The following is a 72,089-nucleotide window of genomic DNA, read 5'->3' on the forward strand; positions in this document are numbered from 1 at the left end:
ATTACCAGTTATTATCGATACTGTAAAACATGTACCGTCAAGAGCGGCGTTCACCATTTATGGATTAAAGTTAAGTATTCCACCAGCTACGTCAGTTGTTTCTAAGTCTAATTTCCTTGTCCTGTTCCAGACCTCACGCCAGCCTGCGTGAGCTAAAACGCGTGCCTTTCGGCTTCCTCTTGTAGTACCGGGTTGGCTCTCTTGCCAACCCACAACACCGTATGAGTGTCGACGTCATCAACTCCACTCTTATTCTCTCACAGCACCATTGTAGTTTATTGATAACATTGCAAATTGCTGTATAAGGGACACGCGCGGGCTACTGCACCGTAATTACTTGCTAGAATATGGTATTAAGAATACGTTCAATTTTCGCATACACTACCAGAAATGGAAAGTGCTGCACCATGAACAGCTTAACCGAACGCTAACAAACATACTACAGTATTTCATGCCTGTGGGATATCTGTGTAACAATTTCATTCTTGTGCGAGATTGCTCTGCGATTTCAGTGTAGAAACCGTTCCTACAGATAAATAAAAGTGTGTTACCTACAGGAGTTAAGTGTGTTTATCGATGCTGGAACTTAAGAAGTGGAGATCGCAAAACAGCAAGCCCAGAGTACGTGCGTTTGCAGCTTATCGCCACGTTTCTGACTTTGACAAAGGTAGAAACTTTGACACGGGAGACACAGGAGAACCTGTAAGTAGGCTGTTTATGTTTTCTCTATGTAAGTAGGCTGTTTAGGTTTTTTATTGGTAACGCCACCTCTGTATGACAATCACTGGCTGTGCTGTGGGCAGTCTGTGTCTGCTTTGCATTGTTGTAATACTCGCCATTGTAGTGTTAGGCAGCTGGCTGTGAACAGCGCGTAGCGTTGCGCAGTTGGAGGTGAGCCGCCAGCAGTGGTGGATGTGGGGAGAGAGATGGCGGAGGTTTGCAATTTGTCATGAACTGATATATATATTATGACTTGTGATGATATTAAGGTAAATACATTGTTTGTTCTCTATTAATATCTTTCATTTGCTAACTATCCCTATTAGTAGTTAGTGCCTTTAGTAGTTTGAATCTTCTATTTAGCTGGCAGTAGTGGCGCTCGCTGTACTGCAGTAGCTTGAGCAGCGAAGATTTTTGTGAGGTAAGTGATTTGTGAAAGGTATAGTTTAATGTTTGTCAGGGCCATTCTTTAGTAGGGAATTTTGAAAGTCAGATTGCGTTGCGCTAACAAAATATTGTGTGTCAGTTTAAGCACAGTCGTGTAAAATTGTTCAAAGGGGACGTTTCATATGTCGACCCTTAGCCTAGGATACCTCACTGGAATCTTCTGATTTTTTCTTGTAGTTTGTGTAATTAGTGTAGATTTTGTTTTTTGCTAGCGCGTAATTGTAGAGAAAATCTCCTTTGTAGTTGCAGTCTTTCATTGTTGTACAGTAAAACAGTTGTGGCATGCATGTAGATTTGCACCAAGTATTTCGCAGCTGCAATTAACTAGATATTATTTTCAGTGCTATGTTAATGTGTTCTCTTATTTTTGCTCTTCAAATTGTGTTTTTCTGTGTTGTCGTGTGAAATACTGTGACAATAATGGCGTGTGAAAAACGTAATACTAGGCTCCAAAGTAAGATGAGAAATGACAGTGAAAATGAAAGCAGTGTGTTAGCGCCGCAGAGTAATGAATTAACAGACATTCAAAGTAGTAATTTGGTAACTGTTCATAGGGAAATGGAGCAGGCGGCAAACAATGGTGTAGACAGTGAAACAATTAGAGAACAGGGAAGTATTATCGATCGATCGGTCGGCAACAGCTCGCCTCAGGAATCCGAAATGACAGGAAACAATCTCGCAAATACTGTAGATTCAGGTTTTGGTTCCTCACCGTTTTCTCAAATAAGTCATGACACATTTTCTGCTTGTCAAAATGTGAATGTTGCCGGTGCAAATTCACTGCCGAAAAGCACTGAGGAACATGTTCCAGACACCAGTGCATTGTTATTACAATTAATACAGCAAATGGGACAAACACAGCAAAAGCTTCAAAAGTTAGACACAATGGAACAAAATCTTCAAAAGTTAGACACAATGGAACAAAATCTTCGAAAGTTAGACACAGTGGAACAAAATCTTAAAAAGTTAGACACAGTGGAACAAAATCTTAAAAAGTTAGACACAATGGAACAACATCAGAGACAAACACAGCAACAGTTAGACACAATGGAACAAAATCTTCAAAAGTTAGACACCACACTTGAACAAACACGTGAAGATTTAACTACTGAGTTACATAACATTGAATCTAAATGTCAAAAAGTCTGTAATGACGTAAAAACACAAATTTGTGAGCATTTTCAACCTATTTTTTCGCGGCATGAAAATGCATTACAGAATCACGAAGCAGCCATAAAAGAACTGCAAATTATTGTTCATGAAAATCATGAGACCTTGCAAGCTAAATTTGACTCAGTTGCATCTACCGATTCGGTTACGCAACTTGCAAAAACTCAGGATAACTTAAAGGACACAGTAGATTCGATTTCAACACAAATGGACACTCTGAAACTTGGTTCAGAAAAACACACTGAGGAAATGTGTTCATTACCAGAGAAAGTAGTTGAACTTTCGGATCAGCTAAATAATTTATCTACGAAGGTAGATGATAATCTGAATGACGCAAAACCGGTAGTCTTTAATGACACAGAACAGAGCGAACAAATTAGGAAACTGAAACAAAATCTGAATCAAATTGATACGCAACACCAAAGAGAAATCCGGGAAGTACAAGATCAGCTGACACAGGTAATACAAGAATTACGTATTTCAGAAGACACTCGCGCTCCAACACGGAAAGAGGAACTTAGAAATACGCAAAAGCCACAAAATAATAACACAGGGCATTTCGGTAATTATGAAAGAAATTGGCAAGGTACACCGAATTTTGAGATGGAACCGCCGACACGACGTAACTATGACCGAGATGCTACTCGCCGACACGATGATTTTGACTATAAGCTGTTCATTACTACACGTAAATTCAAAACGTTTAAGAATTCTGCCAACGACATTCATCCACAAGCGTGGCTCCATCAATTCTCTCATTGTTTCCCTCCCAACTGGTCATTGGAGCACAGGTTAGAATTTATGTGTGGCTACTTAGAGAATGAACCAGGTGTAAGAATGCGATCGGTCATTCACGATTGTCACAGTGAAGGAGATTTTTATCATGCCTTCCTCTCAGCGTATTGGTCTCAAGCTACACAAGACCGTGTAAAACATAACATCATAATGATGAAACACTTCGAACAATCTGAATTTTCCAGTCTTGTGAAATATTTTGAAGACATGTTGCACAAGAATCAATACCTGTCAAACCCATACAGCCCCTCAGAACTCATCCGCATTTGCTTAATCAAACTGCCTAAACATTTACGACATATTATTTTAGCAGGACGTTGCAAAGACGACATTGAAGCTTTTCAGGGACTGTTACAAGAATTAGAAATTGACACAGACAGTCGCGGGATGCGAAAACAGGAAAACAATCACTACAGGTCACATCTGTCACAATTCCGTGACGACAGAAACGATAACTGGACGCGACAAGGCTATTCTCACCACACAAATCGTGACCAAAACAGACACCACCCATATGACAACCGTTGGCAGAGTAGTAATAACTACAGGGAAAGATCACCTCTCCGTGGTAATGACTATCACAGAGACAATAAGAGAAACAGACAATATGGGAACCAAAATAAATACTATCAAGGGAGACAGAATAACTTTAGACGCAACGGACCAGCGCGCAGTTACGATTCAGGGAGAAATTCTCCACCATGTGACCGACAAGAAAGAAACTATGGAATCTACCGACATGACGACAGACGATATGATCGTAACGACAGACCTGAATTGCATCAGAACTGGCGGGATTCAAACAGAGCAGGGCCCTCTCGTCACGGTGAATTTGTAGAAGTAAGTCTCCAAACCCCAATAACGACGCGCGCCAACAAAGAGACAATAGGCAATGACTCACACCGCTGGCAGCCACAAAACATACTTATGAAACTGACGACGCAGCTGCCGTAGCTAGTAATTACGTAAAAATGGAAGACATTAGGGACATCTTACTCCAGGAACACGACATAAAACATAACAACATTGCATATCCTGTGATTCACATTACAGTAAATGACATAAAATTTACGGCAGTACTTGACTCTGGCAGTCCCATTTCAGTAATCAGTGAAACAGCCTTTAGCAAATGCAACAAATCGAACGATTGCCCCACACTTCCGTTACGTAAGATTAAATTACAAGGTGCAATCTTTGGAAAAAGTGTAGATGTACGCCAACAAACCAACTTAGAATTCTTTTGTCAAAGCCACAGCTTCTCTATGAACTTTCTTATTGTTCCATTATTGTCGACGGAAATTATACTGGGAGTAGACTTTTTGAATGAATACAAAGCAATCTTAAACTTTCACGATGCTGAAATAAGTTTAGAAAAAGAAGGTAAGTCAGTAGCTTTGAAATTTGAAGATTGGCTCTCAAACCATGACGAGGAAATTAATCGGCTTTACCTTCTGTTAGACAACAGTTCGGAATTTTCGACGGAACTTGACACTAACAATCACTCTGCAAGTACTGACAGGGATGACATCGACGGCATATTTGAAATTAATGAGTTAATTCAGAATAAAATTCAAGCAATTGAGAATTGTAATGACACTAATAGGCAGGACCTTTTTGAGATTTTACAAGAACATCCCACAGTTTTTACTCATAAAACAGGAACAATCAAGGGATTTCAATACCAATTTCGTGTTCGTGAGCATACTAAATTTTGTGTTAGACCATACGTAATTCCGGCGCATTATAGGGACCGTGTTAGAACAGAAATACAATCTATGCTTGACGAGGGCATTATTGAGCCTGCAGTAAGCTCATACAACAATCCGTTACATGTTGTTGAGAAGAAAAATGGATCGATCAGGCTTGTCTTAGATTCGAGACAAATCAATACTATCATTATTCCTGAAACAGACAGGCCGCAGACGATGGAAGAACTTCTTCAAAATTTTAATGGTGTAGAAGTGTTGTCTTCCATTGATCTCAGATCCAGCTTTTATCAGATCGAACTTCATCCAGAATGCAGAAAATACACAGCTTTCCTTTGTTTCGGCGTTTGTTATCAGTTTCGGAAACTTCCCTTTGGTTTGAACATTTCTTCAGCAGCATTCATTCGCGGGCTAAATTCCATATTACCTGAGTTCTTAAAACGTCACATCACCTTATATGTGGACGATATTCTAATAGCAGAAGCTTCATGGGAACTACATAATCGCATCCTCAACAGTTTGTTACGTATTTTTGCAGAATCTGGAATTACAGTTAACTTGGAAAAGTCTGAATTCGGTAGGTCAAAGGTGAAGTTTTTGGGACATATTATTTCTTCTGAAGGCATTCAGCCGGATCCTGAAAAGTTAGAAGCAATCAGAGCCATTCCAGTTCCATCCACAAAAAGACAAGTCCGCAGTTTTCTAGGTCTCGTAAATTTTTACCGTCGTTTTCTGAATATGCAAATTCTAGTTACACCAAAACTTTGTTCTCTCACTGGAAAAAATACTATTTGGAACTGGGACGAACAAGCACAGTTGGAATTCAATTCTTTGAAAGAAGCGTTACTTCACGCGCCAATCTTAGCTCATCCAGATCTGTCACAAGATTTCTGCCTTAGCACGGATTCTTCTAAAGTAGGTCTTGGTGCCCATTTATTTCAAGAAGCCATAGAAAATGACACTACCATTCAGAAAACCATTGCTTTTGCTAGCCGAGTGCTAACCAAATCTGAAAAAAACTATTCCGTTACTGAATTAGAAGCTTTAGCTATCGTTTGGGCATTTAACAAATTCCGTTTCTTTCTTTCTGGTAAGCACGTAAAAGTATACAGTGATCATCGTGCATTACAATTTCTTATGTCTTCAAAATTAAATCATGACAGGTTAAAACGTTGGGCATTGTTTCTGCAAGAATTCCGCTTCACAATAGTCTACATTCCCGGCAAGGAGAACATTGTTGCGGACGCACTGTCACGCGCACCGGCTGGGCTTGAGAAAAGTAACAAAGAAGGCAACCTCGAGAAAAATTTCAGTATTCTTTACATTCAGAAAGTCGCCTTTGAAAACTTCATCACCACATCTTTAAAAGACATTGCTCATGAACAAGATAAAGATCTGATTTGGAGAGACATCAAAAGTAAATGGCATGAAAAGACACACACTCAGATTCGGCATTATTACCTGGTTAGAAACAACATACTCTTCAAACGCTGCACTGTTGATGACAAGCTATGGGTACTTTGCATTCCAGGCGATTTTGTTAATAAGCTCATTTGGTACATTCATTTCAGCTACGCACATTTTGGCCCACGAAAATGTTATCATATTCTTCGAACGACTTGTTATTTTAACAATATGGAAAAGAGAATTCGAAGAGTCTTGTCTATTTGTAAACTTTGTCAAAAGGCGAAACCATCTACTATCTCCCATAGTGCTCCGCTGTTTCCTATCATTCCTTCTAAATTAAAAGAATTTGCTGCTGTTGATCTCTTGGGACCGCTTGTCAGAACATCTAATGGATTTTCGTACGTTCTAGTCGCTGTTGAACTTACTTCAAAATTTGTTTCTTTCACACCGTTACGTAAAGCCACTGGACGGTCTGTATCCAACGCCTTTGTTAAAAATTTCTTACGTGAAGTTGGACACGTTAGCAAAGTCATTTCAGATAACGGACCTCAATTCAGATCTGCTGTTTGGTCACGCATGCTTCGCAACCATAAAATCAAACCTGTTTTTATTTCATTGTACTCACCACATTGTAACCCGTCTGAACGGATTATGAAAGAAATCAATAAGCTTTGCAGACTTTATTGTCACAGAAAGCATCAGCATTGGGACAGATATTTACACTTATTTCAAAATGTGCTGAATGAAATGCCTCATGATTCCACTGCTTTACCACCTACTCTTGTACTAAAGAATGAAGAACCACCGAACAGAATCAGAGAGCTTGTACCTTTCCCAAATACACGTAAACTTCGACACAAAGACATAATTGATTTGGCTCTTAAAAATATAAAATCTGCAGCAGACAAAAGGAGAAAACTACACGGTAAAGCAAATACAAAGAAATTGTATATTGGTCAGAAAGTTCTCATTAAAGCTCATTCATTGTCACATAAGAAGAAACACTTGAGTCACAAATTCTTTCTAGTTTACAATGGACCTTACAGAATCCGACGTATACCACATGATAATTGCGTTGAAGTTGAAACTCTGCGTACTAGGAAGAGTAAAGGTTTACACCACATTTCTCATGTAAAACCATTTATTGACAGATAATCTGCCTTTTAACTTTGTCTTTGCCATAAAACGTTTCACTTCACGTTACTAGTATGCTTTAGAAACTGTTACCATGCAACAATGTTTGAAGTTAAATATCCAGCCAAGAACCAAGGGAAATTATTTAAACAGAAATTACGAATGCATTGTTATTGCGAACAGACGACACAGTGTAATTGTGTGTGTACATTCTTGCTTGTTAGTTGCACGATTAGAACATTTACCAGTACTGCTAATGAGATTTTAATGCAACATTTTGGTTTACTTGAAAATACATTCCGGATTTAAAGTACTTTCTGTGAGATACCAGATGAGACAATAGTTAGTTTATGTGACAGCTACACGATTTTATCACGACGCTACTAATGAGTGACAATTTACAATGTTGCTTTTGCGGTGTATCTGTTTTATATCCGCACAGTTTTTCTGACTTCTTCTGGAAAGCAAAACATGTTTTAGTAGTAACTTTAGTGGTATAGCTACAATGAGACAGGGTTTTCTGTAGCACAACAATACGTTACAGTACAGTACTTTCTTCATCACAACAATAAGCGTAATAACTACGATATCTATACGCAAAGCATTTCACTTTTGTTTATCATGAGGTAAGTACATTGACTTCTGCAGAACTTAGCTTTCGGAGGACGATAACTACGACACTTCCACAGAGATTATGTTACAAGACGCACAGTTTAGCGCTACAGTACACGTATTTGAGTGATCAATTTTATACTTAACACATTTATTTTTAAAGATTTTTGAATTACAAAGAAAGTTTTCCGTGATACATTTCATTCCATTGCTGTAATCTGTAACACCTGAGGGTATAATTACATTAATCCTCAGGGGGGTACACGCTTACTTTGTGTACCATGTGTGTGGCAACCACAAGGAACCCTAGCTAATATGGAATTTGCTTACACAACTTTACACATCGGTACCATATTTCTCTAACACATAATTACACAGCTATCTGATCATTTAACTGAGACAGACAAACGTTTTTACTACATCAGTGACAGATGTTTACGTAATTACACAGTTGGGTAACTTCACACTTATGAAACTGTATTTTGTCTGTACTGTGTGAACTCTTCATTTTTTTTTTTCGGAATCATTGTGATACTATGAGAGCTTTGAATGATGTATTTGGTATGAGATCATGATTTTTAAAGTACGTTTGAGGCAGCTGACACTTTTGAAATGAGCAGAGAATTTTTTTAGGCTTAGAAATTATTACAGAAAGCTACGACGTTTTTGAGATTTGACTGAGGTGCTATGATGTTATTATTACGACGACGATGTGTACTATGCTGTTGAGGTATGTTTATGATAAATAAGCTGATGCTATATGAGGAATCTGATTATGCTATGTAGCTATTATGATGAAATATTGAAGACGTGTTGATGAATATGAATATGTATATGTGTAATAAGGTAAGGAATAATGAGTAGTGTTTAGGGACTCTGATTTGTGGAAAAGGTTGTTGGAAACCAAGAATCGTACTTTAAGAGTTATGAAATGTGTGTGTATATTCGTGAATGTATTACAATGCAGACGAAAATTTTTTGGACACTGTTATATCAATAGCATTTTGTTTCTACAGATTTGTAACGCAAATTCTTGACCTGTGAAATATTTTTATATGCGACTGTCTCTGTAGCGGAAACTGCTGTCGTAAATATTTCCGTAAGAAAGTTAACGGACCACCTACACGTAATGCGTCGCGGGCACCCAGCTGTGTCAGACGCCTGGAGAAAAAGCCATTATTGCGAGCCCTTGTCAGCGGCACAGGTAGAACAAAAAAAAGGGGAGGCCATTATCCTCGGATATATTCGTACATCTGCACACCTGATTATGACAAGTGTCTTTCTATGAGAGTTGAGAGCTACTGACTTACGAAATGCCACATGACTATTGAATGATGTTTTTATGCTTTGGTTTGCGTAATTGCTTATTTCACTTGATATCTGGTTTCCAGCTGTGTTGCAGCATTGCTTTTATAAAATAAAATGCATTTGCTAATGTGAACACTTTCTGTCAACAGATCTATTAAATAATTATTTTATGATCCACATTCTTTAAAAAAGGAGCACTTGGAAAGGAAAGAACAATAAGAAGGAACTAGTAACTGCATACATAATATTCTTTTCAAGTACATGGTAATATTTCTTTTACAATAAGTTGTTGTGGTGCACCACTTTAATTACATAGACATTAAGATGTGAGTATACATTTCCCTTATCTGCATTGTTGTTTTTACTGTAATATTTTTTCTTCTTGAGCTATGTCATGTTTAGATATAAGCTGCTGTTTGCCAGGCATAGTGCTACTGAACTTTAATTTGTGTTACTCTGCTAAGCCAATTTTACTACTCATTGATTTTTCATGTTGCTGCACATTGGCTCATATTAGTTGTAATTTTGCATTTTATCTGTTAATTTAGATTTACGGTAGCTTGCTTTGCAATTTTCCAATTTTTTGGTAATTGCTGTTTATATTAATTGTTATGTGATGCTGCATTGCCTCGTCCCTTAGTTTAGCATCTGAGCTCAGTAGATTTAAGTTAGCTTAAGAGGGGGTAGCCTCTAAGAGAATGAGTTGCGATGAATTGGAAGAAATGCATTGAGAAAACAGGTTTAGGTAGGATTTTCTTGGAAATAAATGTTGAGGTAAGAAATGTGTGAACATATAAATACAGAAAGCATGCTTAGATAGAATTTTTTTTGGTGGAAACAGAGGATGAAATAAGAGGAAAGATATATGAAGTTTTGGGTTGGACTGCAGTACCAAATGTTACACTGAAAACGAACCCTGTCCTTTCCTATTGGTGTTATCCCACTATGTGTTTGTGTACCCTTGAGTATTTGTTTTCTTCCTGTCTCTGTGTACTGTTTCATAGAATTTTTTTTCTCTTCTAATACTAAGCTATATTCACTATGAGGAGGAATACTGTTATCCTCAAATATAAGTTGCATTAATAATATGTTATTTTCTTTGTAAAGTTGTTTACAATTCTGTTCTGTTTCAATGTTCATGTGTGAAATTAATGTTTCGAAAACTATTCTCATTATTTTATGTATGTACTTATGTCACTATTTTTGTAACACTGACGTATATGTCTATTTCTATTCTTTTGTAAAGCCTGTGTTACTGCAATTGTTATCTATATTGCTATGTTTTTAATGATGTATTTTGTACCTTTGTTATTGTATTCTTCTGTTATAAAATTGTAATTGTCACCAATTCATGATATTATTAACTTGTAAGTTCCATTTCACTGCACACGTTTCTGTTGGTCATAGTATATGGACAATATGTGAGAAGTTGGGACTGTTAGTGTTTGCACGTGTGTTACTAATTCAGCAAGGGACTGGATAACAGCATTGCTTGTTCTAAGGACAATTCCAAAAACTTTGTGAGTGCACAAGTGGTGGTTTATGGACTTGCTATATTCTCCGCAAGACTCTTCAATGGTGAATGTGCACCTGCACAATCGCAACAGATGGCTGCTGGCCATCTCTACAAGGACTACAGTGGGTCTGCACCTCTGGTGGCCCACCAATACCATCATCTCTACAAGGACTACAGTGGGTCTACATCTTTGATGATCCATCAATACCATTATTTCTACAGGGACTGCAGTGGGTCTGCACCTCTGGTGGCCCACCAATACCGTAATCTCTACCAGGACTACAGTGGGTCTGTTCTGTGATGACCTACCTACCAATATTCTTCCAAACTACGACTGACTCTGCTGTGGGTTTGCTATGTTGTGGCCCATTATCTGTCAGCATATCAAGAGTCAGCACTGTCTTTCCATTGGAAGGACAACACTACTTCTTCAAGACTGCATGGAAATCCACTACTTCTATGTGCATTTTCTTTTACTGCTTGGACTTTGAGAAAAACTCTGCATTTTTACTGTGATGAACAATGTTGACTGTCTTTATGGACTGTGAGAAATTTTGATCTTTTGACCAACATAATATTAATAAGTGTGTGCATTTTATATCTTTGTTACTGTAATTGTGAAAAATTTTTGTCAAATCTGTATTGGCCAGTGCCCAACACCATTTGTAAAAATTTTTGTGGGGAGCATGGGGGCTATGTAAGTAGGCTGTTTATGTTTTCTCTATGTAAGTAGGCTGTTTAGGTTTTTTATTGGTAACGCCACCTCTGTATGACAATCACTGGCTGTGCTGTGGGCAGTCTGTGTCTGCTTTGCATTGTTGTAATACTCGCCATTGTAGTGTTAGGCAGCTGGCTGTGAACAGCGCGTAGCGTTGCGCAGTTGGAGGTGAGCCGCCAGCAGTGGTGGATGTGGGGAGAGAGATGGCGGAGGTTTGCAATTTGTCATGAACTGATATATATATTATGACTTGTGATGATATTAAGGTAAATACATTGTTTGTTCTCTATTAATATCTTTCATTTGCTAACTATCCCTATTAGTAGTTAGTGCCTTTAGTAGTTTGAATCTTCTATTTAGCTGGCAGTAGTGGCGCTCGCTGTACTGCAGTAGCTTGAGCAGCGAAGATTTTTGTGAGGTAAGTGATTTGTGAAAGGTATAGTTTAATGTTTGTCAGGGCCATTCTTTAGTAGGGAATTTTGAAAGTCAGATTGCGTTGCGCTAACAAAATATTGTGTGTCAGTTTAAGCACAGTCGTGTAAAATTGTTCAAAGGGGACGTTTCAAACCATACCGACAAACCACACGGAGAACTAGTGCGATGACTGCAGAACGAGTGGTGGAATGGAGTCAGGACAATGGAGTGGAAAGAAGAGTGGACGTGGATCCATCCGTAATAACTAAACCACGAGACCATTGCAGGATTATTCGACTGCCTTTGACAAACAGACGGATGACAATTACTGGAATCCGGGCAGTGTTTGCAGGCAGTCGCCAGGAACCTTTGGTAACAGATTATTGGAAGCTAAATTCAGGCCACGAATTGCGATGTGTCGTTTACTGCTGACGTCATAACACAGACCACAGTCACGCACTGTGTATAGCCAGAATCAAGTGGGACGTTAGCAGTCTGAGATGTTCAGCGATGATTCTCGCTTACGTTTGTGGCCGTCAGATTGACTCCAGCGTGTCCATAGCCACATGGTAAAAGGGCACGGAAAGCAGCGTTACTTGAAATCCCTACCTCCAATTCCTGGAGTCGTGATGTGAGGAGCTATTGGATATTACAACAGGACTAATTCAGTAACTGTCGAAGGAACGCTGGATGCTCACCAGTAAGTGGCGATAATGGTAAATTACATTGTTATCTCTTCCATGATGAGGGTACTAAATGACATATTACAGCAGGATAATGCCGATCACGCCACAGAAACCTTGAGGCAAATACGGATCCTTGGCTGGAATGCCCGGTCTCCTGGTGTATCACCCATAGAATACGTTTAAGCATCCAATGAGAAGACGTATACTCTCATAAGAGCTTCCCACCAGCAGTCTTCAAGAACAGAGACAGCACTGGTCCAGTACTTCAGAAAAATATTATAAATTAAACTATTTCATGCAGTTTTAAACAAACAAATACTAATTTTGTACCAGACGGGCCGTTCCAAGCTCTTGGAACAGGAGACGTGCTGAGACAAGAAATGTTAAGCACTATTAAAAAAAAAAACCTTGTTTATTTTACAAAATACTAAAGGCTGGTAATTTCAAATCACAATTACTTACAGCTGTTGGATTCTAGGCAGAACTTTCATTTGCTTCCAAAGCCATGGCATTTTAAATATACATTTACACAAGACCTTGCAATAAAATCAAATCTCAAAAAATTTCAAGAACTTTACAATAAATTAAAATATTGACTTCAAAACTTTCAAAGTCTTCATTACTTTAAAAATTTCCTTAGGTAATCTCCACAATAAATTTTAAGGAAACAAATATTTAAAGTTATCAACATATTAAACCGCTTTAAAGGTAATCAGTGTAATGGCAAGCAGGCCAATCCCTTTTACAATATATGAACTGGAAGCTCTTCGTTTCTGGCAGAACTTCGTTTACATGGCGGCTTGACTTAACACTGGGTGGTCGGCTGATTTCACTTGACGTGTCACCACAGTGGTCATTAGTTTGGCCTTCCTCATCACTGTTTTCACTCACTATAACAATAGCTCCTACAAACAACAACAGTTGAGCACTTATAATAACCAAGCAAAGTGAATAAAATACCATTGCACTTAATAACATCGGAAACTGGCGTAGTTAGCTCATTTAAAGACAAGGTTTTAATTTACCCAAAGGTATTACTTAACTAGAGCAGAAGCTAAACAAGATAATTGCCAAACAAACCGAGAAATTTAAATATTAAAACAAACACTGGACCTCAATTACTTGGTGCAATTTAAAGCAAGGAATTTAAATTATCAAAAAATTACTTAACAAGATAGGAAGTTAAGTAAGCAGTACACTCTTTAAAGTTAAGGAGACCTTTTCACCTTGTTACACAGGCACTTGAACTAAATCTACTACTGGTGACCAGTATCATAATCATCATCATCAGTTTTATGCTGCATTAGCAGGTCCTTTGCCTCTCCATTTTCTGCGATCCATTGCTTCCTTCTTCCTCCTTCTGGCTGCTGTATGTTCCTCGCTTCCCTTTCCTTCCTACATAACCTTCTAAAACTGTTTTTATCAGTCCGTCATTCTTTCTTAATATATGTCCAATCCAATTTCGTTATCTTGTTTTTATTTCATCTAGTAAATGTCTTTTCTCTCCCACTCTTCTCAAGATCTTACTCTGTCCATCCAACTTATTCTTTCCATCCTACGCCATGTCCACATCTCAAGACCTTCCAGTCTTTCTCTGTGTTTCTTCCTCAAAGATGCCCGCCCCTGGTAGTTGAGTGGTCAGCGCGACGGAATGTCAGGCCTATCGGCCCGCGTTCGATTCCTGGCTGGGTCGGAGATTTTCTCCGCTCAGGAACTGGGCGTTGTGTTGTCGTTATCGTCATCATTTCATCCCCATCCACAAGCAAGTCGCCGACGTGGCGTCAACTCGAAAGACTTGCACCAGGCGAACGGCCTAGCCACGCGGCGTGTTTTTTTATTCCTCAAAGTCAATGTTTCAGCGCCATACAGAAGAACTCTCCATACAAGACATTTTATGAGTCTCTTCATGAATTCTCTGTCCAGACCGCTGCAGAGAATTCTCCTTTTCGTATAAAATGCCTCTTTTGCCAATGGTATCCTTTTTTTTAATTTCTGTGGTGCACTTCCAGTAGGTGTCTGTCCTGTTTCCAAGATACTTAAGATTTTGCACCTGTTCTAATATTTCTCCATTCAGCATAACTTTTATTTCTTTATTTCCTCCTAGTGCCAATACTTTCGATTTCTTTGTGTTAAGCGACCAGTATAGGGAACTTCATATAGGTTTGCTCTAGTACAAATTTTTCGAGCAGGATAAGTACTTACCAGGTGTAAAACTTTCACAGCGTCGTTCGTCGCTAGTGCTGGAACACCAATCTCATTTACATTTGCCACACTACAAGACCCAAATAAAGCTGAGCACATTGCAGACACTACGACCAATAACTAGTTCCACAAGTTATCTCCGGAACGGTCCCGTCAGTGGGAAGTAAACGGCAGCTGCTTTGCTGAACGTGCAATCCATTCGTGGAACTGAGCGAAGCTAGCACTGCGACACTACGTACTCCACTAAGCTTGGCGGAATCCAGCCGGCAAATACAACCGCCCGTCCTCTCAGCACACCACGCACAGCTGCTCCGCTTGCGGCTGGCTGCGCTGTGGCCAGCTTCAGGCGGTATGTTGTTTACTAACTGAGTGCGTTAAATGAAAAAGTGTCGATTTTATAAGTGAGTGATTATGAATCTAGAATTACAATAATCTTTCGGACAAAATTGTCCGGAGTCCGGCGATGAATTGGATTGTATATCGCTGGCCGACACTTGGGCCTCCAACAAACGAGAGACATTTTTAGCCGTAGGACGTAACGACGGCCGTGTGGTAATATAGGACTTTTGGACTCGTGGGATTGCGAAAGTAAAAAGTGCCCATGTTTGTCCAGTTTGTTCCTTAGGTTGGTCACGGAATGGACATAAGCTGCTTAACGCTTCAGCAGACAATGATGTTTGCACCTGGGATGTTCTCTCAGGAGAATGTGACCAGAAGTATCGTTTTCCGTCACCATTCCTCAAGGGGCAGTTCAGTCCACGCAATGAAAAAATGGTTCAAATGGCTCTGAGCACTATGGGACTTAACATCTATGGTAACCAGTCCCCTAGAACTTAGAAGTACTTAAACCTAACTAACCTAAGGACATCACACAACACCCAGCCATCACGAGGCAGAGAAAATCCCTGACCCCGCCGGGAATCGAACCCGGGAACCCGGGAACCCGGGCGTGGGAAGCGCACGCAATGAAAAAATGTTCCTTGTGGGCCCCATGAGACATGGAGCAGTACTTGTTACTACAGATGGCTCACATCAGAGATTCTGACATAAATGTGGTGGCATCTTTTGACCGTCGCGGTCAACATGTGTGTGCTGACAATGCACGTGGAAAGGTTCTGGTTCTTTCAACACCTTCATTCAAGGACACTCAGGGTACAACCATTGCGACTGCTGTTAAAAGTACTGAATTTACTCGACGTAGAGATTGTTTCCTGGTGAACACTGATGATCGTGTCATCAGAGATCATGACACCAAGGAAGTTTTGGCATGTGGGATAGATGGCGAATCAGAACTCATTCAGAAATTACAGGACCTGGTCACCAAAACCATGTAGAAAAAAATGTAGTTTCTCTGGCGTTGCGGTGTGCATCTGCCCTGGTTCTGACGTCAACAAGCATTGTATGTGTATGCGAGATAAGCGTAGGAAATCTTGTGAAAATGCTTCATGATACTAAGGGAGAATTGCTACTAGATGTTGTGTGGCATTCAGTGCGTCCAGTCATTGCCTCGATATCAAGTGGTGTTGGTCTCTGCTTGGGTTCAGAACCAAGTAGAAAACTGGTCAGCGTTCGCTCCAGATTTCAAGGAACTTGATGAAAATGTCGAGTATGAAGAATGTGAATCTGAATTTGATCTCGTAGATGAAGAGAACTCTGGTGAACGTGTTCCAGAGAAACAAGAAAACAATCTTGAAAAATTCATCCACTTCTCAGTAATCGTGTCAAGGGATGGAATTGGTCGAGTGAGACTGGAAGACAGGAAACGAACAAAATGAAATTGTGATGTTAAGGACGGTCAGCATTGTTTCTATGAACTTCCAGGTCACTATCAACCAAATTTTTGCCCTGTGACCAAGCTGTTTGACAAGAATAGATGTAACAGTTGCACTGCGGTCTCGCGGGGAAACAGTGAAAATGGCAGGTGAAAATGGCAGTCTTTGAGGCTGGAAAAGATGATAGATGTCATATGAAATCAGTGAGTTGAATTCTGCTCCAGGTAAGTTAGCATTATAGTATTATCATTTGCATATGCTTATTATAGTAAATATTCAAATGTTTTATCTGACACTTTTCATCACACTCGACGTATAAAGATGTGTTTATAGTTACAGGCGTTTAAATGTGATTTGCAGAGTATCCATGTAGATGTAGATGCATTTCAGTTACTAAAACCTGCTCAGTCATATTAGACTCTTCCGTCAAGGACTGTCGGTACATCCACTGTTTTTTGACAGTTGTATGTTTTGTTATTTATTGTAACAGGTAACAAAAAGAAAGGAAGCAGCATATTGAACCTTAAGTGGCAACAGTCTTGATATATTTTACTGCTGTATATATATATAAAAGAAGTCTCCATTGTTAGCTGCAATAAAGTAAAGGAATGGCTCTGTTGTCTATCTCTATCTTCTTCCACTGTCTGTCTTCTCTCTAGAACCACCGTGCTAGCCTTTTTTGACTAGCTGCGCTTGAGTTTCTCTAATACACGAGCTGCGATTTAAGGCGAGATAGCGGAATCCTGTCGAATCTGGAGCAAAGTAGACCTCGCCACGGGTACAGAATGTTAATGGTTTTTCCTTGCACGGTCATGATAATACACTTTTAGAATGAAATCACTGCCGTCATCTGACTGTACGTTTTTATTATTAATTTATTTCACTATCGCAATTTCGGCTGTAGAACAATTTTAAAGTACAAAGGTGAAGAAAAGTACAAAGTTGTCTGTTCATTCGGCACTTTCACTTCTTCCATTTATATTTTGTTTTTAGAAGATCGCAACAGTTACCTTTGCAATAAATTACGCATACCTGCTATATTCAGCTTCGATAGTTCAATATACCCCCTTGAACATCGTCTTTGCATGCTCAATGAGGCGATTTCGTATCCTTAAGAAGCCAGTTTGTCTTTCGACCAGTGGGAAGTCTTCGCGGGTTAGAAGCCATGAATAGGTCTTTGTTTGGGATAACATTCGTTATTACGAGGGTTGCTCGGAAAGTAAAGCACCGAATAGTTTGTCTCAGCCGAAAACAGAGCTCTGAGTGCAAAACGTTACGTACGTATTATTGTATTACACTATTGGCCATTAAAATTGCTACACCACGAAGATGACATGTTACAGTCGCGAAATTTAACCGACAGGAAGAAGATGGTGTGATATGCTAATGATTAGCTTTTCAGAGCATTCAAACAAAGTTGGAACAGGTGGCGACACCTACAACGTCCTGACACGAGGAAAGTTTCCAACCGATTTCTCATACACAAACAGCAGTCGACCGGCGTTGTCTCGTGACACGTTGTTGTGATGCCTCGTGTAAGGAGGAGAAATGCGTACCATCACGTTTCCGACTTTGATAAAGGTCGGATTGTAGTCTAGCGCGATTGCGGTTTATCGTATCGCGACATTGCTGCTTGCGTTGGTCGAGATCCAATGACTGTTAGAAGAATATGGAATCGGTGGGTTCAGGAGGGTCATACGGAACGCTGTGCTGGATCCCAACGGCCTCGTATCACTAGCAGTCGAGATGACTGGCATCTTATACGCATGGCTGTAACGGATCGTGCAGCCACGTCTCGATCCCTGAGTCAACAGATGGGGACGTTTGTGAGACAACAACCATCTGCACGAACAGTTCGAGGAGGTTTGCAGCAGCATGGACTATCAGCTCGGAGACCATGTCTGCGGTTAGCCTTGACGCTGCATCACAGACAGGAGCGCCTGCGATGATGTACTCAACGACGAACCTGGGTGCACGAATGGCAAAACGTCATTTTCTCGGATGAATCCAGGTTCTGTTTACATGATGGTCGCATCCGTGTTTGGCGACTCTGCGGCGAACGCACATTGGAAGCGTGTATTCGTCATCGCCATACTGGCGTATCACCCGACGTGATGGTATGGGGTGCCATTGGTTACACGCCTCGGTCACCTCTTGTTCGCATTGGCGGCATTTTGAACAGTGGAACCGTGGTGTCACCGCCAGCCACCACACTTGCTAGGTGGTAGCCTTTAAATCGGCCGCGGTCCGTTAGTATACGTCGGACCCGCGCGTCGCCACTATCAGTGATTGCAGACCGAGCGCCGCCACACGGCAGGTCTAGTCTAGAGAGAGTCCATAGCACTCGTCCTAGTTGTACAGCCGACTTTGCTAACGATGATTTACTGACTAATACGCTCTCATTTGCAGAGACGACAGTTTAGCATTGCCTTCAGCTACGTCATTTGCTATGACCTAGCAAGGCGCCATATTCTTCAAGAATGTATTCTGAACTGATAATATTGTGAATCATGTACCGTCAAGAGCGACGTTCATCATTAATGGATTAAAGTTAAGTATCAAACTAATTACGTCCGCTTTCCGAATTCTAATTCTTGTCATGTTCCAGACCTCACTTAAGTATGGTTCTTCCCTCCTCACGTCTGCCTGCGTGAGCTAAAACACATGCATTTCGGCCTCCTCTAGTAACACGGTGTTGGCTCTTCTGCCAACACAACAGGAACTTACATTTCAGATGTGTTACGACCCGTGGCTCTACCCTTCATTCGATCCCTGCGAAACCCTACATTTCAGCAGGATAATGCACGACCGCATGTTGCAGGTCCTGTACAGGCCTTTCTGGATACAGAAAATGTTCGACTGCTGGCCTGGCCAGCACATCCTCTTCATCTCTCACCAACTGAAAACGTCTGGTCGATGGTGGCCGAGCAACTGGCTCGTCACAATACGCCAGTCACTACTCTTGATGAACCGTGGTATCGTGTTGAAGCTGCATGGGCAGCTCTACCTGTACACGCCATCCAAGCTGTGTTTGACTCATTGCCTAGGCGTATCAAGGCCGTTATTACGGCCAGAGGTGGTTCTTCTGGGTACTGATTTCTCAGGATCTATGCACCCAAATTGCGTGGAAATGTGATCACATGTCAGTTCTAGTATAATACATATATTTGTCCAATGAATACCCGTTTATCATCTGCATTTCTTCTTGGTGTAGTAATTTTAATGGCCAGTAGTGTATTTGAAGTCTCCTGAATAAGCGCGCCAAATTTCCGTCACCTCCGACAGATACCGTAGTTGCAGGACAGTTTCAAAATGGCGTCTGTAGATGGTGTACGTTACCAGCAACGTGCCGTCATTGAATTTCTGTACGCCCCCGGTAGCTGACTGGTCAGTGCGACAGAATGTCAATCCTAAGGGTCCGGGTTCGATTCCCGGCTGGGTCGGAGATTTTCTCCAGTCAGGGACTGGGCGTTGTGTTGTCCTAATCATCATTGCCTGCAAGCAGTCTTATGCCTCTTCATTGATTCGCGATATGGTGGTGTTTCACGCACCAGACGAAGGTCTTCGGGGTGATATATTTTGAAGTCACAGAACTCGTCCCTCGACACCTGTCTGCCGATCATTCATGTGTTTGAAAAGTTTCGCCGGCTACAACCGCCTCGTCTTGATCTGGCTGTTTTCGCTGCTCGCCAGTTGCCTAGCACCGAGTGAGAGTCTCGTCGGTCCATTCCGTGACAGAAAGTCTTTCACCCGGTTTCCATTCTGTGTGGTCGGAGTGCTCCCAACGGCGAGCAAGGTCCATGGATTGCCGCTGAGTAGGCCATATGGCCATGGTGTGTCAGGTTTGCAGAAACACAACGTAGATACCACGCTTCCTGCGGATGCATAGACTAGTCACGAGTTGTCACTTCAGGACCTGAAAGCCTCGCATTCCATTGACGGTCAAGTATTCTCCATTACTCCCATCATTTCATCCCCATCGACGCGCAAGTCGCCGAAGTGGCGTCAAATCGAAAGACATGCACGCGGCAAACAGTCTACCCGACGGGAAGCCCTAGTCACACGACATTTACATTTAATGAATTTCTCACTGCAGAGAAAGAAGCTGTGGGTAATATTCACAAAGATCCCTACGCTCTTACAAAGTCTATGGAACATCTGCTGTCGCCAGAAGTACAGTTAGTCGCTGTGCACGGAGGGTGAGGTCATCAGAAGACGGTTCGGCGGAGCTCCACGATCTGCAGCGCTCGGGGAGACCATCTACGGCTGTTACACCTGACACACCTGACCTAGCCCCCTGGGACTTTCAATTGTTTGGGGCATTAAAGGATGCCATTCGTGGATGACATTTTGACGACAATGAGGAGGTGATTCACACAGTGAAGCACTGGTTCCGCCACCAGGACAAGGATTGGTACCGACAGGGCATGCACGCCTTTGTTTCGCGCTGGAGGAAGGCAATAGAACGAGATGGAGATTACGTGGAAAAATAGGGTGTGTAGATAAAACACCATTACTTCTCATTAAGTTCAATAAACATTTGTTGAATAAAAATGCCGAGCATTACTCTCTGAACAAACCTCGTACCTGCTCTGCGTTCTGTACTCTATGAGTCCTGTTCTGTGTCCCGCCTTGGGAGGAAGACACCGTTTGTCTGGTGGCGGTCCAACCTGTTGTGGAGATTCTACAGTGATGAAAGAATCGGGTAAGATGATTTCAATTATTTGCCACGGTGGAGCTCAGGTAAAGTGATTAGGTCGTTTAGGCATTGATTGTTCATGACTTTGAAACATCCCCTTAGAATAATTAATGAATGACTGTCCTGATAATCCTCTTACATTATTTGCTTTTCAAACAGCTGAGCAGAACTGAACATACTCAGACATTTCGCTCTTTACCTATTCTGATCAACACTAAACTGACACACAATATTTTTAGCGCAGCGCAATCTGACTTTTAATAATCCCTACAAAAGAATGGCCCTGACTAACAATAACCTACACCTTTCATGAATCACTTATCTCACAAAAATCTCCGTTACGCAAGCTACTGCAATACAAAGAGCGCCAATGTTGTTATGGTCTTTAGTCCTGAGACTGGTTTGATGCAGCTACTGTATCCTGTGCAAGATTCTTCATCTCCTAGTATCTACAGGAGCCTACATCCTTCTGAATCTGCTTAGTGTATTCATCTCTTGGTCTCCCTCTATGATTTTTACCCTCCACGCTGCCCTCCAATACTAAATTGGTGATCCCTCGATATCTCAGAACATGTCCTACCAACCGGTCCCTTCTTCTAGTCAAGTTGTGCCACAAGCTCCACTTCTCCCCAATTCTATTCAACACCTCCTCATTAGTTATGTGATCTACCCATCTAATCTTCAACATTCTTCTGTAGCACCACATTTCGAAAGCTTCTATTCTCTTTCTGTCTAAACTATTTATCGTCCACGTTTCACTTCCATACATGGCTACACTCCATACAAATACTTTCAGAAACGCCTTCCTGACATTTAAATCTATACTCGATGTTAACAAATTTTTCTTCTTCAGAAACGCTTTCCTTGCCATTGCCATTCTACATTTTATATCCTCCCTACTACGACCATCATCAGTTATTTTGCTCCCCAAATAGCAAAACTCCTTTACTACTTTAAGTGTCTCATTTCCTAATCTAATTCCCTCAGCATCACCCGACTTAATTGGACTATATTCCATTATCCTCGTTTTGCTTTTGTTGATGTTCATTTTATACCCTCCCTTCAAGACACTGTCCATTTCGTTCAACTGCTCTTCCAAGTCCTTTGCTGCCTCTTACAGAATTACAATGTCATCGGAGAACCTCAAAGTTTTTATTTCTTCTCATTGGATTTTAATACCTACTCCGAACTTTTCTTTTGTTTCCTTTACTGCTTGCTCAATATACAGATTGAATAACGTCGGGGATAGGCTACAACCCTGTCTCACTCCCTTCCCAACCACTGCTTCCCTTTCATGTCCCTTGACTCTTATAACTACCATCTGCTTCCTGTACAAATTGTAAATAGCCTTTCGCTCCCTGTATTTTATCCCTGCCACCTTCAGAATTTGAAAGAGAGTATTCCTGTCAACATTGTCAAAAGCTTTCTCTAAGCCTACAAATGCTAGAAAAGTAGGTTTGCCTTTCCTTAATCGTTCATCTAAGATAAGTCGTAGGGGCAGTATTGCCTCACGTGTTCCAACATTTTTACGGAATCCAAACTGATCTTCCCCGAGGTCAGCTTATACCACATTTTCCATTCGTCTGTAAGGAATTCGCGTTAGTATTTTGCAGTTGTGACTTATTAAACTGATAGTTCGGTAATTTACACATCTGTGAACACCTACTTTCTTTGGGATTGGAATTATTATATTCTTCTTGAAGTCTGAGGGTATTTCGCCTGTCTCATACATCTTGCTCACCAGATGGTAGAGTTTTGTTAGGACTGGCTCTCCCAAGACTGTCAGTAGTTCTAATGGAATGTTGTCTAGTCTGGGGGCCTTGTTTCGGCTCAGATCTTTCAGTGCTCTGTCAAACTCTTCACGCAGTATCATATCTCCCATTTCATCTTCATCTACATCCTCTTCCATTTCCATAATATTTCCTCAAGTACATCGCCCTTGTATAGCCCTCTATATACTCCTTCCACCTTTCTGCTTTCCCTTCTTTGCTTAGAACTGGGTTTCCATCAGAGCTCTTGATATTGATGCAAGTGGTTCTCCTTTCTCCAAAGGTCTCTTTAATTTTCCTGTAGGCAGTATCTATCTTACCCCTAGCGCCAATACTGCCAGCTAAATAAAAGATTCTAACTACTGAAGTCACTAACTACTGATAGGCATAGTTAGCAAATGAAAGATTTTGATAAAGAACAAACAATGTATTTACCTTAATAGTGTTCAAAAGTCATGATATATATATCAGTTCTTGACATCCATTCTTACAAATTTACTGTCTCTGATGGACACACGTCCAAATCATCCGCTCTGAAAACTCCGCCATCTCTCTCCCCACATCCACCACTGCTGGCGGCTCACCTCCAACTGTGCAACGCTACGCTCTGCTAACAGCCAACTGGTCAACACTACAATAGCGAAATTACAACAATGCTAACCGGCCACAGACTGCACACAACACAGACAGTGATTATCATACAGAGCGCTACGTGGCGTTACCAATAAAAAACCTAAACCGCCTACTTACATAGCCCCCATGCTCCCCACAAAAAATTTTACAAATGGTTTTGGGCAGTGGCCAATACAGATTTGAAAAAAAATTCATAATTACAATAACAAAGAAATCAAATGCACACACGTATTGATACACGGTTGGTCAAAAGCAAAAATTGTTCTCATAAAGACAGTCCTGATCATTCATCACATTAAAATTGCAGTGTTTTTCTCAAAGTCTGAGCAGTAAAAGAAAATGCGTGGATTTCCATGCAGTCCTGAAGAAGTAGTGTTGTCCTTCCAACGGAAAGACGGTGCTGACTCTTGACATGTAGACAGGTAATGGGCCACAACAGAGCAAACCCACAGTACAGAATCAGTCGAAGTTTTGAAGAACATTGATAGGTAGGTCATCACAGAGCAGACCCACTGTAGTCCTGGTAGAGATTATGGTATTGGTGGGCCACCAGAGGTGCAGACCCACTGCAGTCCTTGTAGCAATAATAGTATTGGTGGGCCATCAAAGATGCAGACTCACTGTAGGCCTTGTAAAGGCGGCCAGCAGCCATCTGTTGCGACTGTGCAGGTGCACAATCACCATCGAAGAGTCTTGCGTACAATATAGCAAGTCCATGAACAACCACTTGTGCACCACAAGAAAAACTTTTTTTTCAAATGTCCTTAGAACCAGCAATGCTATTAACCAGTCCCTTGCTGAATTATTAACACATGTGCAAACACTAACGGTCCCTTTTTTCACATTTGTGCATATACTATGACCAATAGAAACGTGTGCACTGAAATGAATGCTTACAAGTTACTTAATTTGAAGAACTGGTGTCAATTACAATTTTATAACTTGAGAATACAATGACAAAGGTACAAAACACATCATTAAAGAACATAACAATACAGATAACATTTGTAGCAGTACAGGCTTTACAAAAGAATAGAAATAGACATATACATCGGTGTTACAGGAATTATGACATAAGTAAATATATAAAATAATGAAAATAGCTTTCGAAACATTAATTTCACACATGAGCATTAAAACAGAACAGAATAAATAATGTCTAAACACCTTTGCAAAGAAAATAACGTATTATTAATGCAAATTATATTTGAGGATAACAGTAGTCCTCATAATAGTGAATGTACTTTAGTATTAGAAACATTCTACAACATAAATCTTATTAGCTAAACACATAAAGACAGGAAAAACACAAATACACAAGGGTACACAAACACATAGTGGGATAACACAAGGAAAGGACAGGGTTTGTTTTACTGCAGTATTTTGCAAACAAAACTTTCTTTACTTCTTGGAGATCTCGCTTCGTTCTTCATTATTTCCAAAAATTCCTATCTATACCTGCTTTCTGTACTTTTTTCGTATAACTTCTCAATGCATTTCTTCCAATTCATCGCAGCTCATGCTCTTATATAGTCTACCCCCTCTTAAGCTAACTTAAATCTACTGCGCTCAGATGCATAAACTAGGGGACAAGGCAATGCAGCAGCACAAAACAATTAACACAAACAGCAATGACAAAAAATGCAAATTGGCAAAGCAAGCAGCAATATATATATATATATATATATATATATATATATATATATATATATATATATATATATCAATTAGGAAAGCAAATGCAACATTATCACTAATATGAGCCGATGTGCAACAAAAAGAAAAATAAATCAGTAGTAAAACTGGCTTAACAGAGTAATACAAAGTGAAATTTAATAGCACTATGCCTGGCAAGCAGCAGCAGCAAACGCAATAACTTATACCTAAACATGACAAAGCTCAAGCACAAAAAATATTACAGTAAAAATGGCCATAATTTTCTTCTCCTCCTTATTTTGCATGGTAAAATGGAAATTTGAAGTGTTCACAAACTTGATTGACTGGAACCCGATTATAGCGACGTATATATTTTCTTTTCGATCAGTCCTGCTGAGATTCAAAGTAATCATCCCCCCGTTAATTATGAAACAGTAATTATTTGTTTAAAGCCGTGTACTGGGAACATAGTATTCCCAATACTCTTTGTGAAACTGAATTGAATGTCTGCTACTTTTAGGATCTATGTTGGCTTGTAAATCAGTTATCTGTAACAATATAATTGCTTATTAACCTACTGATTCTGTAATTATTCGATCCAAACCAAATCATTATTTGTTATTTCTGCGTAATATAGTGCCATGGTGCATGGCAGCCGTCCTGTTATACATCGTGGATTTGTCTCACGCTCCATGAATATTGTAGCAGATCGAAAACCACATATTGAGTCGCAGCCATAAAACAGTAGCAGTAGTCACAAATAGGTTTACTTTGCATGCCGTCAGGTTATATATATGCAAACAAGGTAGGTCGATAGGCACTATCTCGATGAGTACTGCTTGTTAAATATTGTGCAGAGTGGTCTCGCACATTACTGTGATGTTAGGTGGGACTGATATTCACGTATTATCTATTGATTCTGATGGTTTAATTATACTTTGGATTCAGAGCAAATGATGACAAAATTGAGGGAGCATCTTCATTCAAGCTATAAGAAGAAAGCTAACACTTGTGAAACACGTATGTAACGCAGCAGCGATGGCGAGGCATTGTAGCATCTGTGACCAGAGAGTATGCGCTTGACCGCGCGAGTGTTGCGAGCGGTTCTCAGTCAGTAGTAGTCTTTGCGAGTTAGTTTGTCGCTATGCAGAGTAGCAGTCAGTCAGTCGTTGCGAGTCTGTAGCTCTGTCTAGTTGAGAGCAGTACTCAGTCTGTAGTCGTCATGCAGAGCGGTCGGTCAGTAGTAGCAGCCCAGTGCGGTTGTGTGATGTAGGCGGTCGGCAACAATGGTCAAGATGAGGAATAAGGTATACTGTTAATTAATATAATCATTAGATAATGAAAAATTTTATTTATTGTAATTATTCTCCAACAAGTCTCCCAATAATAATTTTTTATTTCAAAAGCATTTTCTCAAAAGTTTAATTTTTTTGAACTAAAGATCTCGTTGCACTTCCCATTTCATTCCACTTCTTTTTGAAGAAAAATTTCACTAGAATTACAAAAAAAAAAGGAGAACATTATTATTTGCAATGTAGTTCCTCCAAGTGGTGCGCAACAACAAGAGCAGATATGTGACATCCATTTATTCTGAGGTAAGACTTTAATTCTGATTGTTTTTACACAGGGCCAAAAACCGATATTTCGGTTTAATTGAATTTTCTTGTCACTGAATGGACTTTAATTTTTGAAGGATTTATAATTGAGTCAGATTGCGAATTTCACATTTGTTGCCATTGTCAGTACATTTGATTGTAGGCAAGTTACGCATAGAGCCATGTCCATCAGCATTTCTAATTAGTATCGTTATTTTCTTTTAAAATTTTTGTGGGGAGGTTACACTTGGCCCCCATTTCTATTAAGTATTGCTATATTTTCTTATAAAATAATTGCGGTGGGGAGGTTACACTTGGCGACACCCAGTCCAGGATCGTATTTCGTTGAGAGTCTTTTGAGCGACAGTCAGATATCTGCTCTTATTTGCTTAGATAATTAGGATTTGGCGCAACGCTTTTAATAATATTGTGACTTTCTTTCTACAGGTCAACGGCAATTTGCTGCTTTGTTGTATTTGTGTGTTGCTTTTGCATTGTGCTTATTTGCTTTGTGAAAAATTTTGACTATTGTAAAAATGCCGCGAAAGACTGTGAATAGTGTATCGCGAAGTATTGTGAATGAAATTACCGACTTAAACAACGTGACCGATAGTAATTGTGATACGCAACGTAATGATGACAATCCTGCGTTCACTAACAATCAGTGCATTCCAACCACTAATGATGACTTTCACCTTAATGATGAACAAACGAACTCAATTGTCTCGTCTGTTAACTTGACGACAATTGATGACGCAGAATGCTCTATGGTAATGAGCGCTGTAGAGCTTAACACACCCGATTTGGAAAATTCAAGTAATGTACAGTCAAATCTGTCTAATGAAAATGAACAGATCACACAAAGTAGGACAGATGTATTTAATTCCGAAACAATGACTGATAGTATACATTTGACTGACAAACCTTTTTGTAAATTTCAAAATGACCAAATGGTTACAGAAAGTGAAACAATTCCAGATCCACTATTGAACAGTACAGATAATAGAAATGGTAATTTTGGCTCGGATCCAATTATGGCAATACTGCTACAACTTAGGGAAGAAAGTAAACAACAGAATGAAAATTTCAAACAACTTAGGGAACAGTACAAACAGCGGAGGGAAATGATGAATAATTTTTTCAAACAACTTAATGGAGGTTTTGACAACCATTGCAGGCAGGTAGATGAGGGTGTCGACAGCCATTACAAACAACTTAGCGAAACAATTGATAAAAGTGTCGATCTCACAAACGAAAAACAAGACGACCATAAAGAACAGAACAAACAAGTTAGCGAACAGATTACAGCTGTTACCATACAATGTCAGGACACTAAAGTACAATTACGTGTGAATACTAAGACTTGTGCTAATAACAGTAATGAAAAAGTTGGCACTGTTGCACAAGAATTAAATAGTACACATGTAAGCACAACAGAATTACATAAAGACGAAGTTAATGCAGTCACCGAACAATGCCCTAAAAACGAAGTACAGATTCGCGACGAAGTTAATTTAGAGTCAGTGGAAGTTTCATACACTCCGAATACGGAAGTTGACGAGAAAAGTGAACGACACAATAACCAGATTGACGAAAGTATTAAAGTAACAGAATTAACAATTATTTCAGTCACCAATACGTCACAGAATCCGCCACGTTGCGAGCATTTGTCAGACTTACGCAGCGTGTATAATGTGAACAATTTACAGCAACTACGCGACTTAAAATCCGAAAAGCCACGCGACTTAAAATCTGAAAAGCTACGCAACTTGAAATCCGAAATGACACAGACGAACAGATTCACACACAAACCTGAACGTGTTATCAAACTGAGTGACGAGAACGTAGATTTCGAGCAATTTGCATTTGTAAGCAAATGTAAAGAATTTAATAATGACAGAACACAGATACACGCTTTGAGCTGTATACGACAATTTATCTTTGTACATTCACCGCTATTGCCTGTAACGCAAAAACTAAAATTTATTTGCAGTGCGTAAATGACCTCAGGGGATTCATTACGCTTTAATGAATATGTGCCGTAGCGAGCATAGGGCCCCGAGCTGTAGTAGTGCTATTTCATCTTTAGTTTTCTGCACTGCTGCCTTCTCTTCTACTATCCTTTATATCTATCAAAACTGCTCTTTAACTATTGCTCTATATAGAATTAAGAAATATTGTACTGAAAACCCGATATGACAAATCTTTTACCGAATGTGACAATTTTCAGCAGGCACTCCCGTAATGACAACTACCGCCGTAATTTTAATTACAGATAAAAATCGTAATCATCAGTATGTGTAAAATTAACAGCAAACGCATTTTTTGGTAACAATAGACGTTTTCCACCACAATAGCATGAAAGTCAACCGCTTAGCATACCTAACCAACAATGCAGTCTACAAGGTCAACCAAACTTTAATGTTTCGCCGCGTGCACGTATAGTCCCAGATCCAACAAATAGTAACGCATGGCAGCAAAGAAATAACTACGTACAGACAACACACTATTTCAACTCGCATCGCTATGCGCCGTATAGAAATTACTATCATGACAGACGTAAAAATGATGAGCACAATTTTCAGCGTACATTTAATAACAGTCGATCTTTTCAGCAGCAAGAACATTAGCAACAACACATTATCATGAATGATCCAGACAATAGGTGTCATCCATAGCGTAACACGTCAGTATGAAATAACAGAACAGTTCATACAGTGGATATGCCACAACATTCTCCCGTAAATAATAACACGTACGATAGAATTTAACCAGATACAGCACAGATTGCATACTACAGTAACGCAAACATTACTTTTGACACGCAGAATTTTGTTCACGAGAATGTTATTTGAAACATGCTTTATTGAATGCTCTACTTTTATCGCACTCAGATCTCACCAGAAATTTTTCCATTGCCACTGACAGCTCTAACACCGCTTTAGGTGTACATATTTTTCAGGAAATTGAAGAAGATGGTTCTACAGTAATTAAAAACATCGCATTTGCAAGTCGCATTTTTTCACCTGCTGAACGAAATTATTCCGTCACAGAACTTGAAACATTATGTGTTGTATGGGCTTTTACGAGATTTCGGCACTTTCTTTATGGCAGACATACCACCGTTTACACAGACCATAGAGCTATACAATTTTTTGCTTTCAGCTAAATTTACTCACGACAGATTAAGTAGATGGAAACTATATTTACAAGAATTTAATTTTACGATTGTTCATATTCCCGGCACACAAAATGTTATAGCAGACGCACTATCGCGTTCTCTCGGCAACAATCAGCAAGACATCGCAACCAACTTCTGCAAAGCAAATTTCAGCGTCATGTACATTCAACAAGTTGCATTTGAAAATTTTATTTCATCGTCATTACAGGACATAGCACAAGAACAAAATAAGGACAATGTGTGGAAAGAAATTAAACACCTTTGGCAAGATAGGAAAAATGTTACGATTAGGAACCACTACACTGTACGCAATGACATTCTGTTTCGCCGCTCTCATCCTGACAGCAACATTTGGTTATTATGCATTCCTGACGAACTGGTTAACAAACTAATTTGGTACACTCATTTAAGTTACGCACATTACGGAGCACGAAAATGTTTTCTTATACTGAGACAGAACTGTTATTTTACCAACATGGAAAAACGTATACGACGAGTTTTAGCGTCTTGTAAAATTTGACAGAAAGCTAAATCAGACACCACATATTCCTCCTTTATATCCCATTATACCTGTGAAATTAAGACACATGGCCGCAGTAGATATTTTTGGTCCGATTCCGAGAACTAACAGAGGTTTTTGCTACATTTTTGTCGCTGTTGAGCTCACTTCAAAATTTGTTACTTTCACTCCGTTACGCAAAGCTACTGCTAAAACTGTTTCGAAAGCATTTGTAAAACATTTTCTATTTCATGTAGGGCATGTAATGAAAGTAATTTCTGATAATGGATCTCAATTTCGTAGTAGTGTATGGACACGCATGTTACGAGCTAGAAACATTTCTCCGATCTATATATCCAAGTACCACGCTTCTTCGAACCCTTGTGAAAGATTAATGAAGGAAATTGGTAAGCTGTGCAGAATATACTGCCACAAAAGACATATTGATTGGGATACACACATACTCTCATTCCAAGATGTAATTAATTCCATTCCAAATGAATCCACTATGCTATCTCCGACTGTTATACTGAAAAACGTTGAACCACCGAACAAAATTAAAGAATTAATAGAATTCCCCAAAAATCGTCGCCTACGACACCACGAAATAATTGACATTGCGCTGAACAACATCAAACGTGCCGCAGAGCGCCGGAGAAGACAGCAAAAACAGGTTTGTACACGCCGCGTCTTTCACGTTGGACAGAAGATATTAGTACGTACACACTATTTATCCAGCAAATTAAAAGGTAAGTGCAGTAAATTTGAACTTCTATACGCAGGTCCGTATCGGATTCGCAGCATCCCTCACCCCAATGTTGTACACGTCGAAACTTTGAGAACCAGAAAATCGAAAGGCAATCACCATATCTCAAACATTAAACCGTTTATTGAGTGAAACCACTGTATGATTCAACACACTATGATGCCATTTACTAATGCAATTAATTCACCTGACTAATTATTGATGATTATCGTATTTTTTTCTTGGCAAGTGCCCGGCAAGGTAAGGTTAGCAGGTCGCTTTTCTTGTCGTTACACATCAGACCGTGCACATTTTCCATTTTTTTGTGTATATGACTGTACTCCAGTTTTGTTTGTATGCACTATGAAATAGTTAAGATATAACACACACCAGTCGACTTTGACATTTTTTTGCCTTATGACATCTCAACATCGTGACTGTTTCACATTTTTTTTTTTGCTACTGCATTGTATTATTCTGTGCACATTTTTTCGCATCCGAACACTGTCAATGTCTTGGACATATTACGTTTTCTGTCATGTTATGCTGTATGGTTAATTGTGTCACCATAAACCAGTCATTATTTAGTGGGTATAGGATTTAAATGCAAGACATTAATCTTTGTTCATCAATTTCAGAAAGGAATGATGATTCTAAGAAATAAATTTAACATAAATGGGAATTTCACCTACGGAATAAACGAAAGGAGATGCAATAACTTTATGAGGAAGAGTAAAGGGATCAGGATTAACAAGCATTAACAAGACTATACTATACTCATCACAGAATAGCAGTCTTAACTAATTTTTTCTTTCAGAATACAAGGTGATTGATGCAGGCTGTCAGACTGAACTACACATCTTAGTTTTAGTGATGAAATATGCTAGAGATAAGGAATAGTTAGGTAATGAGTAATGAAGTGATTTTTTGCAGATGATAGTGAATACTGATGAATAATGATGAAGGAAATGGTATTATGAATAATGAAGTTTTTCTTTACAGGTGATGATAATGGTGAAGTTATGATGATATGGATAATGAAGTTTTTTTCTTTATGCCACGTAGTTATTTAAGTATTTGTTGCGGTTTGCTTTGACAGCAGGTGTTACATTGCATAGTAGGATGACGGAAAGTTTTGGAAAGGACAGCTATGGAACACATTTTATACACATTTCACTACTTGTTAATTCGAAGTTCACTACTTTTCAGCATAGTGTGCGTTTCTTCTTTCAGGTCAATAATCCGTTTTTGTATTTTTTCCAGGAGAAGTTTTTCATGACACTTACTAAACCTGTTACTTATTATACTTGTTCTAGTACTTGCATTTTTATATTTTTTACCCATTTGTGTTTATCATTTATAAATGTGATCACATGTACTGCCTTGTTACATAATCTTGCTACAGCTGACTCATGACGAATGACGTTACCTATCCTCATTTGCAGCAATAGGTCAAAAGCAAAAAGTATTATGCCTCAGCAATTAATTATCGATCCCAACGCAATGCATTGCTACCAAAAAAATGTATTACCAGTCCCACATAATGTCACTAGTTTATGATAATTCTGAATAATACTAATCAACTCTGAATAGCATGTCACTCGAGTAATGACCTCTTAATGAGACTATATTCAAAATAATGCTTTGTCACTAGCTAATAACTGCCACTGTTATTGTAATGCCTGTGATTACTAATGATTTGACTGTAATTAACTGATTTTTAATAATGACTTTGTAATGATCTGAATAATACTGAATGATGAACTATGTTTTATTCTATTCAATACTTGATGGCCACTGAGTGCCAATAATTAATGTCAATCAACGAAATTGTTATTAATTATGCCATTAATTAACTCTTGTTTTCAATGTTCATACTTTGTAATTGGAAATAAATGTGATTGTTTAATAATGCTTTGTAATTAGAAGAAGGCTAATGATTCTTAATAGATTGGAATGACAAATGATTAATTAACTGTAATTAGGAGAAGGTTAATGATTCTTAATTATACTCTGTAACTGAAAAGAATGCGATTATTTCATAATATTTTGTAACCAGGAAAAGAAGGCTACTGATTCTATGTAAAACAATTAATGAACATTTTTCTGTAATACTACATACTTGGTACAGAAATGTTCAATAACTGGGCTATGAATGCCACGAACTATCAATGAAGACTGTAATTGTCAATATTATGTGACTTGATGTCCTTCACCTCATAAGCTGACTACCCTGAATTACTGCAATGTCCATTTGTCCTGTTTATCCCAGTGATCATGGAGCACTATATTTGGTTTTGCACTAATTCTACGTTGGTGTGCCTTGTAAGAGTGTGGTGTTGACACGACATGCTGTCCACCACCATGAGCGATGAAGACATTATTATGGTCCCACTGTTTGGTGTACCTAATGTACTGCCAAAATGAAAACATGGAACATTACTACGACAGTTCAGTGTCTTGGCTACACTGATAAATTCTGATGGGAAAAGAACTTCAAGTTGTGTCACTTGGTGTTGTACTACTGTGGAAAGATATGGACTTTCAGAGCAGCTGTGTGCAATCTAAAGTGCTACAACCATGATGCAATCCTTCCCTTTCCTATCCTGATTCTTGTCACATAAAAAAAAAAAAAAAATTTTTTTTTGGTAACATCATTTATGTTCATAGGTTATACATTTTTCGATTCGCTAAACTCCAGTGTGAGTACACTTATGTCACTGGTCGACATGATGTTTGCCATTATGTTTATTTGTTGTGAAAATACTAAAGACATTTTTCAGTGCATGTGCACTTTGGACATGAATTTTTTTTTGCCATTATGTTTATTTGTTGTGAAAATGCTAAAGACATTTTTCAGTGCATGTACACTTGTCAACATAATATTTTTTGCCAGTCTGTTTATTTGTTCTGAATATGCTAAAGAATTTTTTCAGTGCCTGTGCACTTTATCTGTCAAAAAATTTGTATATACTTTTCTGATTTGCTACTATGTTTTATACTCACATTTTGTCTTTGTCTGATATATTTTGTACTTAGTGCGTGTGCACAACATTTACTTTATGTACTACATCTAATTATTCTTGCCAGTCTGTTTATTTGTTCTGCATATGCTAAAGAATTTTTTCAGTGCCTGTGCACTTTGTTATCTGTCAAATAATTTGTATATACTTTTCTGATTTGCTACTATGTTTTGTACTCACATTTTGTCTTTGTCTGATATATTTTGTACTTAGTGCGTGTGCACAACATTTACTTTATGTACTACATCTAATTATTCTTGCCAGTCTGTTTATTTGTTCTGAATATGCTAAAGAATTTTTTCAGTGCCTGTGCACTTTGTTATCTGTCAAATAATTTGTATATACTTTTCTGATTTGCTACTATGTTTTGTACTCACATTTTGTCTTTGTCTGATATATTTTGTACTTAGTGCGTGTGCACAACATTTACTTTATGTACTACATCTAATTATTCTTGCCAGTCTGTTTATTTGTTCTGCATATGCTAAAGAATTTTTTCAGTGCCTGTGCACTTTATCTGTCAAAAAGTTTGTATATACTTTTTTCTGATTTGCTACTATGTTTAGTATTCACATTTTGTCCTTGTCTGATATATTTTGTACTTAGTGCGTGTGCACAACATTTAAATATTCTGTAAGTTGTAGGATTTTGTTAATTAAAGAAAAATTTTGCCGCGCTTGGCAAGTCCAAATGACTCACCATCGCTGCCAAATTTTTGCCCCCCGAGTGGAGGGTTATGAAACACGTATGTAACGCAGCAGCGATGGCGAGGCATTGTAGCATCTGTGACCAGAGAGTATGCGCTTGACCGCGCGAGTGTTGCGAGCGGTTCTCAGTCAGTAGTAGTCTTTGCGAGTTAGTTTGTCGCTATGCAGAGTAGCAGTCAGTCAGTCGTTGCGAGTCTGTAGCTCTGTCTAGTTGAGAGCAGTACTCAGTCTGTAGTCGTCATGCAGAGCGGTCGGTCAGTAGTAGCAGCCCAGTGCGGTTGTGTGATGTAGGCGGTCGGCAACAATGGTCAAGATGAGGAATAAGGTATACTGTTAATTAATATAATCATTAGATAATGAAAAATTTTATTTATTGTAATTATTCTCCAACAAGTCTCCCAATAATAATTTTTTATTTCAAAAGCATTTTCTCAAAAGTTTAATTTTTTTGAACTAAAGATCTCGTTGCACTTCCCATTTCATTCCACTTCTTTTTGAAGAAAAATTTCACTAGAATTACAAAAAAAAAAGGAGAACATTATTATTTGCAATGTAGTTCCTCCAAGTGGTGCGCAACAACAAGAGCAGATATGTGACATCCATTTATTCTGAGGTAAGACTTTAATTCTGATTGTTTTTACACAGGGCCAAAAACCGATATTTCGGTTTAATTGAATTTTCTTGTCACTGAATGGACTTTAATTTTTGAAGGATTTATAATTGAGTCAGATTGCGAATTTCACATTTGTTGCCATTGTCAGTACATTTGATTGTAGGCAAGTTACGCATAGAGCCATGTCCATCAGCATTTCTAATTAGTATCGTTATTTTCTTTTAAAATTTTTGTGGGGAGGTTACACTTGGCCCCCATTTCTATTAAGTATTGCTATATTTTCCTATAAAAAAAAATTGCGGTGGGGAGGTTACACTTGTTCTATCACATTTTTGACAAGCACATTTTCTGTTGAGCTAGATTATGCAAGTGTGTATGTGTTTTTCTATTTCTATTAATCATTTGGATTGGATTGAATTTCCAAACTTATTCTGAGGCATTGTTTAAGGTTAAGAACTTCACCACCACTACTTGTGGAAGTAGTCCACTGTTCTTCAATCGATACACACTTGACAGTTTTGATGACCATGACAGGATATTTCTTTCCTGTGAATCTTTTGGTTCACTGTTATTACAAGTCATTGAATTTAACTTTTCTTATGTCAGTGTAGTACAAACTTACAATTTTGGCGACCCAGCGTCCATGGGCATTCCCTGAAATTTTCTGAGAATCGCCACCATCACTGTACACTTTGACTACTTTATGTTCAAGGTTGTTAGCGTAAACTTCACACTTTTGTATTATCATCACAGTGTCTCTATTTGTTGTTGGTTTCTGATTGTTTTTCAACTACTGCAATTTCATTTAATTGCATTGTTTATCAATTGTTTGATTAATTTTTCCACTTCATGGTACTGATACTTGTGATGACTTTACGTATCTTTTCGTTTACATTAATGTGTAACCTACACTGAATTCAAATTGAAAGCCATGTCTTAAAATGAACTTATGGCTTGGTTCAAATGGCTCTGAGCACTATGGGACTTAACATCTATGGTCATCAGTCTCCTAGAACTTAGAACTACTTAAACCTAACTAACCTAAGGACATCACACAACACCTAGTCATCACGAAGTAGAGAAAATCCCTGACCCCGCCGGGAATCGAGCCCGGGAACCCGGGCGCGGGATAAATGAACTTAAAGTGTTAGAGTATTCTGTGTGATAGATCATCTGTGTTCTAAAACTAACTGGTTTGTGGCAGCTTAAATGATGTTCTGAGAAGACTATTCAGTGAAGGAAACAGTATTAAGTTTTCTTCTCTACTCTGGGGTACGAAGATTGTGTGGACAGGTTATCATCTGTTGAAGAAATACTGTGCAGCGCAACTAATTTTCATATGCGATTTAGAAAAAGAGTACAGGCCGTGTGTGATAATTTATTGGTATTATATTGAGCATCCAGGCAATCTAATGTGGAGAACTGGTGAAATATTTTGGAATTAGGGTGCCATGAAGATACTTGTTCAAACTGAAATGTGCAATGGAGGCTCGCATTTTATTTGAAAATACTCTGTAATATAGCGTTGAAAGAGTAGGAGATGACTATCAAATGATTGAAAAATGAAATCATGCCACTTTATTCTTGAATGTCTTCATGATAAAATGTTGCGAAGTGTGGGAACAGTGATTTTGTACTTTGAAGATAGGATTTTCTTGCAGTGTTGAATTTCATTATTCATTAATGTATCTTGATGTACGTGATGTATATTTTCAAACGTGAATGTTTCTTCATCATAAACGTATTTTGTTGATGGAGGAAAATTATAAAATTTATTTATTTTGTTCAGTGTCGCAAGCCCACTCCTTGGTGATAGATTTTCCAAGTTCTAATACTAATTGCTTTGTGGCAGCTTACATGATGTTCTGGGAAGAATATTCAGAGAAGGTAACGGTATTAGGTTTTCTGCTCCACTTTGGGGTATGAAGATTGTGTACGTGGAATCGTGAGTGGAATGCAGTCGATTTTCTGCAGAAATCGTTAGTGCAATGAGATGCTGTAATGATTCTTGGAGAATTAATTCTTGTAATTTGAGGTGCAGATCTGTGAGAAAATCCCCTCGCGCTCCCCTCTCCTAAATGTATCTTCTCATGCACATTTTCAAAAGATAAAGGGTGTTAAAATGATTCAGTATACTGTAGTTTATCCAAGTTATTTATTGTGTTTGGAAGAAGGTACATGGGCAATAGAAAATTTTCTGAGTGAAACAAGTGTTGAATATATTGTGGGCAAAATAAGGCTATCAGGAGGTTTGCAGTCATTCAGGCGATACTTCAGAGCCATATTCGCAGAGTTCTTTTAAATATTTGATGTGCTTAATGGTATTATATATATATATATATATATATATATATATATATATATATATATGTATATGTATCTACATCTACATCTATACTCCGCGAGCCACCTTACGGTGTGTGGCGGAGGGTACTTATTGTACCACTATCTGATCCCCCCTTCCCTGTTCCATTCACGAATTGTGCGTGGGAAGAACGACTGCTTGTAAGTCTCCGTATTCTTTGACTGAATTTCTTGTTTTGGAGCTGAGAAGGAAGTCTGACCAGTAGTACTCGTCGTGTTGATAAGTAGGTACTATGTAAAGAGATGTTGAAGGTTTAGTAGCTGATTTCCCGTTTGAACCATGGACCTTGCCGTTGGTGGGGAGGCTGGAGGGCATCAGCGTTACAGATAGCCGTACCGTAGGTGCAACCACAACGTAGTGGTAACTGTTGACAGGTCAGACAGACGTGTGATTCCTGAAGAGGGGCAGCAGATTTTTCAATAGTTGCAGGGGCTACAGTCTGGATGACTGACTGATCTGGCCTTGTAATTTTAACCAAAATAACCTTCCTGTGCTGATCCTGCGAAGGGCTGAAAGCAAGGGGAAACTACAGCCGTAATTTCCCACGAGGGCATTCAGCTTTACTGTATGGTTAAATGATTGTGGCATCCTCTTGGGTAAAATATTCCGGAGGTAAAATAGTCCCCCATTTGGATTTCCGGACGGGGACTACTCAGGAGGACGCCGAAATCAGGAGAAACAAAACTGGCGTTCTGCGGATCGGAGCGTGGAATGTCAGATCCCTTAATCGGGAAGGTAGGTTAGAAAATTTAAAAAGGGAAATGGATAGATTAAAGTTACATATAATGGGAATTAGTAAAATTCGGTGGCAGGAGGAACAAGACTTGTGGTAAAGTGAATACAGGGTTAGAAATAAAAAATCAAGTAGGGGTAATACAGGAGTAAGTTTAATAATGAATACAAAGAATAGGGCCGGACGCTGTGGCCGTGCGATTCTAGGCGCTTCATTCCGGAACCGCGCTGCTGCTATGGTCGCAGGTTCGAATCCTGCCTCGGGCATGGATGTGTGTGATGTCCTTAGGTTATTTAGGTTTAAATAGTTCTAAGTCTAGGGGACTGATGACCTCAGATGTTAAGTACGATAGTGCTTAGAGCCATTTGAACCATTTGAACAAAAATAGGAGCGCGGGTAAGCTACTACAAACAGCGTAGTGAACGCATTATTGTATCCAAGATAGGCACGACTCCTACCCCTACCACAGTAGTACAAGTTTATATTGCAACGTAGCTTTCCAGTACTGGTGGTGGTATAAGTCCACCTAAGTAGGTAGGTTACCGTCGCTTTGACATGTCCTACCGCTCCTGCAAGCTACCGTCTGTAGTAAATGGTTTCTTAAATTCGTGTGGTCCACGAAATTACTGGCCCCTGCGAGTTATTGCTGGGTATTAATAATTTCCAGCGGAAGGTTTTAACGAACCGGTTGAGATTTGAACGCAACGGATAACGCATTTTTTGAACCACTACAGAAGGCACCTGTACAGGGCTTAATAGGCATTATATAGCTTTTATTTGCTATCATGACCCAGAATTCGACTGTGGTACTGACGGCCACCTATTCTTTGTGATGGAAGGAGTAAATAATCAGTCGAGGGTAGAGATTAATTGATATTTATTCAGTACCTATGGTATTTCAACAACTAGTCGTGTTTCTCTTGCAATATACATCATCAAAACCGGTCTCTATTTAACATGGTTCAGTTTCGCAACGTAATTATGGAATGGCACAGAGGAGAGCAGACCTGGCTTCAATTTAATTCTATACAACCGCACAATTATACCTAAACCCTCGGTTATTACATTCGGTTGCTGTAGATTACTCGGAACAAGTTCCGCAAAGACACTACAAGCAAAACTAGGTCGGGGTGGAAGAGTATTTCGCAAATATTTGTCAAATCAGTGGGCATTAAAATTCTATACTTTTCCTAGTGGCACGAGTATTTTACTTAACGCACAACATCGCCAACAAATCAGATCGTTATGGGGGTGCACAAGAAACATCACTTCAATGCTGTTCAACCCATATGGCCAAGTTTCAGTAACCAACAGAAACCCAGAAAAATATGGACACACACGATTATTCCTTCCCTATTTTACACTCTCTCACTATCGTATGATTATTCATTGTGTACAATATATTTTCAAACCGAAACTACAATTTATCAATACGGCGGTTGCTCCAACTGACCACGCGGAGCAAAAGCAAGTTCACACAGAAAACATATGGAAAATAAATAAAAATCCCCAGAATATTACCGTAAATGGAAGAGCAGATTAAAATACATTGAATGAGTGAATTTCCGTTAAGCACAGAGCAATAACGTGACCGTGAGCTTAAGGCACATGGTGCGTTGCCTGAACAAGGCACTAACGCAAGGTCTACTGAAATTCGAGTAAATTAAGAAAATCAATTCCCTTGTGGGGTTCAGTGGTAATTTCGCGCCTGATTTCAACATCTGGACTTCATTACAGAGCAGATTTCAGACAATCTAATACCTATGCTAACATTACCAAAACGAGAGCTGCGTCTCCATGTCTGTCCAGCACCACGACCCAGGAACAAGAGCTCTTCCAACCGAAATCGCCTAACCGTTCCGCTTACAAACGTGGTGGGGGTGGCTCGCCAACCTGACAGAGGCAATACGCGCGCCTACGTGTCATCTTTGCCCTGACCTGTAAACTTGGTCTCTGCTAAACTTGTTCACGCTTGGGGGGTTGGTACTACGCTGCCCCAGAACGACCATTCATGCAGTGTTACAATCTGTGCCCAAGGCTTTCTGCTAGTTCACACACTCACTCATTTATACCGTCCAGCCCGCACAAAGGAAAGGAGATTGGGAAACGTGGTACACAACAGAAAAAATTCAATAAATGACCCTGTTTAGTCCATTCTCTCGTTTTGGACACCAGCTGAGGTATTACCTGTAAGAGGAGAAACTCTTGCTAATAATTTCTGCGTGCTAGCAATTTAATAAAACATTGGAACGGTACAACAAGTTCCGTTTCAATATGCCAACTAGCTCCGCAGATGACGAAATTATTGAAGAAGTGTATGACGAGATAAAAGAAATTATTCAGATAGTGAAGGGAGACGAAAATTTAATAGTCATGGGGGGCTGAAATTCGATAGTAGCGAAAGGAAGAGTAGGAAAAGTAGTGGGTGAATATGGACTGGGGGTAAGGAATAAAAGAGGAAGCCGCCTGCCAGAATTTTGCACTGAGCATAACTTAATCGTAGCTAACACTTGGCTCAAGAACCATGAAAGAAGGGTGTATACATGGAAGAGGCCTGGAGATACTGGAAAGTTTCAGATGGATTCTATAATGGTAAGACAGAGATTTAGAAACCAGGTATTAAATTGTAAGACATTTCCAGGGGCTGATGTGGACTCTGACCACAATATATTGGTTATGAACTGTACAGTAAAACTGAAAAAAATTGCAAAAAGGAGGGAATTTAAGGAGATGGATCTGGATAAACTGAAAGGACAATGGGTTGTAGAGATTTTCAGAGAGAGCATTAGGGAACGATTGACAAGAACAGGAGAAAGAAATACAGTAGAAGAAGAAAGTTTAGCATTGAGAGATGAAATACGGAAGGCAGCAGAGAATTAAGTAGGTAAAAAGACGAGGGCTATAGAAATTCTTGGGTAATAGAAGAGATACTATTGAAAAAATTTCAAGAATACGCAGAAAGAAGAAAATATAACAAATGCAGTAAATGAAGCAGGCAAAAAGGAATACAAACGTCTCTAGAATGAGATTGACAGGAACTGCAAAATGGCTAAGCAGGGATGGCTAGAGGATATATGTAAGGATGTAGAGGCACATATCGCTAAGGTTCAGATAGATACTGACTACCGGGAAATTAAAGAGACCTTTGGAGAAAAGAGAACAACTTGTATGAATTGATTGGCGACTGCATGGCTTGTATGAATATCAAGAGCTCAGATGGAAAACCAGTACTAAGCAAGGAAGAGAAAACAGAAAGGTGGAAGGAGTCACAGATGGTCTATACGAGGGCGATGTGCTTGAGGGCAGTATTATGGAGATGGAAGAGGGCGTAGATGAAGATGAAATCGGAGATATGATAGTAAGTCGAAACAAGGCTCCGGGAGTAGACAACGAGTAGACAACATTCCATTAGAACTACTGATAGCGTTGTTAGAGCCAGTCGTGGCAAAACACTACCATATGGTGAGCAAGACGTATGAGACAGGCGAAATACTCTCACACTTCAAGAAGAATATAGTAATTCAAATCCCAAAGAAAGCAGGTGTTGATTAGTGTCAAAATTAGTGAGCTGTCATTTAATAAGCCACAGCTGCAAAATACTGACATGAATTCTTTACACTTGAATGGAGAAACTTGTAGATGCCTGGAATAATCTGTTTCAAATTCTGAAGGTGGCAGGGGTCAAATACAGGGAGCGAATGTCTATTTACAATTTGTACAGAAACCAGATGGCAGTTATAAGAGCCAAGCGGCATCAAAGGGAAGCAGTGGTTGGGAAGGAAGTGAGACAAGGTTGCAGCCTATCCCCGATGTTATTCAGTCTATACACGGAGCAAGCAGAAAAGGAAACGAAAGAAAAATTTTGGGGTAGGAATTAAAATCCATAGAGAAGAAATAAAAACTTTGAGGTTTGATGATGGCATTGTAATTCTGTTAGAGACAGCAGAGGACCTGGAAGAGCAGTTGAACGGAATGGACAGTGTCTTGAAAGGAGGATTTACGAGGAACATCAACAAAAGCAAAACGAGGATAACAGAATGTAGTCGAATTAAATCAGTGCACTTAAAGTAGTAGCTGAGTTTTGCTGCTTGGGGAACATAATAACAGATGATGGTCGAATAGAGAGGATGTAAAATGTAGGCTGACAATGGCAAGGAAAGCATATCTGAAGAAGAGAAGTTTGTTAACATCGAGTATAGATTTAAGTGTCAGGAAGTCTTTTCTGAAAGTATTTGTATGGAGTGTAGTCATGTATTGAAGTGAAATTTGGACGATAAATAGTTTAAACAAGAAAAGGCTCTGAGCACTATGGGACTTACCTGCTGAGATCATCAGTCCCCTAGAACTTAGAACTACTTAAACCTAACTAACCTATGGACATCACACACATCCATGCCCGAGGCAGGATTCGAACCTGCGACCGTAGCGGTCGCGCGGTTCCAGACTGTAGTGCCTAGAACCGCTCGGCCATTCCAGCCGGCAACAAGAAAAGGATAGAAGCTTTTGAAATGTGGTGCTACAGAAGAATGGTGAAGATTAGATGGGTCGATCATGTGACTAATGAGCAGGTACTGAAAAGAATTGGGGAGAAGAGGAATTTGTGGCACAACTTGAGCAGAAGAAGGGATCGGTTGTTAGGACAGGTTCTGAGGCATCAGGGTATCACCAGTTAAGTTTTGGAGGGAAGCGTGGAGGGTAAAAATCGTAGAGGGAGACCAAGAGATGAATACGCTTAGCAGATTCAGAAGGATATAGGTTGCAGTAGGTACTTGGAGATGAAGAAGCTTGCACAGGATAGAGTAGCATTGAGAGCTGCATCAAACCAGTCTCTGGACAGAAGACCACAACAGTACATGTGAAATGTTTTGTTTGATTTGTGTATTGTGGTGTCACTTTGAGGTAGTTGTGGTTGTTGTTTGGTCCCTTTACTCACTGGTCTATTTGTAAGAAGTGAGGAGTGAATCGAGATACGTAAGATGAAGGAACATTCTGGTTAAGGTATTTTGCTTACTAATGCCACATTAAGAGATGAAGTTGTATCTTATAGTGGTTCATTTAGCAATGTCAATAAGTCAAGTGGAGAGTAGCCAGTGACTTTAACATTGTAAATAGGAAGGCAGTAATATTATCAGGAATGAGGGAGCAGTTGTTTCTGATGAGGTTCAGCTACTTGAGCTGACTAGTAGTTGTGGTGTATTAGCAAGGACTTCTGTGGTAATTACAGCTTAATTTGTTGAAACTGAATCACAAAATGCTAGTTCACTATCCACAACTGTTAGCGAAATGATTAATATGCATATGTTTAAAGTAATATGAGAGTATTTGGAATCACGTACGAAAGGCCTCTTTGAGAAGTTAAAGGTGAGTGTGTAGGGAATAAATGAGTTGGGGTTAATGCAAGAGAATTTAGTGAAGCATTGGAGACCAGTGTGAAGAAAGCTGATGAGAAACTAGATATTAATAACGGAGATTTGGGTAAGAGATTAAGAGAGAGAGGATAGAGGCCAGCGCCATTGAGTTAATTGAAAGGTTAGAAGCAAATGAAAGGGAACAGCAAACCAAAGTTTTTACTTTGCAGCGACAGATCCACTTACAGAGATGCTGCAGAGAAATATAATGTACTTGGTACACAATTAAGGGAAGAGTTGCACTCAGACTTTAAGTAGAGGATTTATACTGTTGAAAATAAATTTGTTACTGGTAAGGAACGACAGATTAAATTTCAGGAGGTTTTTAGTGAACAGAAAAACTAGTTACAGGGATATTTTCAGACTTTGAGGGAAGAACACGAGATGAACAAGAGTGATTTTTTGGAGTAGGATGAGGTGGTGCCTAATCAGGAAGTTACTACAGAGGTTCAAGAACAAATTTCAAATTGTACTACAGTACTAAAGGGTTCTGTAAAGATCTTTGAGAAGCTGAAGATTAACTGTGAGAAGAATATATGAGAAAGTAGGGAAGAAATTAAACAAATAATTAATAAGATAGATGCTTTGGCTACTTCTGTTGCACAATTTTGTTGTTAATGTTGAACAGCGTTCCAGTGGTTCTGTACCCGTGAGTGTTGGTGAATCCAATGAGGTGGCATTACTATTAAAATTTATAGGTCAGAAGAAGCGAATTAGGCCAAGAATATACGAAAGGATATGTAAGATTGAGGAGAAGTTTGGTAAAGGTGTTACTATGGGTTATTACTATAATAGTACTCATATGCCAGATTATGATATGGATGCAGCTCAAGAAGATGAGCTAAATCCACTGTCTCATTAAGAAAGGAGGAGAACCCACGCGACGTGAGCATGTAAATTGTGATAATTATCTGTTAAAAGGGTTCAAGTGTCCAGAAATGTGTCAAATGTTATTCATTCTCATGCGTAGTCAGAGTAAATTGATTTTTCACTCGCGAAAACTTGGCCTGCTGGTCATTAGATTAAATCTGTATTTGATTCTTTGGAAGGTGATCCTGTTGTGCACATTTGTATCTTGGTTAGGACTTGTAAATCTTGTGAACAATTTAGACACTTTTTCTTGTGTGCACACTGGTCTGCAGCAACACAAGACAAGCATGGTATTTACATGATGCAAAATGAAGCTTCCTGGCAGATTAAAACTGTGTGCCCGACCGAGACTCGAACTCGGGACCTTTGCCTTTCGCGGGCAAGTGCTCTACCAACTGAGCTACCGAAGCACGACTCACGTCCGGTACTCACAGCTTTACTTCTGCCAGTACCTCGTCTCCTACCTTCCAAACTTTACAGAAGCTCTCCTGCGAAGGTAGGAGACGAGGTACTGGCAGAAGTAAAGCTGTGAGTACCGGACGTGAGTCGTGCTTCGGTAGCTCAGTTGGTAGAGCACTTGCCCGCGAAAGGCAAAGGTCCCGAGTTCGAGTCTCGGTCGGGTACACAGTTTTAATCTGCCAGGAAGTTTCATGTCAGCGCACACTCCGCTGCAGAGTGAAAATCTCATTCTGGTATGATGCAAAATGTTTAATCATTCTGCATTTAGCAACCCTGCTCAATTATTTAAATATATTTTGTTTAAAAATAAATTTCTGAACAATTCGTGAAGTCCTGTTGACTTGATCTGGATAGGTCTTACAAAACCTCTTTCACGTTTACATCGGATTAGTCTTATTGGTCATGTTAAAAATGATTTAAAAGGTTTTCAAGGTTTTCAATAGGAGCTCGAAGAGATGAAAGTGGTCTTGGCCAAAGTGATAACTTCTCTTCAGCTGACCCAAGCCCACAGAGCACTTAAAAGTATAATTGTTGGCAATTTGTGAAGGTGTAGGTTTATGGCCAGTTGTTCCCTTACGGTGGACCAACGTGAAAGGGACAGTTATTGGAAAAAGTGTAGTGGTGAAGAGGTAAGTGGGCACTGAATTTATTTGTCAGGGTAACAGATTTTGTGCAAACCTCGTAGTTTTGTTGAGGTTGGCGACTGATTAGATTTTGGGGTTGCAATGCAATTCTTGTCACTACACTGAGCAGTGATGGGCTTGTTCTGCCACACCCTGATTTTAAATAAAGATTTTTGCCCAAGATCAGACAGCTTTAAAGTGAGTCTTGGTGCTGAGCCTTTCCAAGAATTTGAGGTAGATAGTGTCATGAAGCATCTTACTACTGCATTTGTGCGATGAGTGCTCACTAGGTGTGAATGCAGCTATTCAGTCACTTAACTGGAAACTATTACTGTTGTGCAGGGTTTTGTAGAAGCACAAATGTTATTGGTTTGATTGAGCGATCACAGTCTTCACAGGTCATTGAACAGCAGAATTTTCAATGAGTGCAAAGTTGACACTTGGTCGTTTAGCCAGGTTGGCATTATATTCTGTGGCAGTTGATGCTCTTTCGCCGGCCGGAGTGGCCGAGTGGTTCTAGGCGCTACAGCCTGGAACCACGCAACCGCTAAGGTCGTAGGTTCGAATCCTGCCCCTGGCATGGATGTGTGTGATGTCCTTAGGTTAGTTAGGTTTAAGTAGTTCTAAGTTATGGGGGACTGATGACCTCAGCAGTTAAGTCCCATAATGCCATTTGAACCATTTTGATGCTCTTTCAAGATCTCTTCTTGGGTTGAGGAAAGTAATTTCAGTGTAATGTATTTGCAGAATGTAGCACTTGATGAATTAATTACGTGATCAGCTGAGAATGTTGCATAAATAGCTGTCAAGGAAAGAGGAGAAGGGGTAGAGAGGAATTGAAGCAAAAGTTTAGTTAGACAATTTTACTTAGTCAAAGATGATATTTAGTTTACAAAAACATATGGAGCTCATTAACATTTGGTTGTGTGGACTTCTGTCGATTAATCAACAAATTGATTTGGCGTCCTCATTTGAGTTATGCACATTTTGAGGTAAGGAAATGTTTTCACAAACTTTGTTAGAATGTTATTTTCCGAATATGAAAAAATGCATTCACGTGGTCTTGGCTTTATGCAATCCCTGTCAAAAGATGGAACAGCTGATGATGTCTCATCTTGCACCTTTGTTTCTGCGTATTCCATCGGGATCGAGGTAACCTGCTGCAGTTGATATGTTTGACGCTCTTCCGAGAACAATTAAATGTCAATCTAATTTTTGTTGCTGTTGAGTCAACTTCCAAGTATGTATCACTTACACCATTTAGGAGGCTTACTGGTCAGTCTGTTGTGTATCACTTTATACATCAAGTTGGTGATATTAATAAAGCAATTTCAGTTAATGATCCACAATTCAGATCGGTACTTTGAAACTTGCTTCTCATAATAGAAGAATAAAGACAATTTATATTTCAACAAATCGCCCAGTCTCTAAGTCACCAGACCATGTCATGAAAGAGCTTGTAAATTATGTTGTATGAATGATGTCGCAAATAGTCTGGGTCATATACATTTGTTTGAAGAAATCCTAAATGAAGTGTCAAACAATTTGCTATTTTTACTGACAGTTTTAATTCTGAAAAATCATCTTACATTTGATAAAATACGGGACTATGTACCATTCTCGGCTTCCGGTAGGTTGAGTTGTGGTGACTAGTGAAGTCAGAATTGGAAAATATAAGGAAAGCTGCTGAGAAGAATAGGAAAAATGACAAGGCAACGAGATCAGTGAAGTCATTCAAGATAGGAAACAAAATATTAATACTGTAACATAAATGATCCAGCAAAAGCACTCACTTGTGTAAAAAGTTTTTCCTGTGCACTTACGGCCATATAGAGTGTAAAATGTGTACTAATCAAGCTTTCATTGTAGCTGAAATACTGATGACAGAAATTCCTTAATTTAAGTTTAAAAGTATAGTCTGTGCAATTCTGGCTGGATCTTACACATTTCTGTGATGATGTATTGTTTGAGTAAGACGAGTTACTCCAAAGACAAAGAAGGATTCGTAGGGGAAGAGGTGCCCAACAAATTGCTATTGATGTAACAGACAGAAGTAGCGAATTAGTACACTGGTGTGGAAAATTTAAGGACGAAGGTAACTTTTCCATGATGAGTCACTGTCAACTAACATAACCTGTTGGTGGGTGCATTAAGTACCCTCATATAGTGAGAGGTGAGAACGTAATGGACCCAGCAATGCCATTGAATTTTCCCGGAGACTTGTTGAGTCTCAGCTTTATCTTCGACAAGGATAGAAGCTTAAGTAATGAATTAAAATTTGTATGAAGGCTGCTTATTAAGCAGATGTACCCTCCAGTACACCACGCTGGTACTGTGACTGATACAGCTGGGTGGAATACCCTAATCTAATGCCCTCCCTAACACAAACTTGAGTTCATACCTGAGCCCATTTTGTGTTAGGGAGGGTGTTGATCTAGGGTATCGTGTGGAGCTGTGTTAGCCACAATACTAGGGTGTTGTAGTGGATAGCCCATCCACTTATTAAGTAGGGTACCTCGCTGCATTTTAATCAATTACTTCAGCTTCTAACAGCACCTAACAGTATTTCGAAGATGATCGTTTTGGTGGGCCAGGTGTTACGATGAGGGTAGGCATAATACTGCTTAGCCTTGCTAACCTCAAAACTTTTTAACACGCTGCACTCATTGGTCAGTGTTATTGTGAGACTGTATTTCTTCCCCACCTGCACCGTTTCAGGGATGCATTCGGCCTGAATTCATTTTTATGGATGGAAAAGCGCCATTGCATCGAACTCTGCAGGTGGAGGACCTGTTACAACGAGACGATATTTATTTCTAACAGTGTCTGAAGAAACAGACATTGGTGATGATCTTGCAGCTGTACTAAATTTACGAAACTTATTCGAAACTCTGGACTCATTCTGACATTAGCTACAGAAAGTAAGAAGATATTACCTATTGGTGACACATAAAAGTTTGAAACATACCGCGACTCGAATCCTGACTTCTCGCTTTGCGCGAGATCACTTTAACTGTTTCAGCTGTCCAAGCACGCTTCCAGGACTGACCCAATTTTCCATATATCATACTGCCTACGATCCCATCGCTCACGACTTTATTTAGATTCCTCACAAAGCGTTACAACGAGACCGTGATTTTATGAGACAGCATGTGTTTCAGTCTTCGGAAAAAATTACCCATGATGGCAATCCGAGCCTGTTTGCTTTCCTGCCACAACGATTTCTTTTGGTCATAGGTATTATGACAGGTTTGATGCGATCGGCCTTGCATTACTCTCGCGCACCAACCTTTTCGTCTCAGAACAGCAACTGCAACATATGTCCCCGATTATTTGCTGTATGTATTCCTAACTCTGTCATCCTCTACAGCTCCCCCTAGTACAATGGAAGTTATTCCCTGATATCTTAACAGATGTCTTATCATCCTATCTCTTCTTCTGGCCAGTGTTTTAAATATATTTCTTTCCTTCCCGATTCTCCGGAGGAACTCCTCATTCCTTATCAGTCCACCCAATTTTCAATATTCTTCTGTAGCCCATATCTGCAGTTATTCGTTTCTCTCCTGTTCCTATTTTCCCGAAGTTCATATTTCACTACTATACAATGCTGCGCTCCAAACGTACATTATTGAAGTATTTTTTCCTCAGAGAATGTTTTGTCCGCAGCTCGTGGTCTAGTGGCTAGCGTGGCTACGTCTGGATCACGGAGTCCTGGGTTCGATTCCCGGCCGGGTTGGGGATTTTCTCTGCCCGAGGACTGGGTATTTGTGTTGATCTCATCATTTCATCATCATCCTCATCATTCATGACAGTGGCTAGATTGGACTGTGAAAAAATTGGACTGTGATAATACTGGGGCTGTGTACAGGCGCTGATGACCGCGCAGTTGGGCGCCCCCCAAACCAAACATCACCATCATTAGAGAATTTTTGATACTAGTAGACTTCTTCTTACCAGGAATGCCTTTTATGGCAGCACTAATCTGCTTTAGATGTCCTTGCTCAGCCCATCATGGGTTATTTTGCTGCCAAAGTCGCACAATGCCTTATATTCGTCCACTTCGGGATCCCCAATTCTGATATTAGGTTTCTTACTGTTCTCATTTCTGCTACTTCCGTCTTTCTTCGATTTACTCTGAATCCATATTCTTTACTCATTAGACTCTTCATTCCATTCAACGAATTCTATAATTCTTCTTCATTTTCACTTAGCCTAGCATTGTCTCAGCGAAGTTATTGATATACTTTCACCCTAAATTTTAATCCACTCTTGAACCCCTCTTCTATTTCCGTCATTGCTCCTTCGATGTATAGATTGAACAGTAAGAGTGGCAGACTACAATCTTGTCTTACATCGTTCTTAATCGGAACTACTCGTTCTTCGTCCTCAAGTCTTACTGTGCCGTCTTCGTTCCTGTGCATATTGTATACTATTCGTCCTTCCCTATAACTTACCCCATTTTTCTCAAAATTTCAAACATCTTGCACCATTTGACATTGTCAAGCACTTTTTCCAAGTTGACAAATCCTATGAACGTGTCTTGGTTTTCCTTCAGTGTTGCTTCTATTATCAACCACAACGTTAAAACTGCCTCTGTGATGCCTTTATCTTTCGTAAAACCAAACTGATCGTCATTAAGCGATCCTCAGCTTTTTTTTCCATTCTTCTGTATACTATTCTTGTCAGCAACTTGGGTACAGGTGCTGTTAAGCTGCTTGTGCGACAATTGTGGCACTAGTCGGGCTTGCAATCTTTGGAATTGTGTGCATGATCTTGCTTTCGGAAATCTGATGTTATATCATCAATCTTATGTAATCTACATACTAACGTGAATAATCGTAATGTTGTCACTTGCCCAGTGATTTTTGAAATTCGGATGCAATATTATCTACCCCTTCTGCTTTATTTGATCTTAAACCGTCCAAAGCTTTTTTTAAATTCTGATTCTAACACTGGATCTACTATCTCTTCCCTTCTGACTTCTGCTTCTTCTTCTATCACGTCACCATATAAGTTCTCCCTTTCAAACAGGCCTTCAACGTACGTTTTCCACCTGTCCGCTCTCTCCTCTGTATTTAACAGTGGGATTCCCATATCACTCTTAAAGTTAACCGCTATTGGCTTTAATTTCTCCGAAGATTGTTTTGACTTCTGTATACGCTGCTTCAGTCTTTCGACAATCATTTCTTTTTCAATTTCTTCACATTGTCCCTGCAACCATTGCGCCTTGGCTTTCCTGCTATTCTTGTTTATTTCATTCCTAAGTGATTTATAGTCCAGTATTTATGTATTTGTCCGAACATATTTGAGTTTCCTTCTCTCGTCGATCAACAGAAGTGTTTCTTCTGTTACCCAGGATTTCTTTGTAGTTACCCTCGCAATACCTATGTTTGTGTTTCCAACATCTGTGATTGATGTTTTTAGAGATGTCCAGTCCTCTTCGGCTGAACTGCCTAGTGTGTCATTCCTTATCTCAACATCCACATGTTTAGTGCATATTTAGGGAACTTCTAATGCTTGTCATCCCTACTTCCTTCTACACTGATCCTTCCTTGTGGTCTCTTAAACTTCAGTGTGCTCCTCATCAGAAACCTAAACTACATCTGACCAATGGCACTGACGTATGTTGAAAGGTTTCCGAGGCCAGAGTTAATTTCCACAAAAGTCTTCTTGATTGTAGGTGGTGACATGCCGTAAAATGGTGTAGCAGCGTTTAGGTCAGTGGCGCAAGATACCTTCTCAGGGATTTGCAAGACTACATTGGAATTCCGGTATCTTTTGGAAGGGAGCGGGTGACTCTGTGTTAGCGCCCCTGACAGCAATCACTTTATCAATGCTTGGCCATGCTAATAACTTCCTGTCGTCTCACAAACGCGGTGCCATGGGTGAAAAATCAACGTTAAATTGTACCCTTGAATATGGAGGATACCGAGCGGTCTAACGCGCTACAGTCATGGACTGTGCGGCTGGTCCCGGCGGAGGTTCGAGTCCTCCCTCGGGCATGGGTGTGTGTGTTTGTCCTTAGGATAATTGAGGTTAAGTAGTGTGTAAGCTTAGGGACTGATGACTTTAGCAGTTAAGTCCCATAAGATTTCACACACATTTTTTGAACAATATGGAGGATAGAGGGAGAGTGACTTGTCCTCTCTGACTGTAATAGCAAAACTTCAGCCATATTATACTCCTACCCCTATAATTCCTTAAAAGAAGCTGAAAAGGAAGTTCGTCATCTGATTGGGATGTGGAGAGTCATAGATACGACGTTTTTTATTGAGCGTAGTTTTATGAGGTAACTTTATGCCTGTCTTCTTAAGAGACTGTGGAGGAAGGAGTTTCTCTGGTGTGGTGCTGCTTCCATGCTGTCAGGTTGTGGTGTGGTCGATAAAAAGGAGTTTGAGTCTTCATTCAGTATAGCACATGTACTCCACAAGTCAGCTTGATTAATTTTGATGGGTGCGTCTATTCCACATGACTGGTGCCAAAGTTCACATGTGCTTTCGTGTTTTGTAACAGCATGCAAAGTAAATATTGATAAAGAAATTCTGTCCTAGCGCAGCATTTATTTGTTAAATAACTGATAGAGATTACTTACGACTGACCGAACATATTTAAGCAATGTGCCGACCGAGATCTTGTCTTTCACAAAAATGAAATGTATTGTAGATGTACAAGACCTACAACAACATCAGCTTATTCTCAAGAGACGCTTGGCAACTGCCTAAAATATATTTAAAGATATTCCTCTCTCCGCCATTTACAGGGAGGTGATGTCAGAAAACGAATTATGTAACTGGGTTTAATAATAGAATAAAGATAACTGAAGGTTATCTTTATTTTCTCTCCTATTAGTACCAGCTTAAAATATTTGTTCTGTTGTATATCAGATTTGTATGAAGATACGTTAATGAGGTAGTGACTGTACTTGTATCGACCGTTATATCCTCAAAATGTCTACCATTTTATCAAAATAAAATAAGTGAAATGTGTTCGTATTTAAAAGGACTCAAAATGTATGTATAAAATGTTTCATCATAAAGAAATATTTATGCTGATTCCAAAACTGCTCTTAAATATTGCGAGCCTTTAACACTTCCGTTGTTATGAAGGTTTTAATATCCTGATTTATATATTGGTAGTATTAATTCAGCTGATGCGTTTGGATTGCAGTCGTTTGTGTCAATCATGACCTTTTGTCCTCCATCGTTCTGCTTTTCAGTATAGGTATTTGACTGAATGTGAATATTACGTAACAGCTTCCATTTATGTATAAAAGAACCGAATTAATATAAGTTTTTCGCTAGCGTCAAAGTGTTTGTTGTTATAACGAGTGGCGGTCGACTGTGCTTCTATAATCTATTGTAAAATTATCACGTGTCGATTAGGACGGATCAGTGCACTGTATTCCTCTTCAGAAGTATTTGCAGTTGCGTACTCAGAGCGAGGCAGCCGCGAGAACGCTGTCTGCCCACATAATGGCTACTGCTGGCAGGCAGGACATGGGAAGCCTATGGGCATCATCGCGGTGCATGTCAGTGGGGCTGTGGCTACGTGAACTTCCTCCTAAGACATCCGGTGGAAGATATGTGACTGCCTGGATAGGACGTAGGCATCCTCGAAGAGTAGGTTCACCATATTCGTTTTGGTCTTCTACAACCTCCAGTTTATGATGTTGCCAGTAGTAATATTCGAGTAGTTTGATACATAATCATAGTGATTGGGTACTACAGATTTTTCCTCCTCCACTTACTTTGCTAGTCACATCACTGTTACATGGAATAAAGAATATGAGAGACCCCTGCATATACTCACATGGTACCAACTGAAATCACATCTAAAACGAAGGTTTAAAATTAGTTATGGTTTTGAAAATAGCTATAAACTGCTTCTTATATCACTGGATAATCAACGCTCAGTAAATGTTAAATTCAGTCAAATAGTGTATATACAGGGTGTGACAAATGTAAATACAGATATTTCTATCTGTGACTGAGGACAGTGTACAGAACAACGTTACATCAGTATTTACGTCATTTATAGACTAGTTATTCTAGCTATCACAAGTCGTATGTTTTTAGGTTGTGTAGTACCTCCAATAATATGTAGCAAGAGTAAGCCATTAATTCTGATTTTACCCTTGGCAGCGGGTGAGGTGTATATGTGTGGACGCAAAACTGTTAGTGTGTAATGACAGGCGTACTGCACTTAGTGGTGCAGTTACGTCCGTGCAGAAAACATCAAGTAGTAAATTATGTTACATATTTCCAGGAAGACTATTAGATGCATAGAAAAAGTTACCACCACACTGATGTGTGTACTTATTGAGTTGGAGTGCCACGTATAAAAATTTCCCCCTTGTACACGTTACCCCATATATTTAACTTCATGGAAATCAGTGTGACACTGGTGTGTACCACTGTTAACAAGAACTTCTCAGGTAACGTGGCTAAGAAGGTGCAATGAAAGCAGGCAAAATGTGACCTCATTGATGTTATCAATTCTTCAAGTGGGAACAAATTACTGTGATTCATCAATTTCTCTAGGCGTATTTCATGTGGAAATAAACCTCGGGTGAAACTTCCTGGCAGATTAAAACTGTCTGCCCGACCGAGACTCGAACTCGGGACCTTTGCCTTTCGCGGGCAAGTGCCCTACCATCTGAGCTACCGAAGCACGACTCACGCCCGGTCTCACAGCTTCACTTCTGCCAGTATCTCGTCTGTATGGTAGAGCACTTGCCCGCGAAAGGCAAAGGTCCCGAGTTCGAGTCTCGGTCGGGCACACAGTTTTAATCTGCCAGGAAGTTTCATATCAGCGCACATTCCGCTGCAGAGTGAAAATCTCATTCTGAAACTGTAAGTAGGCTGTTTATGTTTTCTTATTGGCAACGTTACGTAGCAGTCTGTGGCTGCTTTGCATTGTTGTAATACTCGCCATTGTAGTGTTGCGCAGCGGCAGCTTTGAAACGAAGGTCGTGAACTTATGACACAGCCTTCTATGTATACAGAGGTGAAAAAAGTCACGTAAATTGGATGTGAACAGCGCGTAGCGTTGGCAGTTGGAGGTGAGCCGCCAGCAGTGGTGGATGTGGCGAGAGAGATGGCGGAGTTTTGTAATTTGTCATGAACTGCTACATATATATTAACTATTAAGGTAAATATAAGGTAAATACATTGTTTGTTCTCTATTAATATCTTTCATTTGCTAACTATCCCTATCAGTAGTTAATAGCTTTTGTTTATTGCTAGCGCGTAATTGTAGAGAAAATCTCCTTTGTAGTTGCAGTTTTTCATTGTTGTACAGTAAAACAGTTGTGGCATGCATGTAGATTTGCACCAAGTATTTCGCAGCTGCGCTTGCAATTAACTACATATTATTTTCAGTGCTATGTTAATGTGTTCTCTTATTTTTGCTCTTCAAATTGTGCTTTTCTGTGTTATCGTGTGAAATATTGTGACAATAATGGCGTGTGAAAAACGTAATACTAGGCTCCAAAGTAAACTGAGAAATGACAGTGAAGACGAAAGCAGTGTGTTAGCGCTGCAGAGTAATGAATTAACTAATGTTCAAAGTAGTAATTTGGTAATTATGCATAGGGAAATGGAGCGGGCGGCAAATAATGGTGTAGACAGTGAAACAAGTAGTGAACAGGGAAGCATTATCGATCGATCGGTCGGCAACAGCTCGCCTCAGGAATCCGAAATGACAGGACACAATTTCGCAAATACTGTAGATTTACGTTTTGGGTCCTCACCGTTTTCTCAAATAAGTCAAGACACATTTTCTGCTTGTCAAAATGTGAATGCTGCCGGTGCAGATGCACTGCCGAAAAGTATAGAGGAACAGATTCCAGACACTAATACATTATTATTGCAATTAATGCAACAAATGAAACAAAATCAGAGTCAAACACAGCAAAAGCTACAAAAGTTAGACAGAATGGAACAAAATCTGCAAAAGTTAGACACAATGGAACAAAATCAGAGACAATCACAGCAAAAGCTTCAAAAGTTAGACACAATGGAACAAAATCTTAAAAAGTTAGACACCACGCTTGAACAAACACGTGAAGATTTAACTACTGAGTTACATAACATCGAATCGAAATGTCAAAAAGTCTGTAACGACGTAAAAACACAAATTTGTGAGCATTTCCAACCTATTTTTTCGCGTCATGAAAATGCATTATAGAATCACGAAGCAGCCATAAAAGAACTGCAAACTATTGTTCACGAAAATCACGACACTTTGCAAGCTAAAATTGACTCCGTTGCATCTACCGATTCGGTTACGCAACTTGCAAAAACTCAAGAAAACTTAAAGGACACAGTAGATACGATTTCAACACAAATGGACACTCTGAAACTTGGTTCAGAAAAACACACTGAGGAAATAAGTACACTATCGGAGAAAGTAGCCGAACTTTCGGATCAGTTCACTAACTTATCTACGAAGGTAGATGATAATCTGATTGAGACAAAACCGGTAGTCTTTAATGACACAGAAGAGAGCGAACAAATTAGGAAACTGAAACAAAATCAGAATCAAATTAATACGCAACACCAAAGAGAAATCCGGGAAGTACAAGATCAGCTGACACAGGTAATACAAGAATTACGTATTTCAGAGGACACTCGCGCTCCAACACGGGAAGAGGGACTTAGAAATACGGAAAAGCCGCAAAATAATAACACAGGGCATTTCGGAAATTATGAAAGCAATTGGCAAGGTACACCGAATTTTGAGATGGAACCGCCGACACGACGTAACAATGCCCGACATGCTACTCGCCGTCACGATGATTTTGACTATAAGCTGTTCATTACTACACGTAAATTCAAAACATTTAAGAATTCTGGCAACGACATTCATCCACAAGCATGGCTCCATCAATTCTCTCATTGTTTTCCTCCCAACTGGTCGTTAGAGCACAGATTAGAATTTATGTGTGGCTACTTAGAGAATGAACCAGCTGTAAGAATGCGATCGGTCATTCACGATTGTCACAGTGAAGGAGAATTTTACCATGCCTTCCTCTCAGCATATTGGTCTCAAGCTACACAAGACCGAGTAAAACATAGCATCATGATGATGAAACACTTTGAACAATCTGAATTTTCCAGTCTTGTGAAATATCAGTATCTTTCAAACCCATACAGCCCCTCAGAACTCATCCGAATTTGCTTACTCAAGTTGCCTGAACATTTACGACACATTATTTTAGCAGGATGTTGCAAAGACGACATTGAAGCTTTTCAGGGGCTCTTACAAGAACTGGAAATTGACACTGACATTTGCGGAACGCGAAAACAGGAGCACAACAATTACAGATCACATCCGTCACAATTCCGCGATGACAGAAATAATACACGACAAGGCTATTCTTTCAACGTAAATCGTGACCAAAACAGACACCGCCCGTCTGACAACCGTTGGCAGAGTAGTAATAGTTACAGAGAAAGATCGCACTTCCGTAGTAATGAATATGACAGAGATAACCACAGAAACAGACAATATGGGAACCAAAACAATTATTACCAGGGGAGACAGAATAACTTCAGACGCAACAGTTCAGCGCGGAGTTACGATTCAGGGAGAAATTCTCCACCACTTGACCGACAAGGAAGAAACTACGGAATCTACCGACATGACGACAGACGATATAAACATAACGACAGACCTGAATTTTATCAGAAGGCGGGATTCAAACAGAGCAGGGCACTTTCGACAACGTGAATTTGTAGAAGGTAGGTCTCCTAATCCCAATAACGACGCGCGCCAACAAAGAGACAGACAATGACTCGCACAGCAAGCAGCCGCGTGCGCCAGGTGGCTCAGAGAAGAATAACATAGACGCTAACCTTGAGAAAAATTCCAGTATTCTTTACCGACGTATACCGCCTGACAATTGCATTCAAGTTCAAACTCTGCGTACTAGGAAGAGTAAAGGTTTACACCACATTTCACATGTAAAACCGTTTATTGAAAGATAATCTGCTTTTTAACTTTGTCTTTGCCATATAACTTTTCACTTTACATTACTAGTATGCATTGTCAGACTTAGAAACTGTTACCATGCAACAATGTTTGAAGTTAAATATCCAATCAAGAACCAAGAGAACTTATTTAAACAGAAATTATGAACGCATTGATATTGTGAAGAGACGGCCCAGTGTTACTGTGTGTGTGCATTCTTGCTTGTTAGTTGCATGATTATGTAACGACTATAAGGCTTACATACTTAGAACATTTACCAGTACTGCTAATGAGATTTTAACGCAACATTTTGGTTTACTTGAAAATACATTCTGGATTTAAAGTACTTTCAGTGAGATACCAGATGACACAGTGGTTAGTTTATGTGACAGCTACACGATTTTATCACGACGCTACTAATGAGTGACAATTTACAATGTTGCTTTGCGGTGTTTCTGTTTTATGTCTGCACAGTTTTATGTATTATTCTGGAAAGTAAAACATGTTTTAGTAGTAACTTTTGTGGTATAGCTACAATGAGACAGCCTTTTCCGTAGCACAACAATACGTTACATTATAGTACTTTCTTGATTACGGTCAGGTACGTAATAACTAAGATATCTCTACGCAAAGCATTTCACTTTTGTTTATCATGAGGTAAGTACATTGACTTCTGCAGAACTTAGCTTTCAGAGGACAATAACTACGACACTTCCACAGACGCACATTTAGCGCTACAGGACACGTATTTGAGTGATTAATTTTATACTTAAAACATTTATTTTTAAAAGTTTTTGAATTACAAAGAAAGTTTTCCGTGATACATTTTATTCCATTGCAATAATCTGTAACACCTGAGGGTATAATTACATTAATCCTGAGGGGGGTACACGCTTACTTTGTGTACCATGTGTTTGGCAAGCACAAGGAGCCCTAGCTAATATGGTATTTGCTTATACAACTTTACACATCGGTACCATATTTCTCTAACACACAAATTACACAGCTATCTGATCATTTAACTGAGAGATAAACTTTTTTTACTACGTTAGTGACAGACAGATGTAGTAGTTAGTGCCTTCCGTAGTTTGAATCTTCTATTTAGCTGGCAGTAGTGGCGCTCGCTGTATTGTAGTAGTTCGAGTAATGAAGATTTTTGTGAGGTAAGTGATTTCTGAAAGGTATAGTTTAGTGTTACTCAGGGCCATTCTTTTGCAGGGATCTTTGATAGTCAGATTGCGTTGCGCTAAAAATATTGTGTGTCAGTTTAAGCACAGTCATGTATAAATTGTTCTAAGGGGACACAGCCTGGTGTGAGTGTACAAAGGACACAACATTTCGGCAATCGACCTTGTTGCCATCATCAGGTGTGCTGATGTACTGCCAAGGGACGGCAGGTCTGAGATGTATATCAGATTCCCCCTCCCTCTCCCTCGGGCGCTCCCGCCGCCGTCCGCGCCGCGGGCGCTCTCTCGGCCGCCCGCGCTGGGGTTCGATGCCAGCCTTACGGCCCCGCGTCTGGGTGTTCCCTCGTAGGTCCGCACCCAGGGAGGTTTGCCGGCGGCGTTTCGGAGGTTCCTCCTCCTGCGCTCGTAGTCAGTACATTCTGGGATATTTCTATCTTCTCCTTACTCCAGTTAATGGCTTACTCCAGTTAATGGCTGGTTCCCAAGCTTGTTTAAGGGAATAGCCGCTGTCACGATTCGGTTCAGGTTTTCTTACTCTGATGCCTATAGCTTCTTTGATGATACAGTCCCAATATTTCGAAGTCTGTGTTAGGACCTTGGTTTCGCCATAATCCATGCCGTGAAGTTCTGACAGGCAATGCTCGGCGATTGCAGACTTATTAGGCTGTTGCAATCTCGTGTGCCGTTGGTGTCCACGGCATCGGTCTTCAATGGTGCGAATTGTCTCACCTATGTACTCCTTACCGCACTGGCACTATATTTCCTAAACCACTCATTTACCTAAACCAATGTAGTCCTTAACACTGCCAAGAAGTGTTCCGGTTTTAATCGGAGGGCAGAAGACGGTTTTCACTTGATATTTGCGTAAAATGCGTCCAACGTTTCCAGATAAGGCCCCACAAAATGGAATGAATGCCGTGGTCAGGTTCTTCATTAGTTTCCGCCGGCTGTGTTGCGAGTGTCGGACGTAGAGCATCCGCCTGCCGTGACTTCTATTAGGCTTCTTGCCTAGTTGATACGTAGGTTAAGCAGCCTACACTCCTGTTGCTACAGCTTCCTATGTGTTCTTCTTCCATCTCTTCCTTGAATTGTCGTCTGGTTGTCAATAGTGGTGTCTTCTTCTTCTTTTGATGCTGGTGCGTGGTCGCTATTCGCGCAGCAGGTCCGGCCAGCGTGTGGTCGGTTGCCAGTGGACTTGATTTCCGAGTCCCCTGACGAGTTGGTTGTGAGCTTCACTCGTTGCCGCGTAAAAACTTGCCGCTGCTTGCCGGAAGCGCTGTTTGAGCGGCGGTATTCAGGCAAGTTCGTGCAATTCCCTCGTTGGGAAATCGTGTGGCAGGTGCAGTGTGAGCCTGAGGGCTTTGTTCTGCACGGTCTGGAGCATCTTCACTGAAGTGTCGGCTGCGTTTCCCCAGACAACGGCAGCGTACTCCAACACTGGCCTGATTGGTCTTAGATAGAGTGTTCTGCCGCAGTCTGGAGGTAGGGTCGACTCTGGGTTAACAGCGGGTACAGCAGGCTCATCCTGGCCAGCGCCTTTGCCCGCACCTCCCGAATATGCGCCTTCCACGTCAGGCGCCTGTCGAGGGTAACGCCGAGGTATCGACCAGTACGTGACCATGGTATGGGCCACCCATGATCTGCACCGGCCTGACGTCCGCTGGCACCTTCTTCCGGGTGAAAATCACCGCCTGGCTCTTGCCTACGTTGAATTTGAGCCGCCATTTGGTGGCCCATGCTCCTAGCTCGTCGCAGGCGAGCTACAGGCGGCAGCGCAGCAGTTGCGCGTTCATACTCCTCACGAACAGCACGGTGTCGTCCGCGTAGAGCGCCAGGTGAACACTCGGCGTTTTCAGGACGCCTGCAGTAAAGGGGGCCGAGGACGGACCCCTGTGGTACTCCCGCTCTGATGGGGCGTGCTGTAGACTTCCCATCGTCGGCTCGCACGTGGAAGGTGCGTTCTTCGAGGTATGATTGGAGTAGGCGGGCGTGCGACACTGGCACCCCCTGCACAAGTATCTTGTACAGGAGGCCGCTGTGCCACACGCAGACGAAGGCCCCAGCGACGTCCAGTAGCACCACCCCTAGTTACTCACGACACTGCAGCGCCGCCATCGCCTGCTCCACGAGTCGCAGCAGCTGTTGTTGTGTCGAGTGTCCTCGGCGGAACCCGAATTGCTCGTCGGGAAGCAGGCCTTCTTCTCTGACGTGGCGGCGCAACCTTCTCGCGTACAGGCGTTCAAACACATTTGAGGTGGAAGGCTGGAGGCTGATTGGCCTGTAGTTCTGGGCCAGCCTGTTGTATTTCCCTGCATTTGGCGTGGCCACCAACTCAGCGTGTTTGCACGCCGATGGGTAGCTGCAGCTCTTCAAGATGGCGCTGAAAATAGCCGTCAGGACGCGGACTGCGTCAAGCGGCAATTTCTTCAGCAGCGCGTTGGTTACGTCGTCGCAACCACCCGCCTTCCTGGTTGGCAGGAGGGCGAGCTGTTGTTGCACCTCTTCTTCACCTATTTCTTCTATGACGTCATCGTCCGCTCTGGCGGACAGGCAGGCGGGCAGCCGCTCTTCCACCAGACGGACGCGTTCTTCGTCGATGACGTCTTCTAGCGGCGTAAATTTTGCCGCAAACGTGTCTGCTAGTGCGCTAGCTTTGGCGTCTGGTTCCGCGAAGACGAGACGCCCCACGTGCAGCGGCGGAATGCGTTGGCGGCGTCGCAGGAACCTCTTGGCGGTTTTACATGCGTTGCCGTCATCGATTTTTAGCGTTGAAATCAGTCCCGCCCAGTCTCGATTTCGGTGGTCTGCTACTGCGGCCGCAATGTGACGGGGTCTCTTGTGACCTGCCAATCACGAAAGAGCCTATTCTTCTGCCTGATAGCGTCTATGATACCGGGAGGCAGCTGGAGGGAGTAGTCTCGTGGTTTCCTCGGGCCTTGCAGTGTGGCTGCAGCTGCTGCATCCAGCGTGAGACGCGTGAATGCTGCGATGGCCGCGTCTGCTCCCATGACGTCCGGGTCGGGCATGGCGGCGACTGTCTATGCCAGGTGCACTCGGAAGTGCTCCCAGTCGGTGTTGTGCATCGGCATGCGGCTCTCCGGTGGTGCTACCCCATCTGTGTCCGTGTCAAATATCACTAGCAAGTGATCTGACGAGAGGGCACAGCGGGTAGACGCGACTGTGTTGTAGACACAGCGACATAGCGACGTCGAGGACGTCGGGGAGGCCGCGTCGTGGCTATATGGTAGGGTCGTAAGGCTCTACCACAATCGCATGGTGGTTGCTGGAGAAGCCGCCGTCTGCTGTTGTTCGTCACTCGGGAGTTCCATTCCGAGAGTTTGGCGTTGAAGTCGCCGCCAATGAAACGGTTGCCGCGCATTGCCAGCAGCGCTTCGAAGTCTGCTGGTTGTAGTGTCCCTCTCGGTGGTCGGTATGCTGCGACGAAGGTAATCTTCCCCGCCGACGTACTTACAGCGACGCCAGTCGCTTCCACTGTCGCCAGCTCGGGAAGTTGTACGGGGTGGTGTCGCAACGATGTTTTCACGTACACCGCCGTTCCACCTCCCGCCGTTTCTCTGTCTGTGCGGTAGCAGCGGTAATTTGCTGCCCGCTCGTTGACACCGGGCTGCAGGTGAGTTTCCGTGGCGAGGCAAACGTCCACTGCCTCGTCGCGCAGAAACTGCCGGAACTCGCCTTCTTGTGTGCGGATGCTGTCTGCGTTCCAGACGCAGGCTGTGAGTCCCAGTTTTGGTGTGTTAGCCATGTCTGGGCGTTGGAGTTGCTGTTGTGGCGTTGGCCTGGGTGGCCGCTTGCACTGCAGCCACTATGAGCTGCGGAACCTGCATAACGAGCTGCTTAAAGTTTATCATCGCCTTGAGTTCCACTGCTTCGGTTGTTCCTCCTGCCGCGGTGTCGTCTGTTGGGCTCGTTCGGGAGTTTCTAGGTCGGTGGCGGCCCGTGGCGGCCGTTGACCCGTCCTACCGCGCCCCTGGCCCGTTCTGGCAGGTGTCTGCTGGTGTCGCTCCGTCTTGGGTCCGCTCCCAGTCGCGTCTGCCGCTGCAGTAGCGTGCTCCGTGTGTCGTCCGCGGCCACGGTCGTCTGTGGCTGCGCCTGGACGTCGTTGCGTTGGCCCGGCTGGTGTTGGTCTCGTTGCTGTGGCGTAGCTCCTTCCCTGCTGTACTGGTCTCGAAGGGGCCATCCGTCCCCTCTGGTTTGCGGCTGCGCGCTTGAAGGCACTGCAGCCACGGTAGTTCGCCACGTGTTGTTCTGTCAGTTGCAGCAGCGTGGTGGGTCGGTCTTTGGGATTGTACAATCGCGACTGAGGTGTGCTCTCGCATACTTCACGCATCGTGGAGACATCTGTCAAAACTTCGCGATGTGGTCAAGGCCTTGGCACTTAAAGCACTGCGCAGGACCTCGTCTTTATTTAAACAACCGTGACTCTGGCACTGCCTACTCTCTTGATCTGGAAAATCTTCCTATTTTCCACGTTGTCGTCGAGGATGGCCAGGACGAGTGGTGTGTCGGAGTTGTCCTTTGGCGACTTCATTCGCGACGTAGCACGAATGTTGTAGCCCACGATTTCCAGCAGCTCTTTTAGGTACGCTGGGTCCATGCTGAAGGGGAGCTTGCGGAAGACCACCTTCAGCGTTTTCACCGCCTCCGAAGAGTAGGTGAACCAGTGCAGGCCCTCCTTCATCACGAAGTCCGTGAGCCCTTTGTAGTCGTCAGTCGTGTGTGTGACAACTTTGTACAACTCGCGTCCTGTCACGCGAGTTGTGAAGTTGCCGCTTACGACCGATCTTATTTTCTCTTCGAAGGTTCTGAAGGCGCCCATGTATTTGATGACGATAGGCGGTGGTGGGGGCGTCTTCTTCTGCTGTTGGGGCGACTACGGACTCCGTAGTCGCCCCACCATCCTCGGTGAGGTCGGAGAATCGGTTGTTGGTACCTATGTTTTCGGCTGTTGCGAGCATCCTGGAGTGTGCTTGCGTTTCGGCTTCACGAAGCTCGAAACTTCTTCACTCTAGGACTGCTTTATTTAATACAGCTTACATTTGTTTCCATAACGACATTCTAAGTGATTCTTCTGCTGTTGATTCTCCGTAGTCGCCCCACCATCCTCGGTGAGGTCGGAGAATCGGTTGTCGGTACCTATGTTTTCGGATGTTGCGAGCACCCTGGCGGTGTGCTGGCGTTTCGGCTTCACGAAGCTCAAAACTTCTTCACTCTAGGACTGCTTTATTTAATACAGTTTACATTTATTTCCATAACGACATTCTAAGTGATTCTTCTGCTGTTGATTCTCCGTAGTCACCCCACCATCCTCGGTGAGGTCGGAGAATCGGTTGTTGGTACCTATGTTTTCGGATGTTGCGAGCACCCTGGCGGTGTGCTGGCGTTTCGGCTTCACGAAGCTCAAAACTTCTTCACTCTAGGACTGCTTTATTTAATACAGTTTACATTTATTTCCATAACGACATTCTAAGTGATTCTTCTGCTGTTGATTCTCCGTAGTCACCCCACCATCCTCGGTGAGGTCGGAGAATCGGTTGTTGGTACCTATGTTTTCGTATGTTGCGAGCACCCTGGCGGTGTGCTGGCGTTTCGGCTTCACGAAGCTCAAAACTTCTTCACTCTAGGACTGCTTTATTTAATACAGCTTACATTTGTTTCCATAACGACATTCTAAGTGATTCTTCTGCTGTTGATTCTCCGTAGTCACCCCACCATCCTCGGTGAGGTCGGAGAATCGGTTGTTGGTGCCTATGTTTTCGGATGTTGCGAGCACCCTGGCGGTGTGCTGGCGTTTCGGCTTCACGAAGCTCAAAACTTCTTCACTCTAGGACTGCTTTATTTAAGACAGTTTACATTTATTTCCATAACGACATTCTAAGTGATTCTTCTGCTGTTGATTCTCCGTAGTCACCCCACCATCCTCGGTGAGGTCGGAGAATCGGTTGTTGGTACCTATGTTTTCGGATGTTGCGAGCACCCTGGCGGTGTGCTGGCGTTTCGGCTTCACGAAGCTCGAAACTTCTTCACTCTAGGACTGCTTTATTTAATACAGTTTACATTTGTTTCCATAACGACATTCTAAGTGATTCTTCTGCCGTTGATTCTCCGTAGTCGCCCCACCATCCTCGGTGAGGTCGGAGAATCGGTTGTTGGTACCTATGTTTTCGGATGTTGCAAGCACCCTGGTGGTGTGCTGGCGTTTCGGCTTCACGAAGCTCAAAACTTCTTCACTCTAGGACTGCTTTATTTAATACAGTTTACATTTATTTCCATAACGACATTCTAAGTGATTCTTCTGCTGTTGATTCTCCGTAGTCACCCCACCATCCTCGGTGAGGTCGGAGAATCGGTTGTTGGTACCTATGTTTTCGGATGTTGCGAGCACCCTGGCGGTGTGCTGGCGTTTCGGCTTCACGAAGCTCGAAACTTCTTCACTCTAGGACTGCTTTATTTAATACAGTTTACATTTATTTCCATAACGACATTCTAAGTGATTCTTCTGCTGTTGATTCTCCGTAGTCACCCCACCATCCTCGGTGAGGTCGGAGAATCGGTTGTTGGTACCTATGTTCTCGGATGTTGCGAGCACCCTGGCGGTGTGCTGGCGTTTCGGCTTCACGAAGCTCAAAACTTCTTCACTCTAGGACTGCTTTATTTAATACAGTTTACATTTGTTTCCATAACGACATTCTAAGTGATTCTTCTGCTGTTGATTCTCCGTAGTCGCCCCACCATCCACGGTGAGGTCGGAGAATCGGTTGTTGGTACCTATGTTTTCGTATGTTGCGAGCACCCTGGCGGTGTGCTGGCGTTTCGGCTTCACGAAGCTCAAAACTTCTTCACTCTAGGACTGCTTTATTTAATACAGTTTACATTTATTTCCATAACGACATTCTAAGTGATTCTTCTGCTGTTGATTCTCCATAGTCACCCCACCAACCTCGGTGAGGTCGGAGAATCGGTTGTTGGTACCTATGTTTTCGGATGTTGCGAGCACCCTGGCGGTGTGCTCGCGTTTCGGCTTCACGAAGCTCAAAACTTCTTCGCTCTAGGACTGCTTTATTTAATACAGTTTACATTTATTTCCATAACGACATTCTAAGTGAGATCAACGTGATGTGTCGTCTGTAAAATGTTTACTGCAGGCAGCTACTATGTAAAATCATTGTCCAGAGATCACTCTGCAATATACTATACAGAACATGTGCTACAATCTATTAAAACCCCTGAAAAATTGAAATTTTTAAAATGGTGTTACGTACTGATGTGTCACATGACCTAGCCGTATGTGACGCATGTGCTGTTATTTAGCCGTATTCTGATAGATCGCGCGGTCTCGCCGATGTAAGCTAATCCGCGCTCGCAGCTGACGTCAGCACACCGACGGCACCCAGAATTACGTATTCTGATGCGGTCCATCTGCAACAGATATTGGTACACCATATTACAGCATGCTGCGGTCTACAACGCGGAAAAAGTTTATACAACGTGGTGCAGATGTTATGTATGTGTGTTGTAACCACCAAAGACTGTCCTTATCGCTATCGTTGTACTGAACAACTAGTATGTCGCTTTTGAACTGTTATCTCATGTATCGGTTTGTTAATACCTTGACTACTTTATTTTACAATTAAGTATTGTGACGACAGAAGTGGCGTGAAGGGCATTGTTTTCCCCATTAAGCTGTCTCCAATTATCAGTCCACTGAAACTGAAGCCTTCGGGTAGATTTTTTATCTGATTCAGCACTTTTTTGTGACCAAATAGTACCACGGCAAAGTACCAGCACAGCCGTATTGGCAGTCATGGACTGTGCGGCTAGTCCCGGCGGAGGTTCGAGTCCTCCCTCGGGCATGGGTGTGTGTGTTTGTCTTTAGGATAATTTAGGTTAGGTAGTGTGTAAGCTTAGGGACTGATGACCTTAGCAGTTAAGTCCCATAAGATTTCACACACATCTGAACATCTGAACATCAGCCGTATTGTAAAACCTTCCATTTCTGTCAATGCTTTACTTGGAATACGATTTTTATGTACGAAGCCGCTGTTACACATAATTATTTCATTAGATACGCTGGTGACCATAGAAATTGATAAGGTAGTGTCTTTGGTAATACTTATCTCTGAAAGGCGCCTACGTTAGCTCGTCCATCAGACGTAATGAAGGCAGAAGTGTGACTCGTTTCATTTTTAAGGAGGGCAACATCTTGTTATCTGTATTTCGTGTTATGTAGAGCGGCAGCGTGCTGCACTGGCGTGTTAGTACGAGAACAGTAGCGGGGGGTGGCGCTGACGATGAAGGGACTTCTTTCGTCGTGTCTGCTTTGTTGCACCCTTAAGCTCTTACTCCATTGCGCTAGTCTTCTCATCTCTATACTGGTACTATGACCTATAGCCGCCATTCGTTTTCTTTTATTTTAATGTGATCGTTGTCACAAGGAAATACTAAGGCAGAACTTATTCTCCAATAACGACGAAGAGGTCGTTTGAGACGCAGTGCACACTTAGATTCGTGAAGGATTGGAAAGGAAATCGGCAATGTTCTTTTTCTTTGAACAATCTCGGCTTTCAGCGAAACCGATTTATTGGAGTAAGGGATAAATCTAAACGGCCTGACGGGGATCAGAACCGCTTTCCTCCCGAATGACTTTAGTGTCTTACTACATCACTCGGAACATAATAGAAAAAAATTACGTTTGAAGACACAGTGACCATTTTTCGTTCTGCCACTTGGAAACCACAATTAAGTCCAACGCTGGGTCGTCGATGCAGTCCAACACCCAGCATGGAAAGTACGTTTACTGTTGGCATCAAGATACGGCCAGAAAAGAACTGAACTCCTGGACGGAGAGTGCAATTATTTATTTAAACACCGAATATCCTAAAATGCTGGCATTTCTGTAAACTTAAAATGTTCCAGATTACAAATATTGCAAATAGAGGACATTTCAAGAACCTTCAAGAAACGGTAAATATGTAACAACAAATAATTGCTGGTGGTTTGATTTGTGCCACCGATGGACACCATCCCAGCAGGCAGCGGCGCTGTCACTACACCACACTACATGCACCAGAGCTTGGGGCATTGCTCTCTCGCTTTCTCTCTCTCTCTCTCTCTCTCTCTCTCTCCCATCACTTCCCTGGAGAAAGAGTGATCCATTTCAGAAGCTTTCATCTGAGTCGATTACAGCACCCTATATCTAGATGTTGTCAAAGGTCCTCTGTGTTGGGGTACTAGTGGATTCTCCAGTTCTAGTCAAGGTGTTGCATCCTCTTCTATGGCGAGCATCGAATCATTGCAATCGTCGAGTGGATCTTCGATTTTCTCAAACCTCCAATCGTCTATTTGCGTCCCTAGACTGTAGCTGGGCTTCATATGGAGGACATAGACAATGTCTCTTTCATCTTCTTGATGAAAGGTCATAATCCTCGGCTTGATATGTTACGTCCTACAAGGGAAGGATCCGAAATGATACGATATAGTTTTCTGAGAGCCCTACCTTTTCCACAGGAGTAAAATTCCATGCCAAGTTCCAGCACTGTATCTTACCTGCTGACGGTAAGCGTTATAGGGCTCTTGATCTTTTACCCCTGGCGCCCTGAGTCCAACCAACTCCCTCCTTGAGCACTTATGATCGCAGGCTTACTGCAATCGATAAATGCTTCACAGTGTAACTGTGCATCTCGATTGATGACTGGAACGCGATCTATGATGGCGGGATAACAACGGCCAACAAATGCCCCAAGCAAACCTTTATTAAGCGTGGTTGTTGGAATACTTTCGTCAGTCTAGAGCTCTGGTCTCCGCTATCTGCGATTGATTATGATGGCTGCAAAAAGTCCCATCCGAGATAACATGATGACTATATTCTGTAAAAACGACAAATTCGAAGGGCTGTGTTTTGTCATTGATAATTATTCTTGCAATATATGTTCTCTTCAGGCGGACGTATTTCGCATTAGCGACCTCCAACATAATCGCTTTTGTATCATGGAACATAGTTCTCTTTAGACGGTAAGAATAAGCAAACGACTCTATAGAAAAGGAAGTCCCTGAGTCGATTGGCTCCCAGACTGGTTGGCCGTAGGTGATGACAGTGGTGAGATTTCTTGTCATTTTTTAACTGTCGTTCATGGAGGATTTTCATCTGTGGCTGGTTCACTTACATAGATGTTCGCAAGCATTCGACTCGATAGAAAAGAAAGTCCCTGAGTCGATTACCTCCCAGACTGGTTGGCCGTCGGTGGTGGCAGCGGTGAGATTACTTGTCATCTTCTAACTATCGTTCATGGAGGATTTTCGTCGGTGGCTAGTTCACTTCCATAGATGTTCGTCTCGTTATTTCTCCTGAATTCGCTAGCATGTATGGTGACGGTGAACGGCTACGGCACGTCTGGGAGCGACCTCGTCCAGCGTATGGCGATGGGTTTCATCCTACAGGAAGACTATAATCGTGCTTCGTTGACTGGCGTGAATCAAACCTTTGTGATGGTTGACATTGATGTCGTAGTAGTCGTCGAGCACTCGTCATCTTTCTCTGCAGCAGCGCAAAACGTGTTCAAGCTTTCCGCAGTGGAAACATAGTGGCGTGTTTTTCTCTTTCCTCCAGTTATTTGTTCTTCTGCGGTGGTGCATACTTGGGGGAGGAGTGGGACGTACCTTCGTTGGTCAGATTCTGGTTGTCGTTTGTCGATAGTGGCTTAAGTCCGAGTTGGCCGAGTTCATTGTGCGTTCGATTGGTGGTGGAGATTGGTACTGTTGGAGACTGGTGCTAATGATCGATACACCTTTTCTTCGACATTATCTATTACCGCCTGACTTTTTGGGTAGCCGCTCATGATTGTTACCTCTAATGTACTCGGTCGGGTAGTTTTGGCTGCCCTGAAATGTTGTGCTTCATATTTTTCAATCTGGCCTGTGGGAGAAGGCACATCTAGGTAGATTTCCACAACTGGCAATAGGAACCACATTCGACAGTCGATCACACGTCTTTTGTCCGACTGTTTTCTGTTGTATTGCCTCGATGCGCTGGCACCACTCGATGAATATTCTGTTGGTGTGAGTGCTTTACCAGAAGAGAGTGATACCGTCCTGTGCGACTCCTTTCATTAAATGTGAGATGTTGTCAGCTTCTGTCATATTCGGATTCGTAATTTTACAAAGGGCCAAAGCGTTCTCTTTGCGTGACTTACGTTTCGCTACGACGTTGACATTGTTCTTCAGTTGTTCTTCTGCTAAGTGGACTTTCTGTTGATTGTCACCAAATATTTTGTTCAGTTCGGCCTGGAATTTATCCAAGCTTCGTTGATATCGAACCACTGCTAGGTTGTAACGCCCAAGTATACCTTGACAAACACATCACGTATTCGTCGACACTGTCAAATCCTTTTAGCCATTTCATTTGCTGTTGACCAGCATCTCCGAAGACATTGACGGATGCCTGATGTGTAGCTGACTTACTGCTATGTTGCTGTTTTGTAATCCATCTGTGTCTCCTGAGTATACTGAGCTTGGAAATTACGCACTGCAAATACATTTGCCACCGGATCATATTGTATAAATTCCACAGTATTTAGTTGGTACAATTGCTCAACATCTTCAGGAGGTGTTGTTATTCCTGCAAGACAAAGCTGGTGATAATCGCGCAGCGGATCGAAATTTATCAGGCCAGTAGCAGGTCAATCGCGTGAAGGGGAAGACGCTCACAGTTGGAGGAAAGCGGCGCTCATAGTTTTCCCTGCCTGGAGCCGCAGAAAGGCCTTGCGCACGTGTTCTTTGGGCAATGACTGTGCTGTCGTACGCTCTTGTGGTTAAAAGCTGAAATAAATCTTAGGAGTGCGCTGCATCGAGTCATCAATCCGAAGTTCTTGAAGATTTCAAGTCCCCTTACAGTAAATCAGGAATATACAAGCTCCAATGTGTTTCATGTGGAAAATTCTACATTGGTCACACAGGCAGAAGTTTTGAGATTAGGTGCAAATGACACCTCGATGCCTTAAGACTTGTAAACTTGAATAAATTTGCAGAAGGACACCATTACTTTTAGTACAAAAAAGGAGCCACTATGAATATGTTAGAGTTAATGGAGCTACATAAAGATGAATACAGTTCCCCTGATAACATCCTTAAAGAGCAGTCTGAATTTGCTGTCATACCTTTCCTGAAAAACGTTCAGAAAGTACTTTCTGTGCTCTAATATAAATAATATTTGTACACCTATCTGCTGACCAAGTAACAAATCTTATAATACTGTATGTATCTACAATAGTCAGCCGGCCGCGGTGGTCTCGCGGTTCTAGGCGCGCAGTCCGGAACCGTGCGACTGCTACGGTCGCAGGTTCGAATCCTGCCTCGGGCATGGATGTGTGTGATGTCCTTAGGTTAGTTAGGTTTAAGTAGTTCTAAGTTCTAGGGGACTGATGACCACAGCAGTTGAGTCCCATAGTGCTCAGAGCCATTTGAACCATATTTTACAATAGTCAGTATTATTTATGGCACTAAATATTAATAAATTATAATGTACTATCGTCATCGATGTTCAATTATCACATAAGAATTCACGCACTGCTTGCCCTTCCTTGTATCTCTTTTGTTGTATAAAATAAGCGTGTAGTGCTGTAATTCACAAAATACCCTGTATTAATCGTTCCTGTCTGCATTTAATGCTCTAGATTTAATGTGAAACACTATCTCAATGTACGATAATAGTAACTTACGTGTCCTTCCGCC

General features: G+C 41.2%; 1 pseudogene; it reads left to right on the forward strand.

Annotated features, from left to right (window-relative positions):
* The first annotated feature begins 15,246 nt into the window (after positions 1-15,246).
* Positions 15,247-16,610, forward strand: LOC124613748 (annotated as a pseudogene).
* The last annotated feature ends 55,479 nt before the right edge of the window (positions 16,611-72,089 follow it).

Source organism: Schistocerca americana, chromosome 4, assembly GCF_021461395.2.
Source record: "Schistocerca americana isolate TAMUIC-IGC-003095 chromosome 4, iqSchAmer2.1, whole genome shotgun sequence".
Taxonomy (NCBI): domain Eukaryota; kingdom Metazoa; phylum Arthropoda; class Insecta; order Orthoptera; family Acrididae; genus Schistocerca; species Schistocerca americana.